The 72,089-nt window shown below is 43.7% G+C and overlaps 2 long non-coding RNA genes across 5 annotated transcripts; one reads left to right on the forward strand and one right to left on the reverse strand.

The window, feature by feature from the left end:
- Nucleotides 1-4,678: 4,678 nt before the first annotated feature.
- Nucleotides 4,679-14,998, reverse strand: LOC119245186 (uncharacterized). The gene is made up of 4 exons (XR_005125192.2): nt 14,217-14,998; nt 8,936-9,081; nt 6,917-6,981; nt 4,679-4,845 (listed from the first exon to the last, which is right to left on the reverse strand). It is a non-coding gene; the product is annotated as an uncharacterized LOC119245186 (long non-coding RNA).
- A 90-nt stretch (nt 14,999-15,088) lies between these two features.
- On the forward strand, nt 15,089-41,245 carry LOC119244324 (uncharacterized). 4 transcript variants are annotated; one of them, XR_005124948.1, is made up of 3 exons: nt 15,089-15,406; nt 15,521-15,623; nt 39,301-41,245. It is a non-coding gene; the product is annotated as an uncharacterized LOC119244324 (long non-coding RNA). The 4 variants fall into 4 exon arrangements; XR_005124949.2 differs by lacking the exon at nt 39,301-41,245 and adding an exon at nt 31,699-32,021; XR_005124950.1 differs by lacking the exon at nt 39,301-41,245 and adding an exon at nt 30,912-30,948.
- The last annotated feature ends 30,844 nt before the right edge of the window (nt 41,246-72,089 follow it).

Genomic DNA, 72,089 nt, shown 5'->3' on the forward strand with positions numbered 1-72,089 from the left:
CAGAGGCTGCACCTACATTTCAGGAACTGTCTGATGGCAGGTGGGAATGGAAGCCTCAGAGAAGTCGGTCTTTCCCTAGGTTGGATGCCAAGAAAAGAAAGCACCTGGGTTTCATTACAAAGCCCATGGAGAGTTCTGGAATGTCCAGTGTCAGTGCCATCTTCAGACTGTCTCCTTTACTTGGTGGTTTGATTACCATATCTGTCAAAAACATTTTTAAACCAGTCATCATCATACTAGATGCACTTGGCTTTTCTTTAAAGGACTAAACTCTGCAGCCAAGACAATGGCATCCACCTTCCAATTTTCAGTCTTTATTTCATCTGCAAACGATTTGCCTTTGAAGGCAAAGTAGTTCAAACTTTTTGATTTATCTACCATTAGCAGACCTTACAGAGCTCCAAGAGAAGGATTTTATGAATCTTCCCAAGCCCTCTACAAATATGCGCACAGATGAACACTCCCAACCCAACACAGCACCTTGTTGCAAGATAATGCCAGAACCTGACAAAGCACTTGCAAAACCAAAGGAAAGACATCACCTACAAGAAATTTCCAACTTTAATTTCTCTCCTACTTCATGCGGCAAAGTCAGACACATTCAAGTGCCAAAGAAAAGATATTGAAAAGAAAGGGGTGACAATTCTTTCAGGGTTAAGCCTACTAATTCACGCTTAGATGTATAAGAATTCTATTCCTTTACTGACATACATTTTGCATATGCACTCATGTATATGTCCCTTGCTGACATACACATGTTTCTTTTAGAAAATTCTAGAGGTGATGGCATTTTGACTGAGTGACACATCTGGCTCACTCTTGAGGAATATTATCCTTGAGGAATAATACAGGAGTTGAAACAAGTGCCCCTCAGCCACTAACTTCACCCTGTCTCATTGCACCTACCTTTATGCAGCCTCCTAACTTGGGAAACTGACCTTCTCAGCACTAGTCATCCCTCACACCACACCAGGGGCAACACAATGTGTGTCATATGCAAAGCAGTAACCTTGCTTCTTCCTTCCCACTCAAACCTCCAATATCCCAAATCAAGTTCACAACTAATCCACTAATGTTTTATCTTTGGGTGGTTGGTTTACCTTCAGATGGTATTCCACTAAGCCAGAAGTGAAAAATAGATAACCAAGTAGTGGAGTCATCTGAGTGTGGGGTCAGACCAATCTGGGATGGAATGCTTGCTAAGTCCCTTAATAGCCATGACCTTGGGCAATTAAGTCTTGGTTTTCATGTCACTAACCATGGGTTGACAATGCATAACTCAGTGGCCTCTGCTGGCTATAAATCACAAAGCACAGCTCCAAGGTACATTTAGGGTTTCAGTAAATGCTCACTTCATGCTGTGTACTGTTCCTTCTTTTTTGAATCTTCCATTCTGACCAAGTTTGTGCCATACTATAGCAACGGTCTTGCAAGAAAAACTGTTTATGTCAGTGGTTCAAGCACACTAAATATGAGTGATTACAGCCATCCTGGGGTCCAGGAACTTAACAATTCCTTTCCACTTGGGGGACTGCCTAACTTCCTTACTCTGGGTAGAAGACCCCAAAGCATCATGTAGGTCTGATACAACACAAACAATGGAGATTTTAACAGCTCACACCCCAAGAAAAAGACCAGTCAACTTAAAATAACCTGCTCTAGTCCTTTCTACACCATTTAACGTCTGACAGTTTGCAGTGTCTAGCCAGCCACGGTGCTGTGTTTTATTACCAGCCATTGAAAATAATTAGTTGGTGACCCAGAAAACTGATATATAAAATCCTTTTAATCACCAATATGGCTTTCAATTATACAGCATAAACTTATTAACCTTTTTACTGTGGAGACTTGATTTATGGAATTTATCTACATGACCATTATGAGCAGAGATAAAAAGTATATTATCTGAGGTGTTGGCATTAACAATAAAGAACTGCTTTTTCCATCATGGAGGCAAAAGTGGCAGTGGCAGTCTCCTGCTAAGAGTCTGGGGGTTCATTTGTTTCCTGTGACCATTCAGTAATGGTGATTAAGGACCATGTTATCATGTCTATGTAATTTTGAGACTTAACGGAGTAAAGTCCAAACACTTTAGCATGGCCCCAACTGAACTGAACCCCAACCCAAACTCCTCCAGCTTCCTCTCCTAAAAATTCACCACCCTCCTTTCATTCTCCATGTTCTATGTACTATGTCAGTCTTCAAAGGAACCATTCATGTCCACCAACATGCACACACACACACACACACACACACTTAAACAGCTCCCATTCACATGCATCCACTACCCCACACACACTCATGCAGCCTCATTACACAGAAACTGCCCCCAAAACACCATACACAATCCCAACACACATATACACTCACACAAAACATTCCTCACAACATATATACAACCCTGCACACATATAATTCCTTCACACATACCCACAGTTCCCCCATACATACCCACAATCCCTATACACAATACACATACAAACCCCTAACAAACCCCCAAAACACACATTCACAATTACACACACACACACAAGCCTCCCTTCCACACACACTCACACCCTTTCTGTGCTGGAGAGATCCTCCCTACTTGGGGTTCTGTGACACTTTCCAGTCTCACCACTTCCTCTCTGCTACATCACTTTGCTCAGGGAGCTTGTCTGGGAGCAGGGCACAGGTCACCCCAAGAGACTAAACTCCCCCCTGGTTGGATGGACAGGCTTCACTCACCATTCACAGGCAGTCCCTGCAGGGCTATGGGGCTCCAATGAAATGGAATGTAACGAAGGAAGAGAAAGAACAACATGGCGGTACTCCCAGGGGCTTTGTTCATTTAAGGTGTATATTGCACTTGAAGCAATTTTAAAACAATCGCCAAGCAATAGAAAACATTTTGACTAACAGAAAACATGAGATGTTTAATTTAGCTCATTTGGTTACATTTGTTTCTTTATGTACCATGTATGAGTGACGTCATTTGTTTCCCTCTGACTTATTTCACTTAGCATAATACCTTCTAGATCTATCCATGTTGTTGCAAAATATTAGGATTTCATCTTTTTTAAAGCTGACCAGTATTCCGTTGTGTTTATCTAGGTATCATGTCTTCTACATCCACTTCTCTATTGATCAGTACTTAGATTGTTTCCAACTATTGGCTACTATGAATAATCCTGCACTGAAGGTTGGAGTGCACATATTGTCTGAATCCATGTTTCTGTATTCTTCAGGTCAACACCCAACACTGGGATAACTGGATAGATGGGGTTTCTCTAATTTTTTTGAGCAATCTCAGAAAACTGATGCGCTGAGTTACATTCCCACCAATGGTATGAGGGTTCCTTTTTCTCAAAATCCTCTCCAATATTTGTTATTTCTTGTTTCTTGGATAATTAGCACCAGCTTTTACCACCAGAACCTCTGCAGGGTCTGGATTCCCATAGAGCTGGGACTCTGGTCCACTGTGGCCAGTGTCATGCACTCACCCATACTCTGCATTGGGTACCCACCAGGCACACCCCCATGGGCTTATGTTCCTGCAAAGGAGGGACCCCAAAGACATTTTGTGGATAATAACATTCCAGAATAATATCACATGAGTCATCCCAAGAAAAATCAGAATTTTTCTGGCCTTCCTTACATGTATTTTATGGTTTAGTATTGATTTCATTTAGAATTAGTAGGGGGTGGGCCTCCCTGGTGGCGCAGCGGTTGAGCGCTGGGTTGCGACACTGCCCGTAGCCTCTGCAGTGCCAGTTCGATTCCTGGCTGCCAGGCGAGGGTCCCACATGGCACGCAGACCTCTCATGCCGCCCACTGCTCCCCTCAGCAGTGTATTTCATCGGTCTGCCTGTTCTGTTCCCTGCTCTGGCTCTGGTAAATTCTCTCACCCTCCCATGCTTCTGACTGTACCCAGTGCTGGTATAAAATAATAAATAAATCTTTAAAAAAAATAGAATTAGTAGGGGAATGGAGGGTGAGGATGAAATCATAATCTTTTCAGAGGTTGAAGACACTAAAGTCTTAATCTTGCTAGTATTAGGGTGTAATTTTTATAACATTTAATTTATAAAGATTTTTTTTTTGTCCATAGTTGGATTTTTTTAATTCCTCAATGGTACGAATTGTATCTTCTTTTTCACTTTATCCCAATATCTAGCTCAGGGCTAGAAGAATGAATAAGTAATTATTTATTAGTCATAACTGAATGAGTCATAAAATGAATAACTGAGTAATTAGTGTTCATTAATTAGTCAGTCTATTTTCCATTGCCTCCACTGGACTTCAAAAAGAACCCTAGTATAATTGGGTCCAAAGCTTGGACTTATCATGTTATATTGTAATTATAAGTTTATATGTGTATCTCTTATAATGGAAATATGAGTCACGTTAGAGAAAAAAATATTGTAATAATAGGAAGCAATAATTGGTGAAATTTACAACATACCAGACACTGAACTAAGTATTCACATAAGTTCTTTTATCTCTTTTACAAACCCTATGAAACTGATAAATTATCAATCTAATTGTACAGATGAAGAAACTCAACTTTAGAAGATTTAAGTGACTTATCCAAGAACACACAGTAAGCAATTAGTTGAGCCTGGGTTTGAGACAAACAGCCTGTCTCCAGACTCTGCTCAGACTGCATCAAAACAAAGAGAATTTCAACACTGATTTATTCAACAGGTAATTGCTGCACATCCCTCCCAAGCTTGGGAATGTGTTAGGTCCTTAGGATGAAATGATCAGCACCACAGATATACTTCCTGCCCTTGGAACTTGAAGTCCAATGTGAGTTCAGTGCAGATTCAAATAAGTACACAAGTTTGTAATCATAAGCTCTGTCTAAATGCAATAAAGGACACAGGTATTATAAGGGTGACAAGAGGGGCAGCTTGTGTGTGTCATGAATGACTTAATCATAAATGATAAATACAGGGATAATTAGTGGTTATTAATCAGTAGCTACATTCTCCATTATCTCCACTGAATTTCAACAGAACCACGGGGTAACTGAGTCAAATTTTTGAACTTATCATGCTATATTGCAATCATCGACTTATGTGTCTCATGTATGGAACAGTGACTTATACTAGGGAAACAAAATTATAATAGTAAGAGCACCAGCAGAACAGCACCTCTAAGAAGTGACATTTGAGCTCCAGTTTGCAAGATTTATAGAACTTAATGACATATTGGATGCAGGAAATCAGAAAAGATTTGGGACAGTTTTTTTGCTTTGGTTCTTCTAATCCAAATGCTAAAGAAAGAACTGAAGTGGCTGGCAGGATTGTGTGAATACCCATGTACATATATAAGAAGTAGAGGAGAAAGAAAAATGAAATGGTGGGACATAAAATGGGGAACATCCAAAAGGAATGATTAATGCCCTGACCTTTGCCCTGAGTAAACTGTCAGGCTGGGAGCTATATGGCAAAGGAAAACTCGCCAGGGACTAATGGCCCAGTGCTCACAACAGCGACCCAGCCCGACTGCTCTGTGTGTACACCACACCCAGACACAATGAGTTATGGAAGGGTGAATAGGTGGACCTCTCAGGAGCAGCTTTCTAGACTTGTCCTGAAACTGTCGAGGCCAGGACAAGGAGACCTAAGAAGTTTCCATCTTCCAATGAAGAGGGGCAGAGCCTACTTCAACCAGAGATGCTCGGCTTTCATCTGTTCCACGAAGGACTCTACATCCTATTTCTTTTGTAGAAGGACCTATAATGCTACCATCTATATACATTTGAAAGTGTAGAATTCAACCCAAGCTTTTCATTTTGCAGGCATTTAGATGTTTCACCAAGACCCTTGACTGTTTAATATCAGAACTGGGACAGCCCCCTGCCTATGGGGCTTCTAGAATTTCCAGCATTGACAGCCTAGGGGTCCTGAATCATATGAAGCTTTCAACCCTAATAGCCACATGCTCTGACCCCAGGGTTAACTAGAAGCCATTGTGTGTCCAGAAAAACTACTTCTGTGCAACCTGATTTGGCTCCCTCGTTATCCACTTCATGGAATTATTGTGTGTCTAGTTTTCAGGCAAATATCTCCCTTAAACATCAGCATGCCTGAATTAAAAGTTGGGGGACTTGGTGAAGAGGGGGAATCTCTTAATCATAGAGATAGTTTTTCAGTCATCTAAATAACTCTGCTTGTGATCAGTAACACAAGAATCCGGCACAATCTTGGATCCACAGCTTGCGCATCTGTTCATAGAGATTCCATTCCACAAGTCATCCAGTAAGTGACCTACAGCCTGGACTGAGGCCAGAAGCCAGGCAGATAGGAATTCACTCCCAACTACCTCCATCTAGCAGTCTGACCTCATGCAAACTCCTTATCCTCTGATGCCCAATTCACTTGACTAAAATGCACATGGTAGGGCCTTGCTGGTGGCACAAGGGGTTAAGCACAGCACTACAAGGCTATCCTCAGCCTCTGCACCATGAGTTTGATCCCTGGCTGGCCAGGGATCTACCCACATGGCACAGCAGACCTCTCCTGACTCACCTGCTGCTCCCCTCAGCAGTGTATTTCAGTCAGTCTGCCTGTTCTGCTCCCTACTCTGTCTCTGATGAACCCTCTCACCCCCTGCACCTCTGGCCTGTACCCCAGTTCTTGTATGCATAAATAAATAAATCTTTAAAAAAATAAAAATGAAATGTACATGATAACTGGACTTATAGAATAGCTGTGAGGCCTCAATGAGATAATGAAGGAAAGGTATTTACCTTCACAGACTCTTTGGTACACAGCTGGAACTCAGTAAATTTCTGCTATCATTGTTACTGTACAACTTGTTCCCTTTATCATTCTATAACCACTAATACCAATGCCAACAGAGATGATCCAAATGATTTTTTTAAATATTTTGCAAAACAAGAGCAATAAAAAAAAATTAGTGGTACCACATAATCCAGTCAGCGACTTCCTCACAAATCATCATCCATTCAGCAGGAAAATTATGAACTGTCTGGAAATAATACAGTAAAGGTTGTCAATGACAATTAGAGTACATAGAGTCTAATATAGACTCAGCAATGAATCAGAAATCTTTTATTTTACTGAAATCCATTTATTACAAAAAAATTCTGGAACCACTTTACCATAAGTGGACATCATTTAGTGCTCAATTACAATGAAATTCCACTGGAAGTATATATTAAATGCAGAACATCTACATTAATACCAGGAGAATTTGGTGAGATTGATGTTATTGCAATGAATACCAGATGAATATTAAGTACCCCACTTAAGCCTGCCAGGTTTTTGGGCTCAGACACTGCCTCCCCTCTCCTTGCTCCTATTATCTCCATTTCAGAGGAATTTTCGTGTTGTTGTTCTAGAGGCAGGAGTTAGACACAAAGTCTATTTTTATTTACTTGTAGTCTGGCTTAGAAATGGATGGCTCTCAAACGTTGATTAATCAAGACACATTGTACAATCATATTAAAATCACAGACACTCTACCACCACCATTTAAAAGCAATTCATTTTCCAAAGAGCTATAGATCTATGTAACGGGAAAGTCTGTAAAAGGAGGTAATTTCAGACTAAGCACTCAAAAGACATTTTAATAGCTCCAACATGGATTGAACTTAGTAGAGCAAAGAAATCTCAGTTGAAGAATTAAGACCTGCCCTAACTCAGCTCTGATCAAACTCAGAGCTGTTAACGATTCAAGAGGGGCGATGCGGATAAAGGAGCTGTCTCTTAACATCCTAGCTCAACACATGTTATTTGAGCTGGGAATGCACTTCTTTTGGGGTCCTTTTATGCTCATCAAAAAAATGATGCTCTTCCTATTTAGGAGATGAGCAGGCATGAGGTCAAATTTCTATTATGAAATATGGGGTCCTAAAAATGTAGGCAAAAGCCATGGGTTTCTTGCCATTTGTCATGCTAAATTCCTGGCAAGGAAGTAGGGTGCATTTCCCCAAATCCAGGGCAGTGGGTCACTTGCCTGCCCCTCAGATGGTCCTTTGGGTCCTAGCTCGACCACTTTCTACTTGCAAAATGCTCACACCTTCAGTTTCTTCTCTGGCAGAATGGCAGTAGCCCACTGGCCATGCTGCTGTATGGAGTAAATGACACATGCAATTGAGAGTGTCCGGGACAGCAACTTCCTCAAAGACTATGCAGCCAGGGCCCCCTCTTCTGTGTTGGGTGGCAGGAGCTTACTCTAGAAATCTACTCCTGCGCCAACAGCCATGCAGAAATTGCTCCAGACCCCACCTCCACCTTGGTTTAGATCCTTTCCTCTAGACAAAAAGAGTCTGATTGCTCCCAGGTCAGTGGCCCTGCCTGTCCCTTGCTGGCCAGCCCCTGCCTTAGACTTTCACCACATGGACCCAGAGTGGGGCTCAGGACCCAAGTTCTCTCCTCAACTAGTATGGATAAATGCAAAGTTGGAGGAAATCCTAAAGGAAGTCTATGCATACATTTGCCTACCCACTGGAGGGGAAATAAAATTCATTCATAGATTTGTTGCATGCTCGAAAACTAAGGGCCAGCTCTCACTCTCCCCCTGGAGGCTGGTATCTTCCTTTTGGATAGAGACTCTACTCTGAAATAGGTTTTAAAAATCTAGATGTCAGGCTCATCTTGTAAAACCAGGAGTCCTGGTTCCCACACACCACAATTGGCTGGAGCTCAGTTGATGCAGCCTTTTAAGAGGGTCCCAACACCCCTCTACCATCTCCAGGAGGCCCTCAGGGCCTCCAAGATTGGCCTAATAATCTCCACACACATCTGCCCTATTCCTGCCATTATTAATATAAGCTTGGTTACTCTGCAGATAATAATCCCAGCATAATCCTCCTAGCACAATGAGACAAAATGAAGCCACATCCACGGCAATGTGACAAGAGAAAACCGAAGGTGCTAAAAAATGAAATATGTGTTAAGTCCCCAAAGAAGTTCATTACCTGAAGGACACATTATCCCCTTCTCTTCCCATGAGTCAGCACAGTCAGTCGTCATTCCTAATTGGTTTAAAGCTTAGTATGAAATATTAGGATGCCACTGGATGTGATGACACAGCTGTATTCCTGCGGGGACAGCTGAGACGAATCTGTGTGGAGTGGAGACAGGTGGAGACAAAGGAAGCAGGTGGAAATGGGCTGTAAATACACTATAACTTAAAAAATAATGGGGCGTTTTTTCCCTACAGGTTTCTGGTGCTCCATCACTAATTAAATATTGAAACTACAAAAGGAGAAATAAAGTTTTGTGGCTTTTTGGATTTAGGGCATAAATGTAAATATTTTGTACCATTAACTGCAATTTCATTTGAAAAACACACGTCTGGTCTGGGAGCATTGAGTTGTAGGCACATGAGCTGAGAAGGGAGTCGATTTAAGGAAAATATTAGCCGTTAATGGCGACATCCATTCTCCTTTGTGCTGTAAGGGAGGGCTGGAGTGGTTGGCTCCAGGGCCATATTTTTCAAGTTTAGAAAATTAATGAGCCTTTTAAGCAAAATAGTAGATTCCCTGTGATAAGGATTGCAGTCAAAATCACATCCCCACAGAGCAGAAAGGCTGCTGCCAAAAGCAGAAAATCAATAGGCAAATTGCTTGGAATTCTTGGGTGATTCACACCAGAGAACAGTAGTTGAATCATTTATGGTCTCCATTCTCCACACTTGCAATGAAGAGGCACTTGGAACTCTCAGGCATTGATTCTGGATCTTGGCTTCAGTAAATGATTTATAACTCCATGAAAAGAAACAAGAAGTTACTGGAACCACAAGAGTCACAGGCACATAGAGTTGGCTTGGCCATTGTCCCATCACCAGTGACCATGCCACTTGCTCTGCTAACCCCCTCCGCAGAGTTTACAGGGAGGCAGTGGGCCTCATGAACAGTTCCTATTAGAATAGATTTCCATCTTCCAATTTTTCACCCCAAAATCTGCCTCTCTACAAATTCCCTCATGGTTCTATACTGCTTGAAGGATAAGAAAGTAGCTTCCCCTCTTTCCATGCAAAACTCCAGCATCTGAACTTCGAGTCAAAAGACCCCATTCTCTACCCTTCACTCTCACTTGCAGCCAAGGAGCCTCCGCTTGCTCATCTGTGAAATGCCTTCCATGATGCCCTCCTAAGGTTTCCATTTGGAGACACAGTGAAGTCAGATAATCTGTATTTAGTCAAAAAGGAGATGGTGTGGGTTGGCAGGCAGACCCCATGCCTTACTGCCAGATGTCCTTGAAGGTAAATACAGAGCTTCAATGTGTGAATTGGATGAAACCACTTAGGAATCTAGAATAATCCAACTCATAGAAACAGAGAGCAGAAAGTGATTTTCCAGGAGTTCAAGAAGAGAGAAATGGGAACATATGAGTCAAAAAGGGCAAAATTCTAGTTATACAAGGTGAGTAAATCCTTAGAGAGATCTACTATACAGCACAGACTTTATTGTTAACATGCAGTATTGCTTACTTTAAAATTTTCAAGAAGGGTAGATCTTATATTAAGTTTTTTCTCCCCCCAAAATAGTAGTAATAATAAAGAGGGAAAAGGAGATTTTTGGAGGTGATGGATCTGTCTGATGGTAGCATGGATTTGCCAATGTACACTCACTTCCTGGTGGACCAAATGCTATTTCATTCTCAGTGACCCCAGATGGTTCCCTTTGCCATAGTGGCCAATAGTCAACAAATATCTCAATTAACAGTATTCTTGGATTAAAAAAAATGTTTTTCTCCAAACCCATCTACCTGGAAAGCTTTTGGAAAAGGTAAAATATTTAGCATCCCATCTTGGGAAAAATATTTCCAGACATCCTTGGATGATTTTGGAACATCCATTTTCAAGAACATTCTAGGATCATTATTATCAATTATAGATTCTTCATGGCAGAAACACACTCTATATGCATGATAGCTCATTAACAACTGAACCATCAAATTTATATTTTTCAAAAATGAATAATTTTATATTACAAAAATAATTTTATATTTATTTAAAATACAAATTTAAAAAAAACTGAACCACTTATTAACAAGAAGCTCATTGAGGGAAAGCAGAGGGCTCAGAATTCACAGAAGATAGGCAATATTCCCAGAAGTTAATGTGGAAACCCTCATTTTGGATTAGTGAAAGCCTTAGTAAATTCCAGCATTGCATAAGCCTGTATGAACTAAAATATATAGAACCAGGACCGACTAACATATATAACTAATAATGATTTTGGAGGGAGAGTGAATCTGAGGCTTGATTGATGGCAATTCTGAAAAATCTCTGCAATTAATATTTAAGTCACCTTAAATCAAAGAGGCAACATTCTAAAGTGAAGGTACAAGAAACTAACTGAGAGAACAGACATAAGTGAGTAATAAAGAAGCGGATCTGAACTGAAATGGGTCTGAGGAGGTTTTCTCTGCCACACTGAGCAAGCATTACTGTAATTTCTTCATGAAGAGGAATTAGTCATAGTTTGTACATGTGGGTGCCTATCACATTGTTAGGTTAACTCTAGTAAACTTTACATTCATGTTCAGTTTTTAAATCCTCTGTTGAAACTTTAAACTCCAGTTTAAAAGTTCAGATTTTTCTGTAGAATAAAAGAAATTGTCACCATTGTGCTTTGTTAGTGGAAACATAAAATGGCATAGCCATTGTGAAAAATTGTGTGGCAGTTCCCCAAAAAATTAAACAAAGAATTACCATGATGCAGCAGTTCTATGTCTTGGTGTTTACCCAAAAGAAATGAAAGTAAGGATGGCAAAAGATATTTTTTACACTATTCATAGCTGCATTATTCACAATAGTCAAAGGGTTGATGCAACCCAAGTACTCGTAGACAAATGAATGGTTTTTAAAGTGTGGTATGTCCACACCACTGAATAGTATCCAGTCTTTAAAAGGAAGGAAATGCTTATTTCCCTAAGCATGATCCCTTCCAGCTCCATCGATGTTGCTGCAAATTGCATGAGTTTATCTTTTTTTGATTACTGAGTAATATTCCACTGTGTATATGTACCACATCTTCTTGATCCAGTCATCTATTTTTGGGCATTTGGGTTGTTTCCATAGTTTAGCTATTATAAATAGTTCTGCTATAAACATGGAGGTGTAGGTGCCCTTTTGAATTAATGATTCTGTGTCCTTTGGGTAAATACCTAGGAGTGGAATTGCTGGATCATATGGAATCTCCATCTTTAGCAGGCTGAGGAATCTCCACACAGCTCTCCATAGTGGTTGGACCAGTTTGCACTCCCACCAGCAGGGCAGGAGAGTTCCTTTTTTCCCCTGAATCCTCGCCAACATTTGTTGTTGCTAGGTTTTTTTTAATGTTCCATTCTCACTGGTGTAAGAGGGTATCTCATTGTAGTTTTGATTTGCATTTCCCTGATTACAAGTGATGCTGAACATTTTTTCATATGCCTGTTGGCCATTTGCATTTCCTCTTTGGAGAAATTTCTTTTTAGCTCTTCTGCTCATTTTTTGACTGGATTATTTACTTTGTTTTTGTGAGTCTTTTCAGCTCATTGTAGATTTTTGTGATCAGTCCTTTATCATTAGTGTCGTGTGCAAAAAATTTTCTCCCTGTCAGTGGGGTGTCTCTTTGTTTTGGTTACTGTCTCTTTTGCTGTACAGAAGCTCTTTAATTTGATGTAGTCCCAGCTGTTTATCTTTGCCTTCGCTATCACTGCTTTGGGTGATGAGTCTTTAAAGACGTTCCTGAGGTGTATGTCATGTGGTGTTTTGCCTATATTTCCTTCTATATATTTTATGATTTCAGTTCTTATGTCTAGTTCTTTAATCCACTTTGAGTTGATTTTTGTGATGGTGTGAAGTAATAGTCAAGCTTCATTCTTTTGCATGTACCAACCCAGTTTTCCCAGCACCATTTATTGAACATACTTTTTTGCTCCATTGCATATTCTTTGCTCCTTTGTCAAAGATTAGTTGACTGTAAATCTGTGGGTTTATTTCTGGATTTTCTATTCAGTTACATTGGCCCATGTGTCTGTTCTTGTTCCAATATCATGCAGTTTTGATTATCATGGCTTTGTAGTATAGTTTGAAATGTGGGAGTGTGATGCCTGAGCCAGGAAAATAAGAAAAATACTGGATGGTCTCACTAATAGCAGGAATTTAGAAAACCAAAATAAGGGACCAGGAAAAAGACTAATTATAATAAAGTTAAAATCAAAATCAACAAGCAACTATAAACCAGAGACACACTATGAGGGGGGAGGGATCAAGGTCAGAATAAGGGGGGGTGGGAATTGTATGGGGAATATAACCAAGATGAAAATGCATACATTGTGCAAAAATGAAAAATGATGTAAATATATATATATATAATAAAATAAATTTTTTTAAAAAAGGAAGGAAATGCAGACACAGGCTTCAGCATGGATGAAATTTGAAGACATTATGCTAAGTTAAATAAGCCAGTCACAAAAGAATAAATAGATTGATTCTAGTTACATAAGAAATGTACAATAATCAAATTCATAGGAACTAAAAGTTGAAGGTGGTTTCCAGAGACTGGCGTCAGGAAGAATATGTAATTACTGATGATTTGATTTGATATATTCAAATCTCTGGTGCAGCATCCATAATTTTAGTTATTTTCTTCTTGTTCTTAAACATATATATCAGGTCAGTTAAAAATCTTGTTAAGGGCCTCCCCAGTGGCGCAGCGGTTGAGCACTGGGTTGCTGGTGCTGGTTCGATCCCTGGCTGCTCCCCGGCCACCGGAGGAGGGTCACACAGGGTGCGCAGACCTCTCCTGCCGCCCGCTGCTCCCCTCAGCAGTGTGCTTCGGTCCTTCTGCCTGCTCTGCTCCCCGCTCTGGCTCTAGTGGATTCTCTCACTCTCCCGCACTTCTGACTGTACCCAGAGCTTGTATAAATAAATAAATGTTTTAAAAAATTAAAAAATAAAATAAAGGATAGTTAGCTTAAAATAGATCATATTAAAAAAAATCTTGTTAACTGAATCCTATGTCTGGATCACCTGTTTCTTTTAACTGTTTTTTCTCCTGATTTTCAGTCATATGGTTCTGTGTTTTGGCTAGTCTAATAATTATTATTTTAATGGATATTGCTTATAAAATGTTTAGGGCCCCCAGGTGATGTAATTTATCACCTGAGTCTAATGAGAGACCATGTTTGTGAAGGATCTGTAAGATGAAGTTAATCCATTTCTTGTTTACTCTCAGTTAAGACAGGGTCCTCCAAAATACTGACCTGAAAGTTTGGCGTGCTCACTGGGTCCCCTCCCCAGAATGAGTTCTGGACTCTGACCTTTGTGTCTGGACATTATGAAGACTTCTGGAGACTGTTGTGTTTTTTCCAGAGGACTTAAGCTGAGGTATTTTTGCCTCCCATTCTATGTAACCTCAAAATTCAGCTGAGGAAAAACCAAGCTGTATGTGTGAGGCTCCCAGGTCTCTCCCTGGTCTCTCTTTCGCCTGCAGCAGTTGCAAATCCTGGACACACAGGCCCTGGCCTGCATAAGTCTGGTCTGCACTTCAAGCCTGGCCCACAACCCATCTGAGAGCAGCTACAAAACCCCACTGACTCTTAGTCACTGTAGCTGTTCACATTCTCCTTGACTTTGCAGTTCTCTGATGCCTTCAAACAGACAATTTCTATATTTTATCTGTTTTTTTTAATTTGTACTCTCTATAACATAATCTGCCAGAAGCTCTCCATCCCAACAGGAAGTGGCAGTTCTCAAAGTCACCTTTCAAACTCACCAACCTGAGTATTTCTCTGCTTCCAACCTCCCAACAGCTCCCACTGAAACTAGAGTAAAAATTATATGACTGGCCGACTTGACCCTGCGTGTCTGCTGCCACCTTCCCAGCCTGACCTTGCAGCCCCCACACTTCCAGGCTCCCCGCTGGCCTGATTTTTAGCCCTCACTCCAGGCCTGGACAAACAGCCACCCACTTGGACACACTGCTGGGAAAGTCCTCCTACGGGTAGGTCTGGCTTGGCAGTTGTGGTTCCTGGGTTTGAGAGGTAAGGAGGCAGCAGACCTGTTTATGACCCGAGCACCCCACAGGCAGGTCACAAATGACCTCATAAAACATATTACCCACCATAAGCCTCACCACCGGCTTCTGAGAGCAAGCCTCAAAACTCGTGGTGAGGACTGGACAAGGTGGTCTGCCCTCAAATACATGCCTTTAGATGAGTGTGGTGTTTCTCTTTCTCCCAAAGCAAATCAACTGGGAGGGAACATTTTCATGAGTTAGTGTGGTTATGGTATCTATGATATAGTCCATTTCTCCACAGCTTGGCCTCAGCCAACAGAGTTTCTGGGACATTGTGATACCCACACATCTTCTCCTAGCAAGGACCGTGCTGAAGATAGCCCTGGTGAGTCATCATTTCTTGGAGAAACAAGCCAAGATACACCTTAGAACCAGGTATGTATCCTAATTAAAAAAAAAAAATCCTATCCCTTGGATAACTGCAATTCACCTCTAATGGCTTATTTTTCTCTCCTGTTTTATGTCCACTCCATGATTCTATTGTTCCAGCATCACATCCCATGAAATTGTGGCAGCAAAAACACCCAGCCTCTCTGGATGCCTTTTTCCAGTGGTGAACTTTAGAGTTAATCCTTTAGGGGCTGCTTGTCTGGTAAGGTCTAATTTATATTAAATTTTCTAAACGGAAAGGGAGAATGGTCAAAGAGAGCGAACAGGACAGACAAGAGTCTGTCATAAATTAATAAGCATCACCGACCTCCTTTTGACCCTTTAAACTCTGTGAAATTAATATAAGCAGACAAGTGAGGCCCACTTGCCTCACCCCCTAGAGCCTGGCAAGTTCACTTAAGCAATCCAAGTTTCCTTAAAGTTTTATAAGCCAGCTTTTAGAGCAAGTCCTTTGTACTTATTACTGGTGACAGCGAGCATTACGGCAGCCAATGAACCTTACTGACTTACGACCCCAATATGGTCGAGCAGTGTTATCGAGGGAAATATCAGAATCAATGCTTGTATATTACATTGAGGTCCTGACTTCTGAAAAAGCCCCCTATAGACCCTTCAGAATATGTCAGTGAAATGAACAACTAATACTCTGAGACAGTCTACTGACAATGGGCAGAGAATCCTGTTTATTTAGCCACCGAACCTTCCTAAAGGTATATCATTCCAAAAGAAAGGGAAGAAAGAGGGGCATAGAGTTCATGTCCCCCAATGTCTCTGCAATGGAACCACACTTATGTCCAGTTTTTCAAGCAGCCACATGTGTGGTTTTGCTGCTAGGAGCAGGAACACTGTGTGGGCTTCGTCCTGGATTAATGGGCTTGCATTATTAACCAGCTCCTGGCAGAGGGCACACAGTGATGCCTGCCTACTGCCATGCCCACCACTGTGCCTCCATTTAGAGCCAGCATTTGCTGGAGGAAAACTGGGCTCACGACCACCTTTTACTTACTGGAATTAATCATGCCCCTACTTCAAACGTAACCTCTCCTCTGTAGATAATCACCAACTCTGTGCTTGGAATTTTTATGCAAGTTTTAAAAAATTCCATTTCAGTCATGCTTAGGTTTTTTATTACTTAGATGCTCTCCCAGGCATAGCAAAATAATCTATAATTATTGTGATTATCAGAGCATACGGTTTTAGGCCTTTCCTCTTCCACGCACACTTCCCTCCACCCCCCACTGTAGATGGTCAAAGAACTAAGAAATCTTACTGGAATCCCAAAAATAGATATGAAAAATCACTGGTATCTGAAGGATACACTCTTTCCTCTCCAGCCAATAGGAAGACAGAGATGAAGGCACCTGCGGTCTTCTAATCATAGAATCTACTAATTTTGACATTTCCCCTCTATCACTATGCACTGAGCAATTCAAATGTTCATCTGCTGAAGTGCCAATCCCCAAGGTTGGCAGTCTTCAGGGACACTACTTGTAACCTTCAGCCTCTGGCATTGCACTTGATCTGAGCTAACCTGCCCGGAATTCAATCCAAATGTCAGAATTGCCAAGGGGTGCTCAGCAGAAGATCAAAAGGTCCTGCTTCCCTCTCTGTGAGTCCAATCATCTTATTTTTGGCAAAAAGTAACTTATATCAATTTAACATTTTATTGGGGAACTGGCACTATTTAATGTTCCTCAAAGGAACCTGTTTGGACCACTGCAGCAGCTGACTTGCCTTAGGCACTTTTTAAAGAGAGTATGCCCTTTGGATGCCAGTGATCACACCTGGGAGTGGGGTGTGGACTGACCCCCACTGGTAGGAGTGATATCTGCCTACAGGGCTATGAAGGGCATGGAGTCTTGTTCATGTGCCCCCAAGCAGAACAAGGTGATTCCTTCTGGGCAGCCCCAAGCGTCAAAGCTGGGAGGCTCAAAAGGCAGTTGCAAAGTCTGTGATTGAGAAGTTGGATAGACCTGGTAGACAGCAGAGAGATACACAGAGCGCAAAACAGAGGGTTCTATGCAGTCTCCAGGGGCAATACTTGTGGGCCATAAATATCCTTATTGATAGCCAAACTCAAAATCAATGGTTAGATTAGACAGTTCAGACAATTGGGTCAGACGAGCCAGAAGTGCCTTCAATGTACAATGTAGTAACTAATCACCCTTTTCCACTTTCATGGTGAAAGGTACTCTCCAGGAAAGGGAGAATCTGAGCATACTATTTCAAGGTAACCAGGCTTCTACAAAGATGGCCAATGCCACTGAGTTTAGTCAAGGTAATTTTCAACCATTTTTCATAAAAACAGAAGGAAAGATCCTAAAATTTGTATGAAACCAGTGGCCTCAAATAATCAAAGCAATCCTGAGTGAAAAGGAATAAAAACAGAGTTAACTCTCAACATCAAACTAAACTAAAAAGCTAAAATAATCAAAACAGCATGGTATTGGAATAAAAATAGTCACATAGCTCAATTGAGAGATCAGAAATAAACTCATGTAAATATGGGCAAATAAATTGTGTAAAAGAGTCAATAACATACAGTGGAGAAAGGAAAATCTCTTCAATAGATGGTGTTTGGAAAACTGGACAGCCACATGCAAAAGAATGAAACTAGACTACTATCTTAATTCAAAATGGTAAAAATTTGAATATAAGAGGGAAAAACCATAAGAAAAGGTAGGGCAATGAGCTCTTTGATACTGGCCTTAGAATTATCTTTGGGAATTCTACTCCAGAAATAAGAAAAATAAAAGCAAAAATAAACAATGGTACTTCATCAAACTAAAAAGCTTCTGAACAGAGAAAGAAGCTGTCTGTAAATAAAAGACATCCTCCTGAATAGAAGATATTTATAAAAATCATACATCTGACAAGAGGTCAATATCCAAAATATATACATAAACAAATCATACAACTTTACAACAATAACACCCAAACCTGATAAAACAATGGGCAGGGGATATAAATAGACATTTCACCACAGATGGCCAATATACAATGAAAATATGGCCATATCACTTATCATTAGAAAAATCCATATTAAACCACAAGGAGTTATTACCTCATACTTGTTAAACTGGTTTTTATTTAAAAAAAAAAAAAGAAAGAAACAACAAGTGTTGATAAGAATGAGGAAACAAAAGGAAACTGTACAGTTGGTGCAGTCACTATGAAAAACAATACAGGAACTTCTCAAAAACTTAGGAACAGAATTACCATAATATCCAACTATTCCACTTCTGGGTGCTCTATGAAGGATAGGAAAAAAAAATCCTCAAAAAATATAAGCACCAGGGCCTCCCCGGTGGCATAGCGGGTTGAGCGCAGCGCTGTGAAGCTGTCCACAGCCTCTGCAGCATGGGTTCGATTCCTTGCCAGCCAGGGAGATACCCATATGGTGCAGCAGACCTCTCCTGTCTTACCCACTGCTCCCCTCTACAGTACTTTTGGTCCTTCTGCCTGTCCTGCTCTCCGCTCCGTCTCTGGTGAATCCTCTCACCCTCCGGCACCTCTGGCCTGTACCCCAGTTCTTGTATAAATAAAAATAAATCTTTAAATAAAAATATATATAAGCACCACATGTTCACTGCAGTATTATTTACAATAATTATGATATGGAAATAACCTAAGTGCCAAACAATGGATGAATGGATAAAGAGCATATGAAAAATATATACTCGAAAAGAGAGGGGGCGGAGCAACATGGCGGCGAGGAGACACTGCGAGTAAGATCTCCCATTAAAAAAAGTTAATAGGGAGGAAAAGCGGCAGGTCCCAGTGAGAACTGGGACACGGAAGATAAACGGGTGACGCCAGCGAACTGCCCGAAGAAGAAACTGGCCATAAAAGAGGACTAGAAGGGAGGGAAGCGCAGAACCCTGCTCCCCTCCCCCGCCCACAGAGGCGGCACTCTCCGACCGGCAGAGAGGAGGAAACAACAAACCAAAACGACCCACAAGAACAAACGACCCAGCAAGCGGGACTGTGAGTGGAAAGGAACTATTGCAGCCACCACACCCCGTGAACGGGAGCTGAGGCGAACCCTGCAGGATCCGCCGCAGCGGTGAGCGAACGGCTCCGGGCGCCATTAGAGAAGAACAAAGACCCCAGGAGACCCGCACACAGCCCGGGCTGCCGGTAAGCTTGCGCAGAGAGCGGCAGAGCAGCGCGCTCGGCGCGCTTGAAAAGCAAGTGCAGACCGGAATCGCGGCTGCCCAGGTCCCCGCGCCTGCGACCTAGGCTTGCGGGGAGACGACCTAGGCTTGCGGGGAGACGCGCGGAGGTCCTCACTGAGGTGAAGGTCCCTCCCTGAGTGAGCAGGAACCAGGCGCCCAGGCACGGGAGCTGTGCAAAAGGCGCCATTCCCGCGCCACTGATCTGGGCTACAGCCTGCGTCCTGGAACTGAGGGCTTTGAACTGAGACCCGGGGGCACGAAAATTCGGGGCGTGGTTTCTCCACAACGGTGGGGCACAAGGCAGACACAGCACCCCAAAGCTGTTGAGGTGTACCCTACCATTCCCGCTCTGTTCTCTGTCCCACGGGGTGGGGGGAGGCGAAAAACAGCCCCCCAAGGACAATAGGAGAGATCTCTGGCGCCACCTAGCGACCAGGGAAAAAAAAGTCACTAACACCCTATAAAACAGGACATTTCTTAAGACTGCTTGAAAAGGGCAGAAGGTTTCTGGAGGACCCAGTGGCCAGCCGGGAAGTTATTCCACGCCAGGCCCCTTCCGACCAGCAGTCTGAGCCCACAGAGGGAGCAGGCACCCACGTCCGGGGCAGACCGGGTGCGCAGAAGAGTGTGCCTGAAACCGGAGGCGCAGGGACTGCATCCCGCTTCGCCATTTGAGAACAGGGACATTTCTTAAGTAAAAACTGCCTAAAACCAGCAGAAAGCTCCCCCAGAAGACAGAGATGGCTCCTGGAAGAGCCAGAGGGGAGCGGAGAAGTTCACCCAAGATGTCAGTCAGTCCGAGCAACACAGTGTCCCAACGCATACGACAAATTAGAAAACAGACAGTAGGGAGTAGAAGAACCACACGCAACCTAAAAACTCCTCAGGAAAGAAGCACACCACAAAAAGAAAACCACTCCCCAGATTGCAACGACAGCAACTTGGAAGAACTTCTGAGCCTTCCAGAAAGAGAATTTAAAATTGCCATGATTAAAAAAGTGATAGATCAGAAGAAGGAAATTGAGTCCCTAAAGAGGGAAGTAAGAGAAATGCAGGAGATCAAAGAATTAATGGAGGAACTAAAGAACTCTGGGAAAAGCAATGAAAGCAGAATAGATGAAATGGAAGAACGAATAAGTAATCTTGAAGACACAGAAATAAAAAGAACCAAAACAGAAAAGGAAAGAGAAGTACGAAGGAAAAAGAATGAAGAAAGACTTCGGGAACTATCTGACTCCATGAGGAAAGGAAATATAAGAGTTATAGGAATTCCAGAAGGAGAGGAGAGAGATGTAGGAACAGAGAAAATATTCATGGATATAATTGAAGAGAACTTCCCAAATGAGAAGAAGGAGCTGAAAATTGATATACAAGAAGCAAGAAGAACACCAAACTTCCACGACGAAAGGAAAAACACAGCAAGACACATAATAGTAAAGCTCCCAAGAATCCAGGACAAGGAAAAAATAATGAAGCTGACAAGAGGGAAGAAACAGATAACATTCAAAGGAAAACCAATCAGGCTGACATCAGACTTCTCTGAAGAAACACTACGGGCAAGGAGAGAGTGGAGGGACATAGTCAACAGACTCCAAGAAAACAGATGCCAACCAAGAATACTCTATCCCGCAAAGCTCTCTTTCCTCCATGAAGAAAGAATATGGACCTTCCCAGAAAAAGAGAAACTCCGGAATTTCATTGCGACTAAACCCCCACTCCAAAAAATACTACAAGGAATCCTAAAGCCAGAACCTCAGAGGGACGAATAACAACGAAAGAAGACCAAAAAAAAAAAAAAAAGTTATTAAAAGAATAAATAAATAAAATCAAAGGAAAGACAAACATAATGGCAAATACAGATACTAACATATCAATATTAACTCTAAATGTAAATGGACTAAACTCTTCAATAAAAAGACACAGAGTTGCAGCCTGGATTAAGAAACAAAACCCAACCTTTTGCTGTCTCCAGGAAACACATTTAGCTACAAAAGATAAAAATAGGCTCAAAGTCAAAGGATGGAAAACAATCCTACAAGCAAATGGGCCAAAAAAGAAAGCAGGAACAGCTATACTTATATCAGATAAAACAGACTTCAAACTCAAAAAAATAAAAAGAGACCCCAATGGTCACTACATTATGATTAAGGGGACAATACTTCAAGAAGAAATAACACTCATTAACATATATTCACCAAACGAAAGAGCACCAAAATATATCAGACAACTGTTGTCCTCTCTGAAAACAGACATCAGAGAAAACACATATGTAGTGGGAGACTTCAACACACCACTATCAACAATGGATAGATCAACAAGACAAAAAATAAGTAAAGAAACTAAAGCTCTAAATAAGGACCTAGAGCATTTGGGCTTAACAGACATCTATAGAACACTAAACCCCAAAAAAACGGAGTACACATTTTTCTCAAGCGCACACGGATCATTCTCCAGGATCGATCACATACTGGGGCACAAGACAAACATCAACAGATACACCAAGATTGAAATCATACCAACCATCTTTTCTGACCACGAAGGCATCAAACTAGAAATAAATCATAAAAAGAAGGCAAGGAACTATCCTACCTCATGGAGATTAAAAGCCACACTACTGGAAGACCACTGGACTAACGAGGAGATCAAAGAAGAAATTAAAAAATTCTTTGAATTGAATGACAAGGAGGACACCAATATCCTAAATGTATGGGATGCAGCAAAAGCAGTAATAAGAGGAAAATATATAGCAATAGAAGCTCACATCAAAAAACAAGAAAGAACTCAAAGAAACAACCTAATCTCGAAGCTCAAAGATCTAGAAAAAGAACAACAAAAAAACCCCAGAACCAGTAGAAGAAAAGAAATAATAAAAACCAAAGCAGAAATAAATGAAATTGAAACTAAAAAAACAATCCAAAAGATCAATGAAACCAAGAGCTGGTTCTTTGAAAAAATCAATAAAATAGACAAACCCCTAGCCAGGCTCACAAAGGAAAAAAGGGAGAAAGCACAAATACACAGAATCATAAATGAAAGAGGAGAAATCACAACGGACACAGCAGAAATCAAAAGAATAATCAGTAACTACTATGAACAGTTATATGGAAACAAGTTCAACAATCTAGAGGAGATGGACAAATTCCTACAACTCTACAATCACCCAAAGCTAGATAAAGAAGAAATAGAACACCTAAACAGACCAATTACAAGCAGCGAAATTGAAATGGTAATTAAAAACCTCCCCAAAAACAAAAGCCCAGGACCTGATGGATTTACAAATGAATTCTACCAAACATTCAGAGACGAATTAGTGCCTATCTTTCACAAACTCTTCCAAAAAATTGAGAAGGAAGGGACAATACCAAACACGTTCTATGAAGCCAATATTACACTAATACCAAAACCGAATAAGGACAACACAAAAAAGGAAAACTATAGGCCAATCTCCCTAATGAACACTGATGCAAAAATCCTCAATAAAATTTTAGCTATCAGAATCCAACAATGTATCCATAAGATAATTCACCACGACCAAGTTGGATTCATTCCAGGGGCACAAGGATGGTTTAACATCCGAAAATCAATCAACGTTATCCAACACATCAACAAAAGGAAATATAAAAACCATATGATAATATCAATAGATGCTGAGAAAGCTTTCGACAAAGTGCAACACCCATTCATGATAAAAGCCCTTGAAATTCTTGGGATACAAGGAACATACCTCAACATCATAAAGGCCATCTATGAGAAGCCAACAGCCAGTATCATTCTCAATGGTGAAAAGCTGAAAGCAATTCCATTAAGATCTGGAACAAGACAAGGATGTCCACTCTCACCACTGCTTTTCAATATAATACTGGAAGTCCTAGCCAGAGCAATAAGACAAGAGAAAGACATCCAAGGAATCCAAATAGGAAAAGAAGAAGTCAAACTATCACTATTTGCAGATGATATGATAATATACATAGAGAACCCCAAAATCTCCACAGAAAAACTAATTCAACTCATCAATCAATTCAGTAAAGTGGCAGGATACAAAATCAACACGCAAAAGTCAGTAGCCTTCCTATACACAAACAATAAATCTGAAGAAGAAGAAATCAAAAAAACCACCCCTTTTATTATCGAAACAAAAAAAATCAAATATTTGGGAATAAATCTAACAAAAGAGGTAAAGGACCTATACAAAGAAAACTATAAAACACTGTTAAAAGAAATAGAAGAAGACACAAAGAAATGGAAAGACATCCCCTGCTCATGGATTGGAAGAATAAACATTATTAAAATGGCCATCCTACCAAAAGCAATATACAGATTCAATGCTATTCCAATCAAAATCTCAATGGCATTCTTCAAAGAAATAGAACAATTATTGATGAAATTCATATGGAATCACCAAAAACCCCGAATAGCCAAAGCTCTACTGAAAAAAAAAGAAGGAAATGGAGGCATCACACTCCCAGACTTCAAACTATACTACAAAGCCATAATCATCAAAACTGCATGGTATTGGAACAAGAACAGACATACAGACCAATGGAATCGAATAGAAAATCCAGAAATAAACCCACAGATTTATGGTCAACTAATCTTTGACAAAGGAGCAAAGAATATGCATTGGAGCAAAGAAAGTTTGTTCAATAAATGGTGCTGGGAAAACTGGGTCGCTACATGCAAAAGAATGAAGCTTGACCACTACCTCACACCATACACAAAAATCAACTCAAAATGGATTAAAGAACTAGACATAAGACCTGAAACCATAAAATACATAGAAGGAAATATAGGCGAAACACTACGGGATTTGCACATCAAAGACATCTTTACAGACACATCACCCAAAGCAGTGATAGTGAAGAGAAAGATAAACAGCTGGGACTACATCAAATTAAAGAGCTTCTGCACAGCAAAAGAGACAATAACAAAAACAAAGAGAAACCCCACCAACTGGGAGAACATTTTTGCACCCAACACTAATGATAAAGGACTGATCACAAAAATCTGCAAAGAGCTGATGAGACTCAGCAACAACAAAGAAAATAATCCAGTCAAAAAATGGGCAGAAGAGCTAAAAAGAAACTTCTCTGAAGAGGAAATGCAAATGGCTAACAGACATATGAGAAAATGTTCAACATCACTTGTCATCAGGGAAATGCAAATCAAAACTACCATGAGATACCATCTCACACCAGTGAGAATGGCACATATTAAAAAAACTAGCAACAACAAATGTTGGCGAGGGTGTGGAGAAAAAGGAACTCTTGTGCACTGTTGGTGGGAGTGCAAACTGGTCCAACCACTATGGAGAGCTGTGTGGAGATTTCTGGACCTACTAAACATAGAGCTTCCATATGATCCAGCAATTCCACTCCTAGGTATTTACCCAAAGGACACAGAAACATCAATTCCAAAGAGCACCTGCACTCCTATGTTTATAGCAGCACTGTTTACAATAGCTAAGCTTTGGAAACAACCCAAATGCCCAAAAATAGATGACTGGATCAAGAAGATGTGGTACATATATACCATGGAATATTACTCAGCATTCAAAAAAGATAAACACATGCAATTTGCAGCAACATGGATGGCACTGGAAGGGATCATGCTCAGTGAAATAAGCCAAAAAGAAAAAGAAAAATACCGGATGGTCTCACTCATAGCAGGAATCTAGAAAACTTAAATAAGGGACCAGGAAAATGAATATAAGAAAGTGAAAATCAAAATCAACAAAAAACTATGAACCAGAGACACTTTTTGGGGGGCGGGGGGGAAAGGATTGGGGTCAGAATTGGGCGTTTGCAATTGTATGGGGGAATATAAAAATAAAATTTAATATTTAAAAAAAAAAAAAAATATTTAAAGATACTCAAAAAAAAAAGAAAAATATATACTCAGTGGAATACTACTCAGCTATAAAAAATAAAAAGATGAAATCTTGCCACTTGGGACAGCGTGGATGAACCTTGAGGGGATTATGCTAAGGGAAATAAGTCAAATGGAGGAAGACAATACCAGATGATTTCACTCATAAGGAAGATAAAGAAACAAAACAAACAAATAAGCAAAACAAAAAACTTATGGATTTTGAGAAAAATATGGTAGCAACCAGAGGGGAGTTTCTCGGGAGGGTAAAACAGTTAAGGGGTGTCAGTTATATGGTGACAGGTGGAAACTAGACTTTGGTGGGGATCATGAAGTGATGCACTTTTTACTTAGACTAAGGATAAAGCTGAAACTCATGCAATGTAACCCCCGTAAATAAAAATAAAAAAAGAAAGAAAGAGTAAGTCTTTGGTGCCAGAGTCCTGGAACTGAGTCTATGAGTAACCACATGACCTTGAACAAGTTATTTTAACCTTTGGGAACTGCCTTTCCTTATTTGTCAATTATATATAATTCAGAGTATTTTCATGAGATTGAAATGACATAGTACATGTAAAGTTTTTCACACATCTTAAACATTTCCTAAAGAAATGTTATTAGCAATTATAAGAGTATGAGCTCAATTAAAAGGAAGAACTGGTGTTGACTAGCCAGAATAAGTGCTGTAGTTAGGAATATTTATCCCTCAAATTCAGTTGAAAATACTGCTTTGTGTCCCAAGCATTTGGGCCAATCAATACACATTGGAGTAGAGAGAACATGGGCTTTATGTCAAGGAGGGGAACCCAGCATGCCCCCCAATCTTGGTGCCCCTGAGACACCTCCAATACCTCAAAGCCCCTGGTCTTTTCAAGGTTGTTATGGAAGGAGGTTCATGACACACACCGATGCCAGCTTCTCCCTACCCCATTTCCCTGACTTATCTCCAACTTAACATGAACCCTCACCCTCACTCCCCAAGCAGGGAAGAAAGACCCACATCAGAGGGCTGATCATCAGTAAATGAAAAATCAATCAATGACAACTCTAAATTTTTTTACTAAAAGCAAAATCGTGTCTTTTGAAGTTTGATGAAATATCCAAAGTATAGAGCATTTAAATATAAAACAAGTACAATATCCACTATTTAAAACATCTGTGTTCACCCACATGATTCCAAATCCAAAGAAGAAGTGAAAAAAGTAATAACCGAGGGCCTCCCCTGGTGGCACAGCAGTTGAGTGCTGGGCTGCGAAGCTGCCCACAGCCTCTGCAGCGCCAGTTCGATCCCTGGCCACTGGCGAGGGTCCCACATGGCTCGACAGACCTCTCCTGTCTCTGCCGCTGCTCCCCTCAGCAGTGTATTTCGTCGGTCTGCCTGTTCTGCTCCCCGCTCTGGCTCTGGTGAATTCTCTCACCCTCCCACACTTCTGACTGTACCCAGTGCATGTATAAATAAATTAATAAATCTTTAAAAAAAAAAAGTAATCGCCTAAATAAAAGTTTTGATTTCTTTATTACAAAGATTTAATTATTTCCTGACAAATCTATGTAGAAATTAGGAATTCTGATATACAACCAAGGGCTGTCTAAGTGACAAGAAACAGTTCAATCACCTCCAGATCACCATAATTAAAAATTCAGCCTTGAAGGAGGACATCCTCTTAAAAATAGAATGGTCTTTTCATTTTTCATATGACTAATTTATTATTGTTTTGCTAAATATTATAATTTATTAATAACACTAACATTATTCTAACCAGAAATTGGAAGGGAAAGAGGAATATGTATGCATACTCACACAAGTGCATGGGCATGTGCATGCACACACACACACACACACACACAGGCAGCTGTAAACAGCTTTATTGCCTGATTCTTTTGCACCCTCCAAAATATGAATGATTATTTAAACATCATTCTTTCCTTTAGAAAATGTTCTTAATCATCTGACAGATGTTAATGCTTGTTTGCTAACAAGGGCAGGTAGTAAAATGATTACGCAAGCAGCTAATAACTTTAACAGAAAAACTCTGAAATACCAATTCTTAGAATGTGACGGGGGCTGCACAATGTGCTGAGCCTCTATCAGTACCTCTAGCTGACCTGTCTCCTCCTAATACATTGGGCTTTGTCAGCTGGGATTCTATGTGTTAATATTAAATGGCTTTCTGCTCTCTTAGCCTGTAGTTAAAGATCTTTTAGACACGAACTTACACTCTTGGGTAGACTATCTTGGGTAGACTGTCTTCCTCTCTCCCCATCTGACCCCCAGTGGCCATAGGGAGGGAGCTCAAGAGGAGGAGAAAATCACCATGGTGTTGAGTGAGGGATTTAGATCTACTTTAATGCTGTCTCCTGCCCCCCACTTAATACAACTTCCTGCAAATTTAATGGATAACCCAAGAAAAGGGAAATCAATCACCAAATGACAACCTTCACCTGACTAAATAATTCTAGTCTATTTAACTTAATAAGTAATGTATTTTCATGAGAAAGAAAAACAGGCAATATATTAAAATGATCTTAGAGATTGAAAAGGCATTAAAATATAAGTGCAGCATTGGACTGTTTTTCTTTTAACCTTCCAATTGGAAGGGGGAGAAATATATCTAGACATAGACGAGATAGTGCCAGATAGAAATATATAGAGATATACATAGATATACATACATATACCTCATAATATATCTATGTAGATCTGTGGATTTAGCATGCAGGAGCTTGAAAATTTATAAAAAGTTTAAAGATCTATTCAAAGGCTGGGCTACAGGTGATAAGTGAAAAGAAGAATAGGCTATGTTTTTTTTTAAGATTGATTTATTTATGCATACAAGAGCTGGGGTACAGGCCAGAGGTGTAGGGGGGTGAGAGGATTCACCAGAGACAGAGCAGGGAACAGAATAGGCAGATAGACTGAAATACACTGCTGAGGGAAGAAGCGGGAGAGTAAGGAGAGGTCTAATGCACCATGTGGGTTGCTCCCTGGCCAGCTGGGCATCAAACTCATGCTGAAGAAGCTGCAGACAGCTTCACAGGTTGCGTCTTAATCCCTTGCACCACCAGGGAGGCCTAAAGGCTATGTTTAGAGTCATGTCCTTATCTAGACAGGTGAGGGCCCCTCTTTGTATCTTCTTTCTAAAATGAGCAGAGGGGACTTTGTGCCAGGCAGAAAATAGCCCTCCTGCTTTGGAACACAGACACTGCTGTGGTGATAAGTACCTGCAGCAACAGTCACTCCCTATGCAACTCTGGACAAGAACACAACCTCTGAGCCATGATGTCCTCATATCCAAATTGGAAGAAATAGTCCCTATGCCATGGTTTTGTAGAGAAGATTAAACAAAACACCATAATGTGAAGCTTGTAGCAAAGTTCCTGGTGTCCCACAGAAGCTCCAACTGTGCTCCTAATGACCCTTCCCTGCATTGAATAGTGGTGGTAAGAGCAGCAATCCCTTGTCCTGTGCCAGCCTGAGTGATGATGTCCATGATAGTTTGTTCTTAGTTACCTATTCCTGCTTCACAGAGGGAGCTACTATCTCCCTACTTTATAAAACTGTGGTGAAAACCAAATGAAACCATGCATGAGAGCACTTTGATATGAACAGATTATTCTACTTTAGTTATTGTCATTCCTTAAATCCCAGAAAGAAAAAGAACAAAACCAAGATGGAGACTATAGCCCAGTCTGTGAAAGTGCAATTGCCAAAATGACATATCTCAAAAATACAAATGGAGAATAGAAGACAGCTATTGTTTTCACTAATTAATAAAAGGGACATATTTCCTCCACTTGTGGCTATACTGTCCCCCTGGAAACGGATGGTTCATTGAGAGCCAAATCAGCAGGTTCTCCAATAACATTATTGCATTCAGGATCATTTCATTGCAAGGCTGAAAAGAGAAAAATACAATCCTAGCCAACGTTGAATAAAACAAGGTCTTTTGCAGACCTGTTTTTGTAATAATGTTGTTTCATATGGAGGTATGAAAATGTACCTGTAAAGTCATATGGAAATGGAAATGATGAATGAATGAATTTTAAAAATTAAAGAAAATAAAATCAGTTTCCAAGAATTCTACTGACTAAAGGAAATTGTGCCTGCAAAGAGAAAATACATCCTTTAGTTATCATGAAATCTTAAATTTTTAAAAAATCACTTTCCAGCCAGTCACCTTTAAAAAAATTAATGTTGAGGGCCTCCCCAGTGGCACAGAGGGTTGAGCGCAGCACTGTGAAGCTGTCTGCAGTTTCTGTAGACGGCATGAAGAGGGATCACACACATACACCGGGCATTGAAAGCACCCAGAAATCAGAGTTCATCCAAACTCAGAGTAACTCAAGAAATAACGATACAGAATACATAAAGAGGCTCAGCAGACACATGTAACAGGCCGATGAAAGAACTGGTACCAGTTCTAGAACTCCAGCAAGAGCACAGGAGATCACAGAACCAGCCAACACAGCATGAGCAACATTTGCTGGCTCCACATGTGCTGAGGGAGACTTAGTCCATTTTCTGTTGGAATAAGTAGAAGTCCTAAATTGCTGGACGGATGTGAACAAAAATAAACTTTCGGACCATTGTCCAAAAGTCAGTATTTTCACGTCCCCAAAGCACAATGTCTTTCAGAAGGGGTTTCAAATTATGGCCTTGGGTGTTTCATGCATTTGCAAGCGTTCCCAAAAAGCTTCCTCCACCTGACTAATGGTGACAGCAGAGGTGTCCTTTGGCTGCATTCAATCTCCACCAAGAGTCAAATAGGATTTATGGCAGTGACCTTGCTCATAAGCTCCTCAGGGACAGGTCTATGGAGGCACCTGAGGGGTTACAGGGTGACCACCCAGAAGGAGGAATACCAGTCCCAGCCCAGCACTGGGGGACAGCTCACCCATCTCCCAGCTGCAGACACAACTGACATCTGTATAATTAGGAGGATCCCAAGGAGATTTAACCATGGACCTCTGTGTGTGCCCACGTGATGCTCACATCACCCCTGCATGCCCACAGGCCCCCAAAGACCTCAAAACTCTCATTGATCTAGAATAAGCCAGAGAGTGTTTGCTTCGGCAGCACATATACTAGAATAAGCCAGAGAATGCACAATGGTAAAACAGCAAAGCTGGGCAGGAGGGAAAGCAAACTCAGGCGCAATAGTAGCAAGGGTAGTGGGGAAGGAATGGGTTTTCCAGAAAGATACCTGAAGACTCAGAGTTTCCTGATGTGAGATGAGAATCTAATCATTCCATTTGCTGCTTAAAAGCACTTCCCACTGGCTTCTGTGGAAAACAGAGCTCTCTCTCTGGACCCACACGACCTCCTGGGACCTGGACGGCTCACTTCTCTGGCCTCCTCCAACCCTAGCCCTTTGGTCCCATCACTTCTATCCAAGACTTTCATCTTTTCATTCAATATGCCCCACTCTTTCTCGCCCTTTGCACAGGTTGCTTGCTCTGCAGGAGCAGACCACATCTCATCCCCACCTCTGGTTTTCTAGGTGAGCCTACTGGTCTTAGCTTGACCACTCCTTCTTCTGGGAGCTTTCACCCTCTGCTGAAGCAGATCCAGATCCACACTCCTGCCCACATCTCTCCCTCCCTGACACACACAACTCAGACTCCTCCGTTCATGGGATCTTTCCCACCACACTGTGAATCCCATGCTGGCAAGGGCCATGTTTGCTTACTCATCCTCCTATATGTCCTGCATCCAGCCCATCACTACATTGAAGTATCACTAAATAGAAGTTGATGATGGTGATGGGAGTGATGTGGCTGGTGAAGAAATTGAGATGCATTAAAACATTAAAAGAGGTATCCACTCTATTATGAAGGAGGTGACAGATATGCCTTTTTTTTTTTTTTTTTTTTGCCAGTCAGTTACACACCAAAGTTCATGTTGGATATCACTCCAAGTTGCTGGTAAAGGTGGGGAAGGAGCTCAAAATCACTCCCCCTCCAAAAACATGAAAGGAATTAAACACACTTAGGCTGGAAACAAGGCAGGGAAATGATGGCCCCTGGATACAAATATCTGAAGGGCTCTCATAGGACCATGGGGTGGACGGTGCATCAGATAGCACAGGGGTATGTGATGCACTAGTCTCCTGTTGCTGCAAATGTGCAACCCGGGCCTTCAGTCATTTAACAACACCCCAGGGTGGATTGGGCTGTGAGACAGTGCCTCCCTCTTCCATCTCAGAGGGCCTATGCCTCTCTATTCCTTTTCAGCTCTCAAGACTTCATCCCTAGGGGAGAAGATCGCACCAAGTCCCTCCTGCAATATCCTCTGAGCATATGCCTCTGGTTGGCAGTGACCTCGTAATCTACGAAGCTAAAATAAGAATGGATCACTCAAACTAGTCACAAGCTTTGAAAAATATTTCTTAAAATGGCCCATTTTTACTGGTTTGGGGGAATATTTCAGGAATCAGCTGGAATCCAAATTTCTAACAAAAAAATATCCACAATCAATAAGCCAAACGAGGGCATGACATTCAGGGAAAATTGATCCATTTCTGTGACCTTTGGCCTAGGAGAGTTTGGACCCCTAGTAGCAGTCTCAGAATCCCACAGGGATGAAGCTCAAGGGCCTCCAAGTAAGAATCCTGGCAAGTGAGGAAAACTAAAGGCTGCAGTTTTCACAAAAAACTGTCCCTGCAGCTTCCTGCACCACTTTTGCACAAAAGATCCAAAGCTCTAGAAATCCTATTTAAAGTTGAGAGTCACGTTTCCTGCCAGACACCCAGCATCTTCCTCCTTCCAAATTCGAGCCTCCTCTTAAGCCCTGGAGCTGGGTTGGCTGATCCCACCGCACAGGCAGGCACAAAGCCCACACCCCTGACCAGGGACATTCCCTTACTCTGAAGCATACAAAGGGGCACTTCGCCATCCATTTCTCTCTCCCCACCCCACCCCTCCGCGTACTTCCATCCCCATTTGTAACAGCCCCTAATATGCACCTCGATTCGATTTTCCTTACCCAGCTTGAAACCCTCTCATTCTAATTACCATTTCAGTTTTCTTATATTTCTCCCTCGAGATGTCTCAATTAGTGTACTTTTTCATACCGCCTGTCACCTCTGAGCTGTAAGGTGGGTCTAACTCCAAGTGAAACCACGCAGAAAATAAATGAGGATCCATTCTGGGCGGCCGGGCCGAAGGTGGGGTTACTTTACAAACTAGTGCACCTTTAATTGATGATAAATGGACAGGAAAGTAGCCTCCTTAATACAGCAGCCCCGGCGTGTGCTGTCCCTTCATCACTCAGAGGCGCGGAAGAGGCAGGCCACGCTCAGCCCTGGGTGAGGAACTTCCATTCCAAGCAACGGAGAGCATGAGGCTAATTAACATAGTTCTGGTCAAAGTCGGAAATTAACTCGCCTCTTTAAGACCACAGCTAAAAATGCCATTTGTCTTCTCTGTAATTACACTTACAGGTAATTAGACCCTCTCGCAGCACCCAGCAAGTTAAATGAAGATAGGGCTTTCTCCCCTTCTCACATAACTCTTTTCATTCCAGCCCTGTCAAATAGCTAAGCAAAAGTAAAGGTGCCTGCCACCGTATATTTCTTCCATTAATGAGGACTCTGTTGTCTTAAGGGGTCTCGAGAAAGCAGCAATCGTGCAATGTTTATTCCTTCCCTCCCCTGGGCATCCACAGCGCTTCTCTTGGCCCTCTCAGAATTTCAAAACACACAGCAGACAAGTTGGACTTAAAACGTCTCTCATCCACGCGTGACAGCTTTGGCCCTGCCAAGGAGTGTGTAAAGGACAAGAAGTCACCGTCCCCGACCCCAGACTGGTCACCTTCACTGTCTCCTCTAACTACTACTGTCTTTCCAAGAAGCTTCCAGAGGCTGAAGAATGCGGCACATGCACACAGAGGAGCCAAATGAGCCCCACTCTCACTGGCAAGATGTGTGCGGCCTCTGGACCTAGGATGCCAGCTGGGGACTCGTTAGTGGTGGCCTGGCTCAGCCCTCCCGGGAGCCCCGGATGTGGTCGGCTGGGGTCCCACTCTCCACAAGCCATTGGGCAGAAGACAAGAGCGCCCCTTTAGGATTCCACTGTCCCCTGGAGGATGTGGTAGAATTCCTTACCAGTCCCACAAATTAGTCCCTCAAGAATCCAAAAGAATCCATTGCCAGCAGTAAATCCTCTGAAGAGTTTAGGGATGACCAGCATGACTTCTGAGGCCCCCACATGTGTCTGTCTCCCTCCCTAATGCTTCTCCTCTTGCCTTCTCAGGGGCCACACTGTTAGGATTGTCCCCTCCTGCTCACTCACCCCCAGTCCCACCCAGGGCCCTTCTGGACCTCTCATCTCTGTGCACCTTCTGCAGTGGATGGTGAAGCTTTGACTGAAAGAGAAGCTTGGACTTGTCTGAATCCCCAGTCACCTTAAACGTGGCTCTGCAGCCACACAGCAGCCCAGAGGTGGAATTCTTCTTGCCTCTCTAACTCCATCTCACTGAGCTGAGTGATTCCAAAGGAGATTTCCAGGATTAAAAAATAAACATCTCCAGTCACACATTTGCTGGATAATTACTTGTACGGCCTGCTCGTGAGGCAATTTGGCAATATGTATTAAGAGCAATAAAAACATTGACTGTGAAACTTTCATGAGGAAATAATCTTCAATTCACAACATTCAATACAGTGTAATAATATTCCTGAAAACAGCAGTGGCAAAAATGAAAAGAGTTGAAGTTTTCAAAAGTGGAGAATGTTCAAATTAATACACAGTGCATTGGCTTGATTGATTATGATATGACTAATAAAAGGATGTTGGTGGAGAGTGTGCAAAATCTGAACAACTGATCATGATGTTAGGCTTAAAAATTGAGAATATAAAGCAGAAAGAAACACGATCACAAAAGTCACACCAAGATATTAAGAGGGAGTAGGTTAAAAGGAGGAGATTATTTGGGTTGATTATTTTTCCTTCTCTCTCTTTTCCAAATTTTCTGCGATGTCTTTCTATTCCTTCTAATGTGAATCATATATTAATCTGGCATGGAAAAGAAAAAAACACTCTTATAAACGTGACTCTTATGGGTCTGGGAAGGGAATCTAAGGCAAGTCCTTGGTCAATGAATCAGTGCCTGGGCTGGCTGGCTGGGACCGCTGGTGCCCTCCAAGCTCTGACAATGGGCTGTACGAGTCGGTTAACTCTGAGCTTTGATTGCATCACAAAAATGAACAAATTCTTTAAACAGATAGCAATGGCGTCCATGGTCCCACTCTCTGCCCCAACCCAGCTGCCTTCATGGAAACCTTGCTCCTTGTCTACTCAGTGAAGCTGAGGTCTGCCAGGATCCTCTGCCCCCTCCATCCCCCGACAGTGCTCGGCCCCCAGCTCGACCACTCCTGTCACAGCCCTCGGCACCAGCAGTCCAGAATCTCCCGAGTCCACCAGGCGCTGTGTACTCTGACCCTTCAAAATCGATCTCAAGTCCTTCCCCAAGTCATGTCTGTTTCTGACCCACCTTCTCTGTCCAAGGACAGAGTCACCATCCACTTCTTGTCCCACTACAGAGACTTGAGATACCTCTCAGTTCTGACCCCATCACCTCTGACAGCACTGGTTGACCATTCACAATGAGTCTATCCCTGTCTATCTAGTCGGCCCTCATCTGTCTCCACAGGAAAACTTTCAACACTACAAGTCGGCTGCTTCTCTCCCTGGCATCTCTTCCCTGGGTGTTCCCCGACTGTGTGCAGGGGCATCCAAGGCCTACGTTATGACTCCTACCCGGTGCTCCTCTCCCCTCGCAACCATACTTGCCAGCTGATCTTTTGGGGCACTAGATGCTGATGCTTTGCTGGCTCATCTCTCATCAGGCTGGTCCATCTAGGCCTCCACCGATGACAAGGCAGTCCTGGATGTCAGTCGGTATTGTGATGACCCCATAATGTCCCTGCCCACCAACCAGCCCAGATGGGCTCACAGCTGCCTCCTCTCCACCCCAGGACTCTTCATGCCCCTTAAAAAGTGCAGGTTTCCATAAAATACATAGAAGGAAATATAGGTGAAACACTACATGACATGCACCTCAAAGACATCTTTACAGACACATCACCCAAAGCAGTGATAGTGAAGGCAAAGATAAACAGCTGGGACTACATCAAATTAAAGAGCTTCTGCACAGCAAGAGACAATAACAAAAACAAAGAGAAACCCCACCAACTGGGAGAATATTTTCACACACAACACTAATGATAAAGGACTGATCACAAAAATCTACAAAATGCTGATGAGACTCAACAAAAACAAAGAAAATAATGCAGTCAAAAAATGGGCAGAAGAGCTAAAAAGAAACTTCTCCAAAGAGGAAATGCAAATGGCCAACAGGCATATGAAAAAATGCTCAGCATCACTTGTAATCAGGGAAATGCAAATCGAAACTACAATGAGATACCATCTCACACCAGTGAGAATGGCACATATTAAAAAAACTAGCAACAACAAATGTTGGCGAGGATGTGGAGAAAATGGAACTCCCCTGCCCTGCTGGTGGGAGTGCAAACTGGTCCAACCACTATGGAGAGCTGTGTGGAGATTTCTGGACCTACTAAACATAGAGCTTCCATAGGATCCAGCAATTCCACTCCTAGGTATTTACCCAAATCACACAGAAACATTAATTCCAAAGAGCACCTGCAGCACTATTATGTTTATAGCAGCACTATGTTTATAGCAGCACTATTTACAATAGCTAAGCTTTGGAAACAACCCAAATGCCCAAAAATAGATGACTGGATCAAGAAGATGTGGTGCATACACCATGGAATATTACTCAGCAATCAAAAAAGATAAACTCATGCAATTTGCAGCAACATGGATGGCGCTGGAAGGGATCACGTTCAGCGAAATAAGCCACAAAGAAAAAAAAAATACTGGATGATCTCATTCATAACAGGAATTTAGAAAACCTAAATAAGGGACCAGGAAAAAAGACTAACTATAATAAAGGAAAAATCAAAATCAATAAGTAACTATAAACCAGAGACACACTGGTGGAGGGGAGAGGAGAGGAAGGACTAGAGTCAAAATAAAGGGGGGGGTGCAATTGTATGGGGAATATAACCAAAATGAAAATGCATACATTGTGCAAAAATGAAAAATGATATAAGAATTATAGAAAATAAAATATTAAAAAGAAAAAAAGTACAGGTTTCCTCACCACCAGAAAGTCCAGGGCTCTCAGGAAACCCCTCATGAGTTGAAATGGCAGAAAGCACAGAAGCATCCATTCATATGGGAAATTTGTGGAGCCTCCCCAGACCACAAAAGTCACCTACCAGATAATACATAAAATCTAAACTACCATGAACAGATAATGAAAAGTTGCTGAGCAGTAGACACACACTGGGAATGTCTGGAGATGGAGTGGTCCAACCTTCAGCTTGGAAGAATGGCCATCTATTAAGTGCCAGGCCTCTGTGCCATATGCTGGGGGTACAACAGCAAGTATGTGCCCACACTCATGGAGTGGACACTGCAGTGGGGACCCAGCAGGTAGATGACCAATATCAGGACAAGATAAATATTATGAAGATGGCTAAAGCAGGGGCCTCTCTGGTGGCACAAGGGGTTAAGCACAGCACTATGAAGCTATCTGTAGCCACTGCAACATGAGTTCAATCCCCGGGCAGAGAGCAACACACATGGCACAGCAGACCTCTCCTGTCTCACCCGCTGCTCCCCTCAGCAGTGTATTTCAGTCAGTTTGCCTGTTCTGTTCCCCACTCTGTCTCTGGTGAATCCTCTCACCCCCACACCTCTGGCCTGTACCCCAGTTTAAAAAAATATATTCTTATATTTAAAAAAAAAAAAAGATGGCTAAAACAGGGCTGGGGAAACTTTCAATGACTTGGGGTGGCCCCTTTTGATACGACTGTACCACCTCCCTGTGCAGACCATGGCATAGACATGCACACCCCTGGGAACAGCTGCATTTTGGCCATGCTCAAAATCACCCCCACTCATAGTCACTGAGATGGTTTACAAGCAAGTCAGGAGGGTCCATCAAAGAGAGAAAAATGCATTGACCCCATGCCCATCCTATAATATGTTAGTGGCACCAACTTGGCAAAATTCTTAGGGAAATTAAAAAAAAAAACTAACAACACACTCGAGTATATAGACATCAGTCCATCCTGTTCATTCAATAGGAGGACTATCATAACCAGAGGTATGCTGCTTAAAAAATAAAAGGAATGGGATTAATAGTTTGGGCTGCCTTTGACCAGTGGGATTATAGGTGATTTTTACAAATTCATTATACCTTTATTGTTTAAAATGTCTACGAGGAACATTATTTCTTGTAATTAAAACATCTCATAAACTTTCTTGAAAGTGGGGTGCCACTGTGCCTGGTTTGATCCTGGTTTATATAAGCAGGGTTTCTCATCATGGAGGAGTTGCCACGGGAGCGAAGTGATTTATGACAGAGCTTTGTGATGTTTAAACGCATAATGTAGACATGGAATTTTTAAAGCCTGAATTATTGGGTCCGATCCAGTGGAAACTTTCAAGGCAGCAGTGTGAAAATGACGGCACTTCTAAAAGTCTTTTGATCTGAAAGACTCCAGCGGCTCCTTTTGAAATGATTGCAATGACAATTTATCATGTAAATCCTTCTTAATTTGTAAATTATGGGCTCCAGAGTGCCACTGCAAAGCCACATAGCAGTAGCACAAACAACCCTTGGTGCAGGCAAGCGGCTGCAGGGCCTTGGGAGAGGCTCAGGCCTGGGCAATAGTGCAGACCCAGAGGAGTGGGCACTCAGCAATACAGAAGGTGAAAGGGAGAGAATAGAGCCTGAGACTTTTACCATCTCCTGCCAGGGTCTCTGGGCCAGGCTGAAATAGCTGTGGGGGTGGCCTGGGGCTGTGCGGTTCCTGACATCAGCCCTCCGAGTGACCCCCGGGCCAGAGTCCCCAGGGTGCCTACATCTGGGCAGGCAGATTTGGCAGCTTCTGCTTCTTTCTCCACCAAATACAGCCCCAAGAACACCTCCTGGGCTTCTGGGACCACAGGTAGGCATATTCTGACCTCTTCTCTATCACTGCCAGCCTCTGGGGACCGCACTACAGATGCAGCTGCTCCTCTCCACCCCAGTGGGGTACCTGTGGGTCCTTTGGGGACAACAGAACTCAGAGCCCATTGTTCTCAGCTCCAATTCCTGTGTAGCGTCCCAGTGCCTCGTCTGTGAGGGACTATTAAGAGCATAATTATTTTAAGATGTGTTATCCTGAGGCACCTCATAGGAAAATATCAGTACAAATTATGTCAAGCTTTGCAAATGCTGTTGGCATGAGAAAGAGAAAAATCAATTCTTTTTATTACTGTTCCCCATTTAACTCCTCTTATTCTTTTTCATTAATTGGGCAAAAAGAAATGAAAATGAGCCCACTTTGTAAAGTTGCTCTCTCGTGATGCACTTTTCTTGCCATAAATTACTTTTCTAGTTTGTTTTTTTTGCCTGACTTGACCCTAATCAGCCCTTTAGTTTGCTCTGTAGTAATACATGGCTAATAACTTTCCAACATTGTCTTGGTTTTTTTTTGTTTGTTTGTTTGTTTGTTTATTTGGTGGGACCCTCGCTGGCGGCCAGGGAACGAACCAGGGCTGCAGAGGCTGCGGGCAGCCTCGCAGCCCAGCGCTCAACCGCTGTGCCACCAGGGGAGGCCCTGTCTTGCTTTTTTGTTTAGGGTTTTTTCCCCAAAACGAACCCTCCCTCAGAGCTTGTTCATAGTCACTTATATCTGGTAGACATCATTCCCCTTAAGCTCAACTGTCTCCTTTCTCCTGTCTCATGTCCAGGCCTTTTCACCCCTAGAGTCCCCATCCTGGCCTAGGAGAGTCACTTCCAGTGGGTCTCTCCACTGAGTGGGGGATCTTTGAGGAATACCAGCTTTCTCCAGTGCCCTCTGGACTCTCCATGCCAGAGATAAAGTTCTGACACCTGGACAAGGCTCAAAAGCACCAGATTGTTTATTTGACGTGTACAATGCAAGCAGAAGCCATCTCATTAAAAACAGCAGTTACAACAAAAGAAGCAGTTGTGCTGATCGCCACCACATGCCACAGGGCTAAGGGCTGCCCGAGGAGTAACTCTAAACCTTCATCTCAGCCTCATCCATGAGGCCGTCTGAACAGCCAGGAGAGCCAGTCCTGCTCTCTGGATGCCCTACAGGGGGGCCATCTGACCCTGGAGCTGTATAGGCAAGTACTGAGCCCCAAGCTTAGCCCTTCCTGGAACTGTTGAAGTTCATCCCAAAAAGCCACCAGGTGGAAGAGGAAAGAGTAGAACCTTGGGAATTTAACAAAAGCAAGTTCAAATCTCAAGTCTACTGTTTCCCAGAAGTGTGGCCCAGAACAAGTCATTAAACTTCTCAGCACCTTGGCTTCCTCATCTGTAAAATACAGAAAATAATGCAGGAGCTGCTTCTAGGGATGTTTCTGAAGGTTGGATATACTGTCACACTTGTCTGCCATGTTTATTTCCATCCTAGGAGAAGGCATGTGGTGGGAGGGGAGGGGTTTGAAGGCTGAGTATGTGAACATAAGGAGATCCAGGAGAGAGGGCATTGCATCAGCAGCCCTTTCTGCACCAGAGCATTCAGTTCTGCACCAGTGCTGGGATGCAGGTAAGGACAGGAGCCCTGCCTCGCCAATGGTCAGTCAATGACCCTCCTGCTCAATATCCGGAGGGGACAACAGATAAGTGTGGGGAGATGTGAGGCAACATGAGAGAGTGTAAATGCAGACAATCCATCATGGTGCTTCTGGGCTTCATTAAAGTGACTCCAACCCATCAAGTACATTCCTGTCACAAGGCTGAGGCCAGAGCTATCCTTAGAACCACAAATTTGAAACCAATCCATTTATTTCAACATCTTGGTCAAAATTAATCACCAAAATAAATCTGTGTACATATCAAGGTTATTAAAATTGCCTATAGTTTTACACCCAGGAAATTTTACTCCGTAGCATTTTCTAGAGGAAATAATCAGGGACCCACTCCAAGATGTATGTATAAAACTGATTTTCAACCCAGCATCATATATAAAATGAACCAATATCTGGAAACACCATAAAAGCCTGAAGTTAGGAGGCTGATTTGTAAAATCTTCCTATATACCTCCATATGGAGGAATACTACACAGTTATCAAAAATGTAGAGTGCTGGTATATCAAGTCACATGACAAAGCACATTGCAAGTCAGCAAATGGCCCAAAATTTGTAAAAATTTGCTATATTGGCAGACATATTCAGATCATACTTGATGAATAACTACAGATCATCAGTGGTTTCCCTCAGGCCAGAACTTAATGGCAAAAATGCAGGGGTGAGGGGAGAGGCTGTGGGTTAAATCCTGACTCCTTCACTTCTCAGAGCAACACTGGAGAAGTCACTTCGCTTCTCTGTGCCTCTGTTTCCTCGTATTAAGCAAGAGGTTGCTCGTGTCCCTTCTTCCTGGAGGTTTGACTCACGTACAAATAGAGTCATGGTTCTTGACAGCACAAGGCATCCAGCAGGCACTCGTAAATGTCATCTTTTGTTACGAGTTATTATTTGAACGATTCCCTATTTAATCTTTCTATTTTGTACATGGAACTGTCTGACTCATATAATCATGGGAACGAAATATTTTTTAATCCATTTCAGTCAACGAGATGAACTCAATGAAGAGATGAGTGAGAACTATTTTGCAATAATTGACACAACATCTGCTATTTCTAGAACAAAATCAAATAAAATACAGTCAACTCTCTATTCTATACCAGCACATTCATTTATCTGCGACTAATCTTGCTTTCCTGCTTTTACTGGCTTCATTAGGCATCGGATGCAACATCATATGTCACAGCTCTATCTAGCGTCTGTTTACATTCTCTCCCACAGCCAACAGCTCAGCAAGAGCCTAGTAAACCAATTCTCTCAATGATCTATCTGGTTGAGAAAGGTGCAAACCAGTAATACAGAAACTGAGAGTCAGGACCAGCACCTCTATCTCAATGAGGGGGTGCTGTGCACCAAATCATGTGGTGAGGACAGAGTATGGGTCCCTCCCAGGCACCTCAATCCTCCCTGTCACAGCCCCACACACAGCAGAGCCTGGAGGGAAGAGAGAGGTCTTTAACTTCCTGCCATATGAAAATAGCAGATTCTGGGAATGGCTGAACTCATAATTGATAAAGGTCCACTCTGCTGAAAACACAAGAATTTGTATATATGTGTATTAAAAAGCACAGTCTCTAGGGAGTATCTGATGTCAGCTCTCCTTCCCTCTCCATGAAACACACAGATCCTCTGCTTTTGGTGCAGAACAAGAGGGCAGATGTTGCTTAAAATTTTAGAACACAGGTCACTGGATTTTAGTCTTTTTTTTTTAAGATTTATTTATTTATTTATACAAGCACTGGGTACAGTCAGAAGTGCGGGAGGGTGAGAGGATTCACCAGAGCCAGAGCGGGAGCAGAGCAGGCAGAAGGACCGAAGTACACTGCTGAGGGGAGCAGCGAGCGGCAGGAGAGGTCTGCGCACCATGCAGGACCCTCCTCCTATGGCCGGGGAGCAGCTGGGAATCGAACCGGCACTGCAGAGGCCGTGGGCAGCTTCGCAACCCAGCGCTCAACTGCTGCGCGACCGGGGAGGCCCTGGGTTTTAGTCTTATGTCCTCAAAGTCAAGGTTCCCCTAGAGAAGAGTTTGCCAGAAGTTTTCTCCTCTCCCTTCCCTGGAGTCCCACTGGCAGACACCCATCTCTTCTCCCTCCGTTGCTCCCTCTCTCTAACTCCCATCTCTCCACCTCCCCAGACCCCTTCCTGTGCCCAGCAGCCTTGCTGGACTAATTGATCCTTCACACTAATTGAAAAAGGGAAAATTTTCTCAAATGTACGCCTGAAATTGATATGTTATAAACCAATGTCACTTCGATAAAAAAGTAAATAAAATAAAGATGATGGTAACACCACACATGTCTTTCCTGAAATCATGCACGTAAAAGCCCAGTGCCTGGCCAATCACAGACACCGCAGAGAAATGTAGTTTTCATCTCTCCTAGTCAGCTAATTGCCATGATATTTCATTGAAAGTGCACTTGTTAGGATTTAGCCACAAGTCACAAATAACCTTCCAGTGACTCCCACATGAGAGGCTTATCTACCCCCCCCCAATAAAAAGTGACTTGTTGGAGCCTCTCCTTTTAGCTTATCCTCATGGTTGCAAAATAGATGCATGGGTTCCAGGCATTGTATCTAGATTCCCAGCAAGGAGAAAGAAAAACAGGCGGTGGTCCTCCACATCTTCTCTTTCAATAGAAAAACAAAAAAAAAAAGGTTTTCCTAGAAACATCCAAAGGTGGACTATTCCTTACATTACACTAATTCTGTGTCACATGACCACTTACAACATCCAGAGAAACTGAGAAACCACAGTCTTGTTTTGTTTCTTCAGTCTCTGCAAAAGGAGGTTTGGGGATGACAAAGCAGGCAACCTGCAGAGTCTTCCCAGAGATTTGAACATTTTCACATTAGACCTGCCAGGTCTAAATGTTATGTAAAATAAACACATAAATAATAAATATGTGAAAGCTAAACATACGACTTACCAGCTACCACATGGGGTTCTGTCCTTCCTGAGCTTAGAGAAGTTCCCCAGCTGGCTGCACCTCAGAATCACCTGGGGAGCTTGGAAAAACACACCAACACCTTGGTCCCATCTCAGAGGAAGGAAACCCACCAGGTGTGGGGCCCCCAGATTGCTACCTTCAGCTCAGGCCCGCTGCTTAGTCCACGGAGAGCATGCAGGTGGCCACTAGAGGGCACAAGAGACAACTCAGCCCAGGGGTCTCCTCCCTGGAGGAGGCTGCCCAGGAAGGACACCCAGATCTCTGGCAGCTTCCAATTCACCTAGGGGGACAGACAGTCCCAGAGGTAAAATGCATTTCCCAGAATCTCCCAAAACCACTCACTTAGCCTGCTGGATCCTGCCCACGTGGAAATACACTGCGTGGCTATTTTGTACTTTTGGTGATTTGGCAAACTGAAACCTGAAAGACTCTGAAATCTGCCCCAAAGGAGCTGGCATCATCCCCTGGATGCCTTTCTCCTCTGTCATACAATCCCCCCACATCCTCACCCCCACCCCGTGGTTCTGCAGAGGCAGCCCTTCTGAGGCTGCTAGTTTGCTGGTGCTGCCAGGAAGCTCTCCTCCCAGGGTCTACTGGAGTTTTCACCAGCAGAGAGAACCAGATTGGTAATGGCCTTGCACAGAACACAGCCCTCATTCTGATCTGCCTGGCACTTGCAGTTTATGTAAAGCCACAAAGCCAGCATGAGAAGATCTAATTACCACGCGAATTAGTTTAAAAAAAAAAATGCAAGGTTTACAGAAATGCCTACAAGTGCCCCAGAAATGGCTGCAATTGATCTGAGACGTTGCAAAGACAGGCTGGGGACAGAGGCCGGCTCCGGCACAGTCACAGCCCCAGCCCCAGCCTCAAAATCCCCAAATCCAGCTCCCAGCCCCACCTCCTAGCCCCATCCTGCATAAGAGGCAGGAAAGAGGCCACAGGCAGCCGCTTAAATGCCTGGAGCATGAACTGCACTTACCACCAACCAGCACCTCCCCTCCACGCTGCAGGGACACGTTCATGGTTAATCAATTCGATTGATCACTGTTTATTAAGTAAAAACCTGCTTTCTAAACATTTTCTCTCTAAGTGGTATTTTTGCAGGCTGCTAGAAAACAGGAGACTAATTAGGGCTTTTAATTTAAAGCCAAGCAGGGGGAGGATCATTACATTAGTAGAGGCATTAAGAAGGGAGGATCAGACACCCCAGGGGAGGCTAAGCTGACATGCTCCCCTGGGGACCTCCCAACCCGGCCTTTCCCTCCTCAGGTCAAGAGCCAGAGTGACCAGGTCAGATGAGGACATCACAGAGGCAGCCACTGATAATATAGATTCTGGGCAGGCTTGAGTCCCATCAGGGCTGTTAAATTGATCCACTCCACTCAGCACCTGGCCAAACCAGATGAAAAAATCGATGGCCAGCAGGCGGGTTGGGTGCCAGATGAGTGACCGTGGAGTATTTTTGTTATCACCTCACAGAGAATAATGATCTCAAACGCCCTGAGTGTTCTAAATCTAAGCAAAATGCTCAGCAAATCCAGTGACACCTAGCGATGGGATCGGGGTGCAGTCAGCTGAGGGTCCGACTCGCCCAGATGGAAGATATTTCCAAAACGTGGTCTCTCGGGGATGTGAGGAAGCGGACCCGGGAGGGCACCCCGGCTCCCCTTTATCATCAGTGCTAGGCGGCTTCCATGGCTGGGGGTTAACAGAGCAGCAGGGAAAGCCCCATCACCAGCTGGGCTGCCAGCCAGGCGGCTGTAAAAGGGGACAGGGCTGAGCTGCCCTTCAGACAGGAAAGCTGTGTGTTTCCTGCGCATCCCCGCCTCTGCTGCAGAGTCATCGCGGCCCCACACAGCTGCAGTAGTGACAAGCCTCCCCCAGTCCATTACTCCTCATTAAGTTTGGCATTCAGGTCTTTCATATCTGCCCAGCTGGGGAACCCTCCCCCCCAACTCTCCCTGAATGAGGAGACTGCCCCCCTCACAGACAACACGCCCATGGAGAGGAATTATTAAGGCAGGGCAAATTTTTGCCCAAAGTTGTATGCGAAATGTCTGCATGGACAAATACCCAACGCCTCGAGAATCCTAACCAGAAATGATGTTAGTGACAGTGAAAAAGTATAAACCAGAGATTGAAATCTTCCAGGGCTTAATTTCCAATGGATCATCAGTCATTTTGAGCTCCAGATCCCCACTCTGAACCACACGGGCTATAGATGGCACTATCCCACATGCTCCATGCGGTCAGCCATGTGCATCTCCAAAAACAGCAAAGAGAAACCGAAAGTTTTGGGCTGTCATTTCCATGCCTTCTGGTCTGCTGGCCTCTGTCCACTCTTCTCCAGGGGCGCATTATTCCATCTCGACCTTGGTCTCGTAAAGAAACATAAAGCAAGTTACAGCCACTTGCTACCACAAGGACAGGTGCTTTTCTCCATCTGGATGACCATCACCCCAAAACCTGGGAGGGAGAGACGCGGTCTGGGGACTGTGCCTGAGATGGGTTAGCTTAGCCAAGAGAACAGGATAGGGTGGAATATGCATGTCACAACACCCTTCGGTCCTGCAGGAAACAGGGAAACTTTTAATAGGAGCAGGGGCTGCATCAAAGCAACTTGTAATTAGCTACAAATTTGGCTCAAGGTTCTGCAATTTATATAGATTAGCTGCGCTGACCTTCCGGCCCCAGGGTACTCAGCTCACAAATGTGGTCACAGAGTGACCTCTAGCGTTTAAAGTGAAGGAATTTATTTTAAAGATAACATCAAAACATCGCCTCTGGAGCCCACTGCCCCTAGGAAATCTTCACAATGTTGTAAAATAGAGATGTGATTTTCTTTTTTTGTCGTTCAGTATTTAAATTGCCTTTCTTAGGGAATGTTCTAAACCTTCTGTCATGGAAATTTTTCCAAAGGGTTTGCATCTTTCAGAGATTTGTTTTTTCTTTTCATTATGTGTTGAGGTTGTGTGAAAATTTTATTTAAAAAAAATATGTGTGCCTTGTAATTCTCTCTGGTCTGCAGACAATTAGGCGGCTCGTTGGTCCTTATTAAGGAGGATGGACAAGTTCTCACCCTGGACCAAACCTAAAGTTTGGGTGGTGGGGGTAAATTCTTTTAATTCATGGAAAATAAATGTGGAGGGAACCACAGCCTGTGGGGACAGGGCTGGATCTGTGGTGTTGACTCCTCTTCCACCCCATGGGCTCAGAGCTGACAGACTGGAGTGGAGCAGCAGTACAGAGTGGGACCCCGTTAGGTCTGCTGCATTGGCCTCATAATTGCAGGACCCAATGCAAGATGCAAATTCGAGGCCCCTTGTTCACAAAGCAGGGGGGAAAGACACGAAAGGCCCTGAAATATAAAGTCTTTCCCCTCTTCTTCAGTCCCAATTTTGACTCCCTGTGGTGTTCTTATTTGCCACTGACTGCATTCTAAGGAAAGAAAAATTAAAATCTTTAACTTTTTTTTAAATTTGCCTTTCATCTTTACCTTGTGCGGTGCCAGCTGAAAATGCAAATATAAGAGCATTCAGCTCAAATATGAGTTCATGAGGCCACAGAATTCATATTTCATGGCGTGTCCATCCACATGCATCATGTGCATGCTGGCCGGGAGGCCTGAATGGGAGGTAGAGCCATCACGGAATCACGTCGTCCTGCTCACGTCCCAAAGGGCAGTTGTTGGGAAAGATGCACAAAATGAACTCAGCTCCTTTCATTCCCCTTGTTGGCGTGAACATTTCCCCCAACACCCAGCTCTGCTTTATGGAAGGGTCAGAGGGACTGAAGGGAAAGGCTGGTTTCCCCTGTGTCTTAACTCTCAGCATGAGCAGGTGGCTGGTGGGGTAGGAACAGGGTGCCCTGGGGCTGGCATTTCGCAGAACACTTGCCTTCTGATCAAAGCAAGCTCTGGCGCAAATGGAACATGTGGCCCCCGCAGGCTGTCAGTGCCCCCAGTCACACGTCACACACTCCCCTCGTCTCACTGTCCTGCAGCCTCACTGTCCCCCCAATTCTGCACTCATGGACATCATAACTCTAGGGGTAAATGAGATGCAAGGCCTGACAACACAGTCGCACACAGCATTGCCTCCCACTCGAGCGCCCCGCCACCTCCACTTATAAAACACGAGCTCAAAAGACAAAATAATTGAGTATTTTAAGGTGGCAGCAGCCGAGCGTGAAAGCAAGTTCGGGCCCTTCAGAGCGCAGGCCCCTGTGTCCCTGTGTGTCCGTGGAGACAGCCTGCTGTGGGCTGCCAGGGGAGGGGGCAGCGGTGCTGCAGGCTTCTGGACAGTGGGAGCAGGTAGGGGGTCCCAGCAGCAGAGCAGGGGTCTTCTGGGGGTCATCTTCCTCAGGAGGAATAAAAACACAGCGAATACTGACTTTCGCAGGCGCCTGACAGGAACTGGCTAGTCAGTCTTGGGAGGTTCCTCAGGGACAGTAGGTCCCAGGGGTCAAAATATCAGAATAAAAGGACATGTTTAATAAAAGTACTTTCGAGATGTGCGAGCATCCCAGATCTCCTAGATCCCGCTGACAGGCGTCCAGTTCTGAGGAATGGCAATCCCCGGCTCACAGCCCCCCCCGAACCCAGAGCTCCCGGCCTCGCTCCCTGCTGCATCCCCATGTTCACCTGGCCCCAGCCCACTGGCCCTCCCCAGGAGTTTCTGCCCTCCACCGGTGCCCCCATCCTATGCCCCTCCAGCTCTCACAAGGGAGTTCACACCTGAGAAATTCCCTTAAAATGTCTCCAGAGTGATGTTTCTCTCCAATCCCAATCCACCAGACTCTGACACTTCCAATAAGAAGGACAGTGCCATTGTATCCAGTTTTTCAGGAAAGTTCCCTTAATCTCCCCAGCCTTCTGTTGTCTGTTTCACAGCTTCATGCTATTCCCCCATCCCATTGGGGGCGGGGCAGTGAGGGCCTCCTCTATCCAGGCTGCCTCCACCCACCCATCCAAACTCAGTACCTACATGCACACATCAGTGTGCCCCAGTGCTGTGTGCCCCAGTGCTGTGTGCATGTGTATGCTTGAGTGCATGTAGCATGTGTGTGCATGTGTGTGCATGAGCACATATGCTTTGCAGGAAGGATTTCAGAAGGAATCTCCTGTTCAAACACAGTTTCTCCCAGCTGTCTCTGCCACCAGCACCTTCGCTTTTTATAAACAGATCCACAATGGGGTGTGAGATTTTTCAGCCTTCTGTGGAGGCAGCAGGAGATGGGGCGGGAGCTGCTTTCCAGCAGTGCCTTGATGCTGGAGCAAAATGCAGGCTGATAGGTGAGTGGTGACTCTTCAACATTTTTCTGATCATCTCTCATTTCAAGCAAACTAATCTATATTCCTCGTAAGCGTTCTGAGACCCTACAGACCACAGGCTCAATGTGGGGACACGGAAACACCATCACTTTAGACTTGAGTGAGTCACTTACCTCTGCTTCTCACTTGAATATGAAGTGGCAAGGACAACATAGGGTAAGAAAGACGTGAGCACTATGAAAAAGCTAAAAATGCTATAGAAAAACCAGACATCAGCCAGCTCTGTGCTTGATGGCAGGAAGAACAAGGAGTCCCCATCTCTAGCCTGGAAGTTTAAAATGCTGCTAAGGTGCTATCAACAGTCTCTCTGGGAATGTATTTGCATGTGCATGGTTCGGAGATCTTACACAATAACTAAAAAATCTGCTCCCGCCAAAAATACAAAAGTAGAAAAACTCCCCAGCCAGTGCCAATTAGTGCAGCCCTTTTTTGGGGGGGGGCCGGGGTGTCATCCTACACCCACAGGAAAATTCTATCAAATGACCCTGTTTTGTCTCCTGCTTTTCTTCCCTTGGCATTAGATTGGGAACATTTCCCCAAACCCCTAATAACCTTTCCTTCCCGGTTATTCCTGGTTGCTCTGGTTTACCAAATGCAAACAGGCCCCTTCAGCTCTTCATTCAGTGGCTTCCTTTTATTTGTTTTCCTCGCCCTCCTTGCTATGACAGTATTACAACACTGTGATGAACGAACATCCTTGGAAACATGCTGATTTGACCATCTCTCATTAATTCCTTAATTATAGCTTCCTAGACATCGAATTGCTGGAAGCAAAGGTATCAGACATTTTTGAAATGCCTCATTTTTTACTGTCAAGGTCATCTTGGTAACACGCACTTGTCCTGAAACCCCACCGCCCACAGTGCAGCTTGTTATCCATTTTACCCCCAAATTGCTTTGTCTGATTGGTGGCTATTTGGCTTCCGCTTGACTTATCGATGCCTGTGGGCTGACAGGTCAGCAGAGGGGCTCACGGAGCAACTGAGGAATATTGGATGCAGGGAATGGGTGGCCCCTCCATTAACACTAAGGGGAGCGAGGACAGTGGGCGTGTAGACACCCTCAGAATTGAACTTGGGTCACATCAGAAAGAGGTTTTGGTTAGAAGACAGGTCCAAAGCCAGGTGCATTAAAGACATATGAAGGACTCCTTGGGGTGTGTGTGTGTGTGTGTGTGTGTGTGTGTGTCCTCCACAAAACAGCTCTGATACCCTGCCTCTCTACTCACACCGTAGAGGGGTCACAAGAATGGGATAGTGAGCTGGAAAAGGTGAGGATCTGAGCTGAGGCAGGAGGAAGACACTTGCCAATGCCCAGGGCACCTCATGACACAGTCACTTCCACCGTGGGCAGTTCTGTCTTCAGCTCAGACCTGATCCTACCAAAGACTTTACCAGCAGCTTTGCCATAGTCAAGAATGGACAAACAGGTGCCCGTGGGGGTCTTTGTCCCAATGTCACTGGTAAAATCAGAGATGTAGAAACAACCCATGTTGTCCAGCAAAGTCTGACAGGTAAGGACCGTCCAAGCAGTGATGATGAACCTACTGTTTAAAAAAAAATAAGGAAAATATTGTTGCTGAAATAATTCCCAAAAATGCAATATCTTAAATGAAAATAAAATAATTTAAAAATAAAAGAATGAACTTAAAATATGCACAGGATGCTATTTAAAGTGAAAAATGTGGGTTACCAGATGCCCAAATCAGAGAGGTCATTATGCTGATGTTTCCATCTCTGCAATGAGACCTTGGGAGACCCCTCACTCCTTTTATCTCGTCTGTGTTTTCTAAATGGTGTGCTGCTTTTTATTTAGTATATATTTTTATATTTTAAAATTGCATTAATGAGCAAATCGTGTGGCTGGGCCTGTTTGTTTGCTTTGCTTATGCCCTCCCTCCACATGGGAGGCAGCAAAATTCCAGGGACAAAATCACTGACCTTGCAGGCAGCAGGCACAGAAGGCAGAGCCTAAGCTTTGGCAGGTTATTAAAAAGTAATTAGTGGGCCTCCCTGGTAGCGCAAGGGGTTAAGACGCAGCCTATGAAGCTGTCCGCAGCCTCTGCAGCACGAGTTCAATCCCCAACCAGCCAGGGAGCAACCCACATGGCACAGCAGACCTCTCCTGACTCGCCCGCTGCTCCCCTCAGCAGTTTATTTCAGTCAGTCTGCCTGTTCTGTTCCCCACTCTGTCTCTGGTGAATCCTCTCACCCTCCTGCACATCTGGCCTGTACCCCAGCTCTTGAATGCATAAATAAATAAATCTTTTTTTAAAAAAAGAAGAAGTAATTAGAGGCCAACGTTTTTCAGGGCACATGGGAAGGAAGTAAGGCTCCTGTAAGCCCCAGGAAAAAGACTTCAGACTTGGAACTCCCAGCAAGTTAGAACACAGCTTACGCTACAACTGTCCCAGCCCTGGGAGAGCCTGCTTCAAACCACAACAGTCAGGAAGCCCAAGAGAAGGATGCACAGAAGCAGGAAGAGGACAGAGGGGCCGGGGCAAGCCCTGCTCCACAGAGCTGGCACAGACACTTCCATCAGAGTCACCTGCAGTGCATGGAGGGTCTACAGCACCTGAGTATCCTAACTATCAGATCCTTTCAGATGAATCCATAGACCTGATTGGGACAGATGTGGCTTTAGAACCCAGAGTAAGTAAAGCCAACAGGAAGGACCCCAGACAGCCATTACATCCACAAAAATAATTTTTGGGCAGGCATACTGTGCTTTACAGCAGTAATTTTTGTTCAATAGAGTACACGTACGTAGAACATAAGTGTAGCACTTATTTTCCCTCCATGTTCTATTTCTGGAAAGCATAGATTTGGCCATGGGTCAGGTATTCATTTGGATGGCAGTGGGGAAAAAGAAGGAGTCCCCCAGAGACTGATGCAAACTGGGACCCAGACTCTCAGCTGTGCTGGAAGGTGGCAAAACCTCTGCACCCCCAGAGGGAATTGCCAGCCCTGGAAAGGGTTGCAATAAAATAAATTAAAATGAGCAGAAAAGGAATGTGTGGAGTAAGGAACTATTTTCCAATGAAATGTCTTACTGGTTAGGCGACCCCCAAGAAATCCACAAAACAATTTTTAGCCAAGGCTTACACCTCTGCAGACGCCCCACACATGGGGAGAAACACACGCAAGATGCAGGAGGACCCCACTCTACCTGGGAGGAGGGAGAGCTGCTATCCCTGCTCAGGAGGGGAACCAGAGCTCCCCGCTACTCCTGGACAAGGACCCACAAAGGACCCACTCTGAGCTAGGTCAGGGTCCCAGTCTTTGGACTTCTAAAGCCTGGTTACCTGGAGGCTCCAGAGAGAAACAGAGCTCCAGAAACACGCCAGGTTTTCCACCCCACTTGATGAACTTTTGGAACAGCATTGCGTTTTATTAAGTGATTTTTTTTTTATGAGTTGCAAATAGTAGGCACTTGACCTGAAGCCTCAGAGAGACTTACAGATTGAAATCACTTTCTCATTCAACTCCTCCTCACAACTGCCCATTAACTGATCCTGTGACCTTCAGCCCCCACTTAACCTCCGCAGCAGAGTTTCTTCACCTATAATAAGATCCCTCTCCACCCAGCGACACAGAGGCCAGATGGTGGGCTGGGCCCTCAGTCACTCCAGCATGTGAGTGTTCAGAGCCCACCTGAGAAACTACCCAACATGCAGACTCCCTGCCCCCCTACCATTTCAGATTTCCTAATCGAGGGAGACCTAGTGACCTGCCATTTTATGATAAGCACCCCTGAAAGGGTAGGTGCAGGTGGTCAGAGAACCCCACACGATGAAAAGCAGAAGATCCTACCTGGTGACGCAAGGGGTTAAGCACCACATATAAAGCAATCTGCAGCCTCTGCAGCACAAGTTCAATTCCCAGCCGGCCAGGGAGCATCCCACATGCTGCAGCAGACCTCTCCTGTCCCGCCTGCTGCTCCCCTCAGCAGTGTATTTCAGTCAGTCTGCCTGTTCTGTTCCCCACTCTGTCTCTGGTGGATCCTCTCACCCCCAGCACCTCTGGCCTATACTCCAGCTCTTGTATGCATAAATAAATAAATAAATCTTAAAAAAAGAAAAGAAAAGAAAAGCAGAAGAAGCTGATGCCTTTTGTCATGCAACATTCTATCGATCAGCGAGTTTGTAAACAACAGAAAAGAGAAAGCAACAGCAAGTGATAATGTGATCACTGGTGTCAACATAAACTTCTACTTCCATAGAAACGATGAAAATAAATGTTGGTAGAACGCCATGAGCCCGGCAAACAGTAGGAGATCAACACGGTGGAATCTATGAGTGAGACCTTTTTAAATAGCCTTTTAAAAAAATTCCACTTGCTCCTGCTCTGAAATACTAAATTATTAATCATCAACAAAAAAGCAAGTTGAAGAAAGATTACCCTGGTGGGGTTTCATACTCAATTGCTCTCAAAGTGAATTTTGACCCAAATCCAATGAGCTAACCCCAAAGCAGCAGTTTCCAGCTTGCAGGTGAACAGAACTGACGGGAAATGTGCATCTAAATATTCCTGCTGGTGGGGAGACCCGGCTCAATTACATGGATTTTCATATCTTATGAACACTCTCTTTTCCCCTGTCCTTATCGACAGCACTGGAGTCAGCTGCAGAGGAAATGTCACAGAACAGGGCCTGAAAGGCGGGGTGGGTATGTGTGACTGGGGGAGAGAGAAGGCCCTGAGCTCTCTGAGGCGTCCCTGACTCCTGACCTCCTCCCTAGACCCCCTCTTGGCCAGAAGAAGGTGGACAAGTTCTGGTTGTCATCCCTGGCAGGACGGCTGTCTGCAAAAACTGAGGCCGGCCACCAGAGGACAGAGGTAGTCCCGAGGTGGCTGGTCCCGGGCTCTGAGGGCAGGGCGAGCTCAGGAGGGGTCTGCTCAGGAGGGCAAAGCCAAGGCGAGGCTGCACCTGAGGCAGCTGGAGGAGCTGGAGGTGGCTGAGCAGAAGGGGCGTCCTTCAGGATAGGTTGGGGGAGCATATTTGGCTTGCTCTGGTTGGTCCTGAGTTAGAAGAGGGGACAAAAGAAGAGAAGTTGTCAGGAATCAAGCCCTGGCCTGGGGCTCACTCCTTGACTGTCATGGACATTGCAATCCAGGCCCCGCTGCCTGGGCTGCTGTTGGAGACAAAGGGTTGATTTCTGGGCAGGTTGCTACATGCTACGGGTCAGAATTGTTTTGCTGCATCATCTGACCATTCTCCGTTCATATATTCAGTGGCTCAACTACACAGAACCATCTGATCTGTAGGTAAGAACCCTGAATAGTCTCAGAGTGGGCAGCAGCCCCCAGACTCTACAAACTGTACCGCTGCTCACCCCCACCCTTTACCCTGCCCCAAGCAGGAACTAAGACACGGGAACCTTGAACTGGGAGGGCAAAGGTCAGATCAGCACTGGCCCATCATAGGTGGGGCTCTTGGTCACCCACAGGGGTTGCCCCGATGGGACTAGAAGCCCAGTCTCTCCCAACTCCAGCTCAGTACCCCCAAGCTCAGTGCCCCCAGCTCAATGGCCCCCAGCTCAGTGCTCCCCAGCTCACCAAGTAGAGCCCATGACCCCAATGAGAGATGTGTATATGTGGGTGCCCCTGAGTTCACAAAAGTGTTTTCAGCACCCCAGGACTGCAAATTAGTCACATTCGGGAGGGCCAGCTGGCGAGCATTGCAGTGTAAGTCTCCTCCCGCTCCAAACCCTCCTTCCTCCTCTGGAAAGTTACGGGGCTGGAGGAATCCATTTCTTCCTTTTCTCTCTCTCTTTTTTTTAAACGAATTTGACATATTGTAAATTTTGGAAATTTAAAGTCTGGAATGTTAATGTCAGAGCTTTCCAGGCTGACCTGCTGTGATGTGAGGCTCTGACTGTGTCTGTTGTGAGAGTTCCCAGGAGGGGCCTTCTGCCAGCAGCAATGGCAGGAGGAGCTGAGGCCACTAAAGCTGCATCGCTTATCCCAGTCCTGCTGGGGGGCGCCCTCTCCAAAATGGCTTAAGACAGTCCCCGCTAGCCCTGCACTACCGAAGCAACTTCCAGAAAACAGCAGTTTAAAGTGTCCATCCTGACTGGATCAAGAAGATGTGGTACATATACACCATGGAATATTACTCAGCAATCAAAAAAGATAAACACATGCAATTTGCAGCAACATGGATGGCGCTGGAAGGGATCATGCTCAGCGAAATAAGCCAGAAAGAAAAAGAAAAATACCAGATGGTCTCACTCATAGCAGGAATCTAGAAAACTTAAATAAGGGACCAGGAAAATGAATAACTATAAGAAAGTGAAAATCAGAATCAACAAAAAACTATGAAACAGAGACACTTTTTTGGGGGGTGGGGAGCGGGGGGGAGGGATTGGGATCAGAATGGGGGGGTTGCAATTGTATGGGGAATATAAAAATAAAATTTATTATTTAAAAAATAAAAAATAAAGTGTCCATCCTGCAGGCCAGACTGTGGTCAGCCAGAGGAGAAAGCTTTCCCCAGCAGAGCACATAGCAGGCAACACAGGAGAAAGGAAAGTAGAATAAGAATCATAATGCTGAAGAAGAGCATCGCCTTCTCTTATGTAAAAGGTTGCCTCTGTCCTTCCTTAGCTTCTCAAAAGGAGTAAACTCGAGATAGTCAAGGAAAAAGAGGGTGTTGTAGTTCAAGGTGAGGAGATGGTCACTGGGTTTCATCCATTCCGTTTCCATTCATGGGACCGCGGGTTTTACTGACTGTGCCTGGCCAGCAGCCCACCGGATGCAATCTCACGCCAGAGCAAGGGAGATTTTTTTTTACGTATTTGCTCGCCGGTGTAGAACTTGGTGGCCTAAAATGTCCCTTTCATATCTGATGTGGCAGCAGGAAAGGACCCCATGGATCACGGCAGGCGAATTCTCTGAGAGTCTTGACCTTTATATCTTCTTATTCTTTTTTTAGGATTTGTTTATTTATGCATACAAGAACTGGGGTACAGGCTAGAGGTGTGGGGGGTAAGAGGATTCACCAGAGACAGAGTGGGGAACAGAACAGCCTGACTGAAACACACTGCAGAGGGGAGCAGCGGGCAAGTCAGGAGAGGTCTGCTGTGCCATGTGGGTAGCTGCCTGGCCGGGGATCGACTTGTGCTGCAGTGACTGAGGGTAGCTTTACAGGTTGCTTCTTAACCTCTTGTGCCACTAGGGAGGCCTTATATCTTCTTATTCTTTATGCTCTTGTTTCCTTCTCTCCTTCAGTTTTTACCACATTCTCCATCTAGATCCCATCATTACCCTATCTTTTCCTCTTCCACCCTTTCCAAAAAAGAATCTTTCCCCAAAAAATATTGCTAGAGAACAGAACACAAATATTAAAATTTAAAATAAGCCATGCACAAAAAATTGAATGAGTGGTCACATGCGTAGATGTAAATAAACACTGATTATTTATGGTGGTGGTGGTGGTGCCATGGCAGCTAATATGGGGCATAAAATAATAAGGTATTAAATACTAGAAAGTGTAACATGAAGATGGAGGAAAGTGAAAGAATTTAAAGACATTCTAGGACCTTCCTTGGTGGCACAGCGGTTGAGCGCTGGGCAGCAAAGCTGCCTGCAGCCTCTGCAGTGCCGGTTCGATCCCCGGCTGCCCACCGGTGAGGGTCCCACATGGCGTGCAGACCTCTCCTGCCGCGCCCACTGCTCCCCTCAGCAGTGTACTTCATCGGTCTGCCTGTTCTGTCCCCCGCTCTGGCTCTGGTGAATTCTCTCACCCTCCCGTGCTTCTGAGTGTACCCAGTGCTTGAATAAATAAATAAATAAACATTTTAAAAAAAAAAAAAAAAAAGCCTCTCCACGCCAAGGTCCTGAATCCTTCCTTTAAAAAAAATAAATAAATAAAGACATTCTAAGGTCACTGTACTCCTCAGAAGAAGGGAAGCACTGATTATTAACTCACACAGGATAGTATAAATTTAAGGGTAGAAAAGAAATAGGATATACAACTTCAAAACAAGCAGATGAAGAAAAAGAATTTTTAAAACTACTCACCCTCTAATAAAAATCAAATATGTTTAAAATAAAGAATGGAAGAAATACATCTAAACATATTAACAATAAATGTGAATGGATTAAACTCTCCAGTTAAAAATAGATTTTTTCAGCTACTTGTAAAAATTAACCTCTCATATCTACATATAAGAAAACATTAATAATTACAATGTTCAGTGAAAATGCAAATTGAAAAAAGAATTGAATAGCAACCAACTGTGTTCCATTTAAAATGTATTAGAGAAGCCATAGAGTGTTTATGGAAATATCTGATAGTTAGGATGAGGACAAATGTGAATTCCATCTGTACCTGTAAAGTTGTATTTCCTTTTAATAAATTCTTAGAGCAAACATGTAAAAAAATGTTAAAGTAGATTAAATCTAGATGACAGGTTCATGTAATATTTATATTTGGGGTGTGTTTAAAATATCTCATGATGAAAAAACAAAAATTAATTCAACAACTGAATAAAACAAAGTGATATAATCCCAATTTAGAGTCCTTTTTGCAAAATTTTTCATGCTGAGAAATACATAAGATATGATCCTTATATTTTTCTACATTCCCAATTGCATACAAATAATGATGGTGCGCTTATAAATTCAAATGTTGATTTTAGAATAATAAAGTACTTACACACAGAGCAAGCACTTTTTAAAAACACACTGTCTCAACGGAAGGCCCTTTATACATAAAAAAAATAGCCATGAGATGCAATTCATTGATTCTAACCCATCAAGGGGAAACCCTTTACTCTGGCGGCTCCTGACCCAATACCTTTTCTGGCCAGCAGGTGGCGGTGGCGCAATAGTCATTTTAAATCAAGAATTTAAAAACCAGACATTCCCAGAGTGAAATCCTCTTTACATCATGTCTGATGTTTGTACCAAAGTTCAGTCTGACTGATATGTGTCCTCCCAACATAATGTGCATTTTTTTCAAGCTCAACATTCACTAAGAATCTATGTTCCAAAGCTTAGACGTGCCCCACTCTGTTTGCAGAAGTAATTCCCTTGAAAATCAAAATAAGTTACAAAGTCGAAGATACTGAATTGTGGAGCTCTGTTCGTGTGGTTCCTTTCATGCACAAACATAAACCTGACCGAAAATAAATCATTTTCAATTCAACATTTATCAGCTCACTGAAAAAATTAGGAAACAAAATCCAAAAAATAGCCTCATCCTCCCAACCATCTATGAAAAAAATAACTCACCATCTAATCATCAACTCTGTATCAGTGGTGGTGCCAGATCAAAAATGGATTCCTCAGTATCCATTACGGATACTGCAGTCTGCCTGGTGTGTGCAGCTGTGGAGACATCTCAGCCGACACACATGGCTTGTGGGCATTGCTAGCTCAAGATCAGTATTAGGGGGCCTCTCTGATGGTGCAAGGGGTTAAGCACCACACTATGAAGCAATCTGCAGCCTCTGCAGCACAAGTTCAATCCCTGGCTGGCCAGGGAGCTACCCACATGGCACAGCAGACCTCTCCTGACTCCCCCGCTGCTCCCCTCAGCAGTGTATTTCATTAGTCTGTCTGTTCTGTTCCCCACTCTGTCTCTGGTGAATCCTCTCACTCCCCACATTTCTGGCCTGTACCCCAGCTCTTATATGCACAAATAAATAAATCTTTAAAAAAAAATCAGCATTAGCAAAGGTAACCTGCAAGTTCACCTGTCCCAGAAATCAGCCTGAGAAACTGGTGACACTGTCCTCTGCTCTCTGATGGGTTTCCCGCTGAACAAGCAAGGTATTTCCAGAAGATTCTCTGTGTAACAAGTGTCCACCCAGAGACCTCTTCCACTCCTGTCTCCCTCGACTCTTTAAGAATACACAGTGATCTCCCTGTTAAGTCCCAGCCTCTCTGATGTCAAAAAAAGCAGAAATCTAGGGCAGGACCTGCCTGACTTCCTGCAAATTAGGACATTTTTCATTGTTGTTTTCATATTTCTTTTTCTATCTCCTTTGTCTTTCACTTCCAAGCTCTCTTGGTTCTTCTCTTTCTAAGAACCCTCTGTGGGCGACTCCTGTCCATGGAGTGAGAATAACAGAATTGAAACTTGTTGACAACCACTTAGCTGCTTCGAGTAAGTTGCCTGGGGGAACAGCAGGTGATGGAAGCAGTTGGCATGGACAAGCCCCAGCTGATCTCGGATACCCTGTGCCATGTCCCTGTGTCCCACAGATAGAACCTTCCTGCCCAGCCTCCTGCCTTCAGATCCCATATTCTTCCTGTCCTATGAGGCAGGCACTATCAGTAAGTCTCCTCTGACTCTCACTTGTAGACTATTTGTTGGAAAGTTTTTCAAAAAATCTTTCCCCAAACTCACTGTTTGATTCTCCTATGTCTGGAGACAAGACTCCCTATAATCACAGAACAGTCATGTTCCCCTGCTGATTCATTTAAATCTTCAATACCATGGGTCTTGCGCCTCCCTGGTGGCACAACAGGTTGAGTTCAGTGCTGTGAAGCTGTCCACAGCGTCTTCAGCATGGGTTCGATTCCTGGTCGGCCAGGGAGAAACCCACATGGCGCGGCAGACCTTTTCTGTCCCGCCCGCTGCTCCCCTCAGCAGTGCTTTTGGTCCATGTGCCTGTTCTGCTCCCTGTTCTGTCTCCAGTGAATCCTCTCACCCACCCACACCTCTGGCCTGTGCCCCCATTCTTGTATAAATAAATAAATCTTAAAAAAAAATACCATGGGTCTTATTACCATTACCTTCCCTCCCTGACAAACAAAAAGGCCTCCTGAGGTCTTACTGTGAAAGAAAGGAAACCCAGAAATTTCTGTGAGACCAAGAAACCCAGAAAAGCAGCTGCATTCGAAGAAAATGTGGAAATGAAAGAGATAAACCAATAAACACAAGAAGACATCCTTTGGTCATGTATGACTTGATTGTTTTTCTAAGCTCAGGAGCATTATAAAAATGTGGTCTGGGCCTCCCCTGGTGGCACAGTGGTTGAGCGCTGGGCTGTGAAGCTGCCCGCAGCCTCTGCAGCGCCATTTCGATCCCCAGCTGCCTGTGAGGGTCCCACATGGCACGACAGACCTCTCCCGCCCGCCCCCTGCTCCCCTCAGCAGTGAGTTTCATCAGTCTGCCTGTTCTGCTCCCCACTCTGGCTCTGGTGAATTCTCTCACCCTCCCGCACATCTGGCCTGTATCCAGTGCTTGTATAAATAAATAAATAAATCTTTAAAAAAAAAAATGTGGTCAGTGTAGAAAACAGCTGGGTTGCTCCGGAAGGCTTCCTGAGGAAACAGCGTGGCGGCCATCATCAAAGTTCAGGAGAGGGAGGTCAGTGGAGCAGCTGAGTTGCAAACCAAGGCCTGGAAGGTAGGGAAGGCTTAGGAAGGCATGAGATTGGATACTCAGAAGGTGGACATGGTGAGCAGGGTCCACCTGGTCCTGAGAAGGACGGAGATTCTAACAGAAGGAGGTTTACTGCAAAACAAATTTTTCATGTTGATGAAACCAGGGACTCTTTTTTAGTTAAAGGATGTCTTTCCACATGTGCGTTTAAGAACACAAGAAAAAGTGACAAGGAATATAACCTCTGAAGAAAAGCCAACATTGACTTCTGGAGGACACGGTGAAGCAAGGGTCAGGATGAACTCTATGGGTTCATCACCCCAACAACTGCAGTGCCCTTAGAGATGCACAGAAGAGAAACAAGGGCACTGTCTGCCAAGTGGCCTTTGCGTCAGGCCTAGAGCAACAGCTGCCTATGAGCTCTCTCGGCCTTCACTGAAGATGACACGACAATGAAATTTTGTGGTAAAACTTCTGTGGCCACAAGACACTCCTAATGCTGCTAGGAGGTAATGCCCAGGTCACTTTTACAGACTGTGAACCAGACATTGGTCCAAAGGCCAAATAGCTCACACACGACGTGGACCAAATTCATCCCTTTCCTCACCTTCAATTCTCACCCACTTTCTATGTGTATGTCTTTAATCTGAAAGGCGCTGTTGTTTTATTGGCCCTGTTTATTCTATTTCATGATGTTGGGAGGGAAGGGGTATTTTTGCTTTTGACATATTACTTCCTTGCTCATTTTATTAGCATCTACATGTGCTAAAGTGCAGAAGGAAAAAAATTCCTGTAATTCTTAGACACACACAAACATACTCACCAACAAGTTAATCAAGTAATCTAAAATGCAATCAATGCTTTGTGTTACCCAGAAGTCTCCAGAAAGTCATTGGGAAGGGTTGGATCTGGTTGGAGTCAATTGGGAATCCCGGATGAGCTGGAAATACACTCATCATTTTTCCTAGTTTTGTATAATGGGATACAGCTTTCTGCTTTGTGAATATTCACTGTCTTACATGATTTCGGGAGCAGATTTGTTCTGGACAGCAAGGAATACCTGCATTATTCTCCTCTTTTCTGAAGTGGAGGGAACCAAAATACAAGCATTTCAGCCACTTGTCCAGGATCAATAGAAGCAAGTGGTAGAAACAGGACTTGAGTGGACTCAGCTGCTTCTATGGGCCAGGCCATTCCCACTAAATTCTAGGCGCTTTCAGGTTACGGGAAACATTTGTCAGAGTAGCAAAATAAACAAGAGTCAGGACTGATCAGGCTTGAAAGGACAGGGTGCATTCAGTTTATATTTTTTCAATAGTTGAAAAACCCAAGCAACAAACAAATACATTAGAAAGTCTTACGTCCTTGACAAGACACATCTTTGCATGGGGCAGGGAGGAATTTTTTTACATTATTATTCTGCAAAATGACTTAGAATCAAGTTCCTTACATCTCAAGTTTTTCTGGTTTGTCTAAATAAGTTGTTTGGTACATAGCCCTCTAGTTCACTGTGTTCTTACTGCACAGAACTTGGAGATTTAAGTGTACATCATAACTAGACAAAAGTTAATTCATATCAAAGTTTATCAAAAAGTCCAAATTTCAGAGAATATCTTGGAGTCAACAGTCATGAGCCAGAACTTTTCCTCAACCACTTCAAGCATTCAGCATTCCTAACTATGAAGCCACAAAGTTCACTGAAGAAACAAACCAGCTTTGCATGCCTTACTTAGCATATCATTGGGAAAAGGTCATGCTCTTTTACATTTTCTATTTGACTTCACATCTGAGGAACATCTCTTCTCCCAATACCAGGTTCTTCAGGCTCAGAGTCCAGGGTCAAGTCCTTGTAAAAGTCCAGGTAAACACTTTCATCTTACTCTCTCTCTCTTTGGCCATAGGATGTTTTTCTCCAGCCACCACCTCTCACCCCTCTTTGAGCCCTATACCTCCCCCTCTTAGTTTCAGGACCCACACTTTGTTCAGTGTCCACTCATTTTACAAGCGTTTTGCTTTGTTGAATGATGTGCTATTACATAAATGTGCAATAATTGTCTGTCAATTGTCTGACTTGCTTGACAACACATAATGCTGAGCCCTGCCACTTGGCTGCAGCACCTGTAGCCCTATGTTTATTGCAGCACTATTTATAATAGGTAAAACCTGGAATCAACCCAAATGCCCAAAAATAGATGACTGGATCAAGAAGATGTGGTACATATACACAGTGGAATATTATTCAGCAATCAAAAAGATAAACTCATGCCATTCGCAGCAACGTAGATGGAGCTAGATGGATAATGATCAGTGAAATAAGCCAGAAGGAAAAAGAAAAATATCAGATGGCTTCACTTACAGGAGGAATATAGGGGAACCAAATAAGACATCAGTGTAAAAAAAATAACAACACAACACATATTCATTTATTGACTGCACTTTGTGGTGCAGTCTTTCATGATGTCTACATATAGAATCATGCCATCTGCAAATAATGGATTTCACTTCTTCTTTTCCAATCTGGACCCCGCTGATTTCCTGTCTGTTGTCTGACTGCTCTAGTTTAATTTCTTTCAAAGAGAAGAGAAAACAAACAGAAACTTTTTGATAGAAGAAAATGGTTTTATAGATTAATAATGTTGTCTTTATATATTAAAACTAGTAGTATCATCTTTTATACCAGTGCATAGCAAAATACAAGTTCTCACACATTTTAATGGAATGATGGGAAGTCAGATGTGCCTGGAGCCCATGGAAGTCATCCCAGAGCCTTGCTCGTCCCACCCACATCATTTCTCCATGTTCTGGGCATCAGTGGTCAGTCTTGCTCTTACTGTTCTGGGCAGGAGAGAATGAAGCAGCAGCTTCATGAATATTGTCCCAGGCCACCCACAGAGGCTGCTGTTTTACAGTCAGCACTTTGCATAGGAGGGCAGATGACTCCAAGGTCCACGCGGCAATTCAATCATCAACCAAAAGAAAACAGCGCTGAAATCATAGTGTCTATCAGCAGGAAATGGTTACCTTGAGCAACACCTTAATTCAGGTATAAGGGACCACCACCAACCACCTCGACTGACCCCTGCTCAGTGAAACCACTAGACACAAACAGGTAGTATGGACCAAAAGGGATTCAGAACCTCGCCAGAAATCATCTGAGTGGCACAAAAAACACACACCAGCTCCTGTTTTGCACACTGCTTTCCTTTCCACTTGCGGCTACCCCAGCAGCCCCTCCTTACTGTCTCCACCTGGCGTTGGTCACCCCCCTGACTTTAGGCTCCACTGTGTGCTGTCATAGCCTGCCACCTAAGCACCAGCCCAGATGCCCGCTTGCCTGTCGGCTCCGAGAAGCATCTTTCTGACCATCCCCCGCCCATCAGCGGGACCACCATGGGTGTCACCCGCCAAATCAATCCCATGCCGCTCCGCATGGTTAGAAACCAAGACACCAAGACTAATAAATCATTTGCCCGCACTCAGCCCACAGACGGTAAGTGTGGTTCAATGCAGGTAATTATAAAAAAAAAATGACTTTGGGAGCAAAAAATCAAACCTGGGAGTATGTGTCTAATAGAAAAAGCCTGCAAAGACATTTGGGAGTTCTAATGACTCCGAGGAGCAGGTGAAAGGTCCCGGCGCCTGACAGTCGCTGGGCAGCCTGATGGACACAATCGATCCAGTCTTCCCCGCGACATCACAGGGCGCTGCATCTCCTGGCCTCCGGGTCCCCCGTGCCAGGCTGCGGGGAGCCGGGGGGCTGGCGTGGTCCCCCTGCTCTAATGTGTTTTCAGAAAAGTGCCCCACCGGCCCATCAATTACCAAGACTGTCAGCCCCCGAAGGTGTTGGGACAGCGACAGGGCAGGTAAAAGCCTTCGGGGCTGAGCTGAAAGATTCCAACTAGACACATCAAATCTTCCCGTCTCTACTCCTGCCCTCCATCACCCCGCACCCACTGCAAAGAACACATTTTTCTTTTCCCGTTAACTTTCACAAGGCTGTATGGCTTCTGTAAAAAAAAAAAAGGAACGTGGATGGCATGTCTTTATTATTTCATCTGTCATTCATGGTTGTGACGGATCCGCTCCTAAGTTCCCAGCTCTGTCTGCCCAACATGAACATCTGGTTGATGCTTAGGGTCCATCCCCCATTTCATGATGAGACCATCCCCTCCAGGGAGACTCAGGAATTCTCTACTGCTGGGTGACAGATAAAAGACCACGTTTCCTCTCGGGAATTTATTTGTTTACTGCACAAGGAGATTTTTCTGGGTATCACTCATCGCTGAAATATTCATATGCATTATCAAAACGTTCTTATCCATGTTCCAGCAGAACAGGATGTTATGCCCAAGCAGGATTCCACCACTGTTCTTGGGAACCTTTGCGATCAATGCCTCCAACAGACATTGTTCACCAAGGTGCTTGCATGCTTTCTTTAGTATGCAAATATCTCTGATGCCCAGAGCAACCAGATATTTAGTATGCAAATATCTCTGATGTCCATCAACTAGCAAATAAGTGCACAATCCAATGAATTGTTTGACCAAACTGATACATTATTGCATCCTTCAATACCTGTTTTCCATAAAAATTGCATACACTGTAGGTGTATAACCTGGTGATTTGGTCTACATATACACAAAGAATAACTATAATCAAGCCAATTAACATCTCCATCTCTTCACACATTTGCCATATTTTCTTTTCATGCTGAAAGCACCTGGAAGCTAGTCTTTTAGCAAATTTCCAGTATTGAGTGCAATATTACTAATTATATCCCTCCTGCTGTGCATTAGATCACTAGAATTATTCACTGTCCATGAATTCAACTTTGTACCCTTTAGCCACCCTCTCCCATACCCCTCCTCCTTGCCCTGGTCACATGGTTTGACACTCGCCTCTCAAAAACCACTTGTGGATGTCCCACGTGGTACTAGCCAGTGTGACTGCAGGACACAGATACTCAAACATTCCTGTCCCACCTACTTCAAGGAAATCACAACCAAAACTTTCACCAGTAGGTAGACACCTTCAGCGATTGTTTTAACCACAGCAAGGAAAAAGGAATTTAGGTGATTCGATAAAAAGAATTTCAGAAAACAAGCAGAAGAAAAAGGTAGATCCTCGCCCCAGGTAAAAGAAGAAACCCTATACGTGCATGCTATAGACTTGGGTTATAAAAACTATTAGCTGGTGCACTTCAGAAAGCTGTGGACATCTGCATGTTACATTAAAAAGGTGGAGCAGGGCCTCCCTGGTAGCGCAAGGGTTTAGACGCAACCTATGAAGCTATCGCAGCCACTGCAGCATGAGTTCAATTCCCAGTCAGCCAGGGAGCAACCCACATGGCGCAGCAGACCTCTCCTGTCTCGCCCGCTGCTCCCCTCAGCAGTGTACTTTGGTCAATCTGCCTGCTCTGTTCCCCACTCTGTCTCTGGTGAATCCTCTCACCCCCTTCACCTCTGGCCTGTACCCCCAGCTCTTGTATGCATAAATAAATAAATCTTTGAAAAAAAAATAAAAGGTGGAGCAAAGCTAAGCACTTTGGCCTGAGAAGAACCCCCAGAGGAGAATCCATAGCTTCATGCCCACAGCACAGTGGGTGAACTCATGGTTCAGCCGGGCAATGAACCCACCTCACTTTACACACAAGGAGCAAACAGCACTTTGTTCTGCTTTAACATCTACAAGCTGAGGTGAGGGCAGAGGATGGCGACCGTTTTTAGAAAGCACATATTTCTATATTCAGAAATATTCAAATTCAGTGTATGTGGAGTGAACATTACCACAAATGAACAGCATCTAATTGAACTGCCAAACTCCCCTGGAGTTGCTTTGGAGTTCATCTCAAAGCTGGTTTGAAGAATTTGGTGTGTTTATCAGCATTAAACCCATTCTCACTGATAACAGTTCTTCAAAAAGCTGAAAACCTAATACACGCCCACATTCACACTCACACACATTCACACACTCACACACCACACACACACCTTTCACTTTCTGGAACCCACATTGACAACAAGGCCAACAGCTACAGCTTAATTAGCAACTTCTCTCACCAAAGCCTGTCAAGGTGAGGTGCAAAAGAGGAAGAGACAGCTCATTGCTCGCTCAGCAGTGCCAGAGCAACAAGGAGAAAGCCCCCTTACAGATAGGCAAACGCCAACCAACCATGGGCTTGCAGGAAAAAAAGCTTGTATGATATCAGCAATCACAGCAAAACAACATCATATGTGAACCAATTAGAACATTCTCAGGAAACAATTGAAAACTTCCTACCGTTTCTTCTCGGCCATCATCCGGACTCATCTGGGAGAGAGCCAACCATAAGAATGCAATTGGGATTCAGCACAAATAACGAAGGATCGTCTAATTGGCCCACATGGCACATCTCGCCTCTGGATGAGAGGTTAGGTGGTTCAAGACCCCAGTGGAACTCAGGGTCACACCCAGTGAGGGTCATTCTCTCGCCTCCCTGACCATCAGGTGGAAATTATAGATCCCAGGATACTTTTCAAAATAGCACCAGGGCTCACCCAGCTGTCTGGCCTCAGTCTCAATAAAATCCAACTTAATGTTCCCGGCTGGGAATGAGCCCTTCTAGAATATAGAGGAGAGTCTGTGTTCCAGTTCACAATTATTAAACTGTCCTTCGAGCACTGTAATTACTTTATAATCCACGGAGGACCTTAAGATACTTGGAGAGCCAGGGATGCCATGAAAAAGTCAATTCTATTGTAATTTATAATTGAATTTATCCACAGAGAAACAATTGGACACTAAATGACAGTATCTTCCAGAGAGTAAATTCACAGGTGTAGGCTTTACAATTATCAGAGGGCTTACATGCAAGAAAATTCAAATTCCAAAATAACTTTTGAACAAAAACATAATTTGGGGGTTGAGTTTTTTTTCTTTTTTCTTTTTGGAAGTCTCCAAAAGGAACACTTTAATAGCTCAGTCCCTGCTACTTTGATATATACTCAACTTGGGGAAAATAGTCCTAATGTGTCATGAAGATAAACCAAGAGTAGAGGGCAGGAATGGCCACTGAGCAGGTTTTCTAGGATCCCATGCAGACCGAGTAAAGGAGGAGTTCTGGAGTCCTCAGGGGTTTAGCAGGTCTTTTATCGGGCTGGCAGGCCTCCCAGCCCCCAGCAGGTCTTCACTCTGGGCTCTCCGGCCTTCTCTCAGCTTCTGCTTCTCTTGCTTCTGCTTCTCTGCTTCTCTTTTGGCTTCTACTGGCATCCCTGTGATGCCGCCCTTAAAAGCACAGTCTTAGCCCAGGTGAATCCCATCTACCTATGCCCACACCCTATACCCGGTGCCCGCCATCAGGCATGCATTCAGGACCGCAAGGATCCATCATCTATCCTGATGGCAGGAGGGCAGAAAAGCCTGACATTTTTCCTTACCCTACACCTAGTTTCCATGAACTTTCTGTATTGAGAAATGTATCCTTTGAAACAATGGTTTGATGTTAAGTATTTTGTTTAAAAAGAATTAAGCAAATTAAAAACTGCAAAATGTATTATTAATTTTATACTAACTTATCAGGAAGAAAATAATGAGGTAATTGAAAGTGTTTAATAGCGAACAGAATAACATATTAAAGTTCATGCAAACAGCCATAAAGGGTATGTCTAAATTTAAATATTGCTTCTAAAATCCATCCTTCAACCCAGGATCTGAAAGATATTTCAGTAACATATTCAGCAAGCAGATCTCCAAGAGAAATGAGCAAAGGGTAGGACAATGTGTTATTTATATATTTAAAAAAATTATCCCAAAACATTGCAGCTTGGAACATGAAGCACTTACTCTGCTGTAGTTTCTGTGAAGAGAAATCCTGGTACAGTTTAGTCAGGTGTCTCAAGTGAGTCCCACTTTTGTATAGGTTCGATCAAAATGTAGGGAGGATGTGGGCTCATCTTAAGGCTCAGGTGGGACGGAGGCCACTTTTGAGGTGGGGTTTAGCTCCCCACTGGCTACTGGACAGCAGACCCCTGTTGTTTACTGGCTGTTGGCCAGAGACCTCCCTTCCTTCCATCTGCGTGGACCTCTCCATGGAGCAGCTCACAACATGGTTGCTGCTGATCACTGCAAAAAGGCAAAGAACAAGAAGGAAGCCAAGTCCTTCTGCGACCTAATCTCAGAAGGGACATCCTATCACCACGTTAGAATTCAATTCACCAGAAATGAGTCACTAGGTCTGACCCACACTCAAAGGGAAGGGATCACACCAAGTGTGAATATCAGGAGGTGGGATCATGGGGGCGAGGTTGGGGGGGGTTGCATCTCAGAGGCTGCCAGTCACAGGTAGGCAAACGTGCAGTGCAGCTTTAACCTTACCCAGGGAGTTCTGGCCCTGGCCTCTGGGAGGAAACCTCAGCCTAGGCTTTCCTGAGCTACAGCAGTGTATCTGTTATTCGGTTAGTGAACCTGGCCAGTCGATGCTAATGTGGTGATGTGGGACAGAGGCTGGCAATGACGAAAAGACCAGCCCAGTGATTGGAGGGCTAAGATTCTGAGCCACTTGGTATCAGCAGGCCTTCCAGGGAGGGGAAATGGGCTTGAGATTGAGTCAAATGTTTAAGGATTCCCTGATGACTACAACCACGCTTACATAATGAAACCCAGTAATAATTCTGGAAATGAAAATTTGGTGATATTCCAGCTTCGCCAATTCCCATGCCAATTGCCACACATGGGAGAGCACATGTGCTGAGAACACTGAGGTTTGCATGTGGATTCTTCCCTATGCATCTCTTCCTTTGGCTGGTTCTTATTTGTATCCTTCTGCCATATAAAACTGTAATTATAAGCACAGTGCTGTCCTCAGGTCTATGAGTCATTCTGGCAAATTAGCAAACCATGGGAAATCCATGGTCCCTCCAACTTTGTAGCTAGTCTTATGTGTAGCAGCCCTACAAACACTCATACTTGTAACTGATTAGAAGCCGTGGACAGATTTGGAAAACTAAGAAGACAGTATCCCTCACTTTGAGTTTGGCTAGTTCCAGATAGTCCCAAAGATTTTTGCCATTCTGTTTATACCAAAAGGGATTGTCTGTTTTTTTTTAGTTGGCTTGTTCATTTGTTTAGGTCTTGGTTTTGTTTCTTTTAAAAGGTCATTTCCTCGGGAGATGTGCTAGACACGAAGGTGGGGAAACTCTCACTGTTCTTTAGATTTCAGTCTCGTGGTGGGACTGCCCCCAGCCTAGAGAACCTCTTGGTAAACCCTGGGCCAGCACAGGAGAAATAGAAGTTAACACCACAATAGCATGAACCTTATCAATCCTAATTAACACAGTAGCAACTGAACTACTGAAATTTTCCCAATGAGGGCCTCCCTGGTGGCACAAGGAGTTAAGCACAGCACTGTGAAGCTGTCCGCAGCCTCTGCAGTGTGAGTTGGATCCCTGGCCAGGGAGCAACCCACATGGCAAGGTAGACCTCTCCTGACTCGCCCGCTGCTCCCCTCAGCAGTGTATTTTGGTCAGTCTGCCTGTTCTGTTCCCCATTCTGTCTTTTGTGAATCCTCTCACCCGCCCCCCCATTTCTCTGGCCTGTACCCCAGCTCTTATATGCATAAATAAATCTTTAAAAAAAAGAAATTTTCATTTCTTGCTCATTATATATTTACTGAGTATATTTTTGCCTCTTTTTAAAACTGGATCTATGAAGGAACTCCTTTACACATCAAAACTAGCACCACCAGGTATTTTTAGATGAATATTTCTTACTAGTAAAATATATTATTGTTTCCCATCATATGACAGACTTGTTAAAATTTGAATGTAAGGTGGGTTTTTTTTTTCCTGATATGTCATTTTAAAAGATTAAACTCACCGTTTGTCAATTATGTCTCATGCTAATTTGTTATAGCTTAGGTCACACGCTTGTCTCTTATTGAGTTTGTGTTCAGCTAAAACACACACAAATTCATATCAATCTATTATCCCCAAATATTTATTCTTAAACTTTTAACAAAATATAGCTTTTTTTATGTTCAAATGTTATATTAAGATCAGCAGGCAGGTATATGTTGCTGAGAATTTTCCAAATCATTTTCAAATACATTATCACAGAAATCTGACACAGTAGTCCAGGGAATGAATTTCTGAGTGCATTTTATAGCTATGGATGTAATTATTACTGCTAGGATTCACCATGCATAAAGGAATAATGTTTGTGTTTTGTGAAGATCTCACTGAAATGGAAGAGAACACTTAATAGCAAAATCGACAGAAAGTCACAATATTTGATATTCACCAAAAAAAAAAAAAAATACAAAGAGTAAGCAGGCACATGGGAAAAGATCTTTGCTATAAATATGAGAAAAGCAATTTGAACTAATGCATGCCATTTTAGAACTAATAAATAAGCAAAAGAATGAGGCAAAACCCAGCACTGATAAAAATTACATTGACACTGTTAAGCTCATTATTTGCTAGTGACAATATAAATCGGCATAATTTTTCTAGAAAACTAAGTTGACAGTGTATACTTTTGGCCAACAAAATTCATTCTCTTTAACCAAATATTCCTATGTGTAAAATTTAGTCTTAAGGAAATTATTTAGAAGTCATTTGCACGCAAAAGAGGATGTTCATTGAAGTGTTATTTACAATAATAAAAAAAGGAAACCATACAGGTTTATCTCATATAAGGATAACAAACTAAGCTTTGTTCAAATAACTCTCATCCAGTCTCTCTCATAACTCTCTGCTTTGCAAATATGGGAGGAAAAATTTGCTGTGTCTCCATCTCTACCTTATTTGCTCCCAATGTTTCCAAAGAAGAAAGCACTGCATTTCCTATAATACCTTCTCATTTGATGTTCTCATCTAACTGGGTGGTTAAGTTTACCTTTGCCCAAGATGGGTCTGTGATCAGCCACCAGCCCAGAAGCAGTCCTTGTACAACCACTAACGGATGCTCCAAAGCCACACGGGAATCACAGCCCACAAACCAGAGGGTCAGCCGTGTCTACACCTGATCAATGGACAGCCTGAAAACATAACTGCATGACTCTCCAGACACTTGGCCACTGCCTGTCCAGTGACTGCGCCATCTAAACACCCCAGAGGCACACAGGTACGCATGTCCTCTGTAGGCAGGTCTGGAACACAAAGTGTAGCAAAGGTCCCAAAGTCTTGGGACTGGGGGTGGGGACCCACCATTCCCCTGGTGAGCCAACCCACACAGTCACAACTGAGACTTTAACATGAAGCTTGAAATGCTTTTTCTCAAAGGGAAATGTTCACTCAGCTCAGATATTTGCTGGGATATTTAGGGACTCCTTGGTGGCAAAAGGCAAAGTATTTAAGAGGAGGGTTGCACCTTGAACTACCCAGTGCCTTAATTTCCCCTCCTATGGGACACTGAAGCATGGGGTTCAACACCAGTGTTTGGCTTCCCAATACACACCTTTCTGGTCACTTCGTGATGCGTTGATTGGTCTTGATGGGCAAGGACTAGGACAGGAAACCAGCCTTGCACCGACAGACCTGTCTCTAGGCAGCCCAGCCTCAGTTTCAGCTTTGTTCAGCTGTGCCTGGGGGCTACAGCCCGACCTGCTGTTAACCCCCCTCAATTGGATTCACTGTCAAGTTTGTACCAGCAAGTCTAGGCCAGTTAAATCTGAGGCTTGGGCAATTAAACGAACTCAGATGAATATTATTCGGTCTGCTCACAATTCTGTAAAAGGTTCCAGAGGGCTGTGTCTGAGGATTTGTGGGGGTTTGTTAGGAAGTGGCTAATTATGACACCTGCATGCGTTGCAATGCAATTGGGCCCCTGGGACTGGCCACCTTCCGTCTACAAGTCAGCCTCACCTCTCGGGCAGCAGCCACCGTGGTCTGCAGGCAGAAGGTTACAATCAAACAGGCCTTGTTAGCAGCACTTTGGAGACAATGGATCAGTCACCCTGTACTGTTGTGTGGGACCAGCGTTTTCCAACCACGTGGTCCTTAGACCACCAAGCCTAGGGACACTGGCATTAAAATTAGCCCCAGGCATGCTTCCCAGCCACCCCAAATGATTGGAAGATATGCTCGATTTTCAAGAAACCACAACTTCAGAGCCGGCACCATTATCAAAGAATAATTTTTCTGTCACTCTACAGGGATTCCATTCCTGGCATTTGGGGACACTCCCCAGACCTGCAGGCAGAATGGGTACAGGGAAGAGGAGAGGTTCGGTCACTCCTATACTTTGCTCTGCCTGGTGTAAAAGCTCCAATCTTAGAAGAATTGGAGGGCTTTTAAGAAAGGGAGTGGAAACCATCTCCTCTTGTTCC

The sequence above is a fragment of the Talpa occidentalis genome, unplaced genomic scaffold (assembly GCF_014898055.3).
Source record: "Talpa occidentalis isolate TD23 unplaced genomic scaffold, MPIMG_talOcc4v2.1 talOcc4.14, whole genome shotgun sequence".
NCBI classification, from domain to species: Eukaryota; Metazoa; Chordata; class Mammalia; order Eulipotyphla; family Talpidae; genus Talpa; species Talpa occidentalis.